General features: G+C 36.2%; 6 protein-coding genes and 1 pseudogene across 6 annotated transcripts; 3 read left to right on the top strand and 4 right to left on the bottom strand.

Moving 5' to 3' along the window:
- Window positions 1–4,359: 4,359 nt before the first annotated feature.
- Window positions 4,360–6,012, bottom strand: LOC103948929 (annotated as a pseudogene).
- Window positions 6,013–8,392: 2,380 nt separating this feature from the next.
- LOC103945537 (protein TIC110, chloroplastic) lies at window positions 8,393–13,886 on the top strand. Its single transcript, XM_048569171.1, has 14 exons — window positions 8,393–8,951; window positions 9,043–9,226; window positions 9,318–9,383; window positions 9,481–9,579; window positions 9,777–9,843; window positions 10,247–10,311; window positions 10,396–10,490; window positions 10,742–10,869; window positions 10,958–11,058; window positions 11,176–11,392; window positions 11,611–11,765; window positions 12,021–12,146; window positions 12,248–13,219; window positions 13,356–13,886. The coding sequence occupies exons 1-14, from the start codon at window positions 8,455–8,457 to the stop codon at window positions 13,596–13,598; spliced, it is 3,015 nt and encodes a 1,004-aa protein (XP_048425128.1). The 5' UTR covers window positions 8,393–8,454; the 3' UTR covers window positions 13,599–13,886.
- A 4,327-nt stretch (window positions 13,887–18,213) lies between these two features.
- Window positions 18,214–19,743, top strand: LOC103948920 (cationic peroxidase 1-like). The gene is made up of 4 exons (XM_009360012.2): window positions 18,214–18,444; window positions 18,631–18,822; window positions 18,896–19,061; window positions 19,207–19,743. Exons 1-4 carry the CDS (start codon window positions 18,232–18,234, stop codon window positions 19,593–19,595), a joined length of 960 nt encoding a protein of 319 aa, XP_009358287.2. The 5' UTR covers window positions 18,214–18,231; the 3' UTR covers window positions 19,596–19,743.
- Window positions 19,744–26,280: 6,537 nt separating this feature from the next.
- Window positions 26,281–27,675, bottom strand: LOC103945511 (cationic peroxidase 1-like). The gene is made up of 3 exons (XM_018648005.2): window positions 27,439–27,675; window positions 27,082–27,276; window positions 26,281–26,841 (listed from the first exon to the last, which is right to left on the bottom strand). The coding sequence occupies exons 1-3, from the start codon at window positions 27,673–27,675 to the stop codon at window positions 26,281–26,283; spliced, it is 993 nt and encodes a 330-aa protein (XP_018503521.2).
- A 6,174-nt stretch (window positions 27,676–33,849) lies between these two features.
- On the bottom strand, window positions 33,850–34,688 carry LOC103945521 (biogenesis of lysosome-related organelles complex 1 subunit 1-like). Its single transcript, XM_009356101.3, has 3 exons — window positions 34,514–34,688; window positions 34,179–34,384; window positions 33,850–34,039 (listed from the first exon to the last, which is right to left on the bottom strand). Exons 1-3 carry the CDS (start codon window positions 34,671–34,673, stop codon window positions 33,950–33,952), a joined length of 456 nt encoding a protein of 151 aa, XP_009354376.2. The 5' UTR covers window positions 34,674–34,688; the 3' UTR covers window positions 33,850–33,949.
- Window positions 34,689–40,956: 6,268 nt separating this feature from the next.
- On the top strand, window positions 40,957–43,533 carry LOC103945527 (peroxidase 4). Its single transcript, XM_048569021.1, has 4 exons — window positions 40,957–41,285; window positions 41,892–42,083; window positions 42,186–42,354; window positions 42,927–43,533. Exons 1-4 carry the CDS (start codon window positions 40,989–40,991, stop codon window positions 43,316–43,318), a joined length of 1,050 nt encoding a protein of 349 aa, XP_048424978.1. The 5' UTR covers window positions 40,957–40,988; the 3' UTR covers window positions 43,319–43,533.
- A 3,796-nt stretch (window positions 43,534–47,329) lies between these two features.
- Window positions 47,330–49,058, bottom strand: LOC103945502 (LOB domain-containing protein 15). The gene is made up of 3 exons (XM_009356078.3): window positions 48,379–49,058; window positions 47,977–48,283; window positions 47,330–47,895 (listed from the first exon to the last, which is right to left on the bottom strand). Exons 1-3 carry the CDS (start codon window positions 48,624–48,626, stop codon window positions 47,452–47,454), a joined length of 999 nt encoding a protein of 332 aa, XP_009354353.2. The 5' UTR covers window positions 48,627–49,058; the 3' UTR covers window positions 47,330–47,451.
- Between the last annotated feature and the right edge of the window lie 11,890 nt (window positions 49,059–60,948).

Raw genomic sequence — 60,948 nt, 5'->3', positions numbered from 1 at the left:
TATTCTGCTTTAGTGGAGCTACGAGACATTGAAGACTGTTTCTTGGACTGCCAAGAGGCTAGATTACAACCAAAGAAAACTACATATCATGTCATAGATCTTCAAGTATTAATATATCAATAGCCCAATTAGAATCAGAATAAGTTGTAATAGTTGTATCTGGTGAAAACTTGTAAGTTAAACCACAATTCAAAGTACCCTGACGATATCGTAATATCCGTTTAACCAAAATGAAATGAGCTTCAGTTGGATGCTGCATATATTGACAACAACACTCACAGATTGAGCTATATCAGGGCGAGTGAATGTCAGGTATTGAAGAGCTCCAACAAGACAACGATATAAAGTTGGATCTGAAAGAAGGTGCCTTCCTCAACAAGCAATTGAGTGTGTGGCTTAGCTGGAGTTGGTGAGGGCTTACAATGTTCCATACCAGCTTTAACTAGAAGCTCATTGGCATATTTTGTCTGATTAACAAATAAATCCCCATTAGGCTTATACTGAACTTGTAATCCAAGGAAATGAGTGACAGAACCCATATCCTTAAGATCAAAAAATTCTACAAGTCCATTGATAACTTCTTGAACAATAGAATCACTAAATCCTAGTGAGAATAATATTATCAATGTACAAGAGCATAATAACCACAACACATTTATGCTGTTTCACAAATAAACTAGTATCAGATTGTGAGGCAACAAATCCCAGTAATGGAAGTACTTCGGTGAACTTAGAATTAATGCCATGCCCTCGGTGCTTGCTTAAGCCCATATAAGGATTTAACAAGTCTACAAACATGATTGGTAGAATCAACAAAGCCCTGAGGTTGATGCATATAAACCTCTTCCTGCAAATCCCCATGAAGGAACGCATTTTTTTTTTATGTCCAATTGCCTTAATTTCCAATAACACTTAGTAGCTAGAGCAAGTATAAGCCTTACTGTGGAATGCCGTACTACTAGACTAAAAGTTTCAGAGTAATCAATCCCATGTTCTTGAGTAAACCCCTAAGTGACTAAACGAGCCTTATACCTAGCAATGCTACCATTAGGGTATTTTTTAACTTTGTAAACCCATTTACAACCAAAAATAAACCTATCTGTGGGAGGAGGAACCAAAACCCAAGTACCCTAAGTTTGTAAGGCATCATACTCCTTTTGCATAGCTTTCTACCAATGAGAAATAGAGGAAGCTTTTCGAAAACTTTTAGATTCAGCCTCATTAGTGATATCAACAACATAAGTATAACCAGAAACACCATAATCATGTTCATCAAGTTGAAGAGATTGTAACTGAGGTAAAGAGGCAATGTATGCAGAATAATCTTGTTTGGTAATAGCACTAGTTTGTAGCCTAGTTTGAATAGTAGAATTAGGAGGACAAAGAAGACATACTTGAATTTGTGCAAGGTTATGGACAGGTAACAAAGTTGAGTGATCCTGAGAGATAGGGCTAAAATGAGTGTTTGATGAAAAAGTTGAAGATTATGGTATTGAAGTTGAACTGTGAACATTATCTGATAACTATGTGAACTGGAGAAATATAACTCATGCTGAGAATTAACTGTGGAAGATACTGAATTACTAGAACCAATGCTGGAAAGAGGTATTGGTAAAGTGGCAACAATTGGTGATCTCAAAGTAGAATCATATTTGGAGCCAGTCTTGACAGAGGAAGTACTATGTGTTAACTTGGCAGCTGAACTTGCCTTATTATGTATCACATGCCTACATAAAAATTGCTTCTTGGATGGCAAGTGATAACATATTGTCCCTTTATAACCAACATCATAACCCAAAAAAATGTTGAAGCTTATGTTGATTATAAGGTCTAATGTAGGGGAAAATAGATGATCCAAATACCTTCACATAAGTAATATTTGGATGTTTGTGATAGAGACTAAAAAATGGAGAATCCATTCCCAGAGATTGAGAAGGCATTCTATTAATGAGAAAGACTGCATGTGCGCAGGCATGAAACCAAAAAGACTAAGATAATCCTGCAGTGTGTAACAAAGTGATAGCTGTCTTAACTATGTGTCTTCTCTCAACAAATCCGCTTTGTTGAGGTGTATATGGACAAGAGATCTTATGCACCATTCCTTTAGAAACCAAGAAATTATCAAATTGCTTACTGTGAAATCACCACCACCATTAGATTGAAAGCATTTAATACTAATGCCAAATTGCACAGAAACAAAAGTATGAAATCTCACAAAGATTTGAAACAAATCTAATTTATTGCAAAGTGGAAACATCTATACAAACTTGGTACAATCATTTGCAAATGTAACATAATACGTGTAGCCTTCAACATATCTAATTGGAGAATGACCCCATATATCAGAATGTATCTTATCAAAAGGAAACAAACTTCCACAAGTTTTCTCAGAAAAAGGAAGCCTTGACATTTTGACATGTATACAAGCAAAACACATTGTACAAGACTCATCGACGGTAGAAGAAACATTAGACTTATGTAACATAGAAGATAAAATTGCATGGTAGGATGCCCCAACCTCTGGTGCCAAATAGTTGACTTGATTACTTGTCCAAGATGTGCTGAAAAAAAAAAAGGCTGCACTGATGAAGAAATACCCTTGTATACTGGAATCCAAAATAACTCATTAGCCCTACTCTTTCCTTAGTATATGATAGCCTTTGTTACCTTGTCCTACGCAAAAAACAGATATCATCACAAATAAACCAACATCGATTATCCTTACATAACTATTTTACAGATAATAAGTCTTCTGTAATATGAGGAACATGTAAAACTTCGTTCATTTTCAAATAAGGTGAATGCATAATAAGTGTTGTGGAACCAATATGCTCAATGGGCAAACCTTGACCATTACCCACTTTAATCTTATCTGAATATTCGAAAGAAGTAGCTTGAGTGAGATTCTGCATATATGAGGTCATGTGATAACTTGAATCTAGTGTCTACAACCTGGGTGTCACTGGTTGGATAAGGAGAGATATTATGCAGCTAAAACATCTCAATAAGTACTGGGATGTGAAGATGATGGTTGAAATGATGGAGAAATAGGATGCTGATATGCAAAGTTTGGCTGCACTTGAAAAATGCTGGAGGAGGAGCACATTGATAGGCAAAATTACCTCTATGGTAACACTCAAGTGCTATATGTCCATGTTTGCCACATATTTGACATTCTGAAAGATTAGGAGTGGAATTTGGATGTCTATAGAAACAATTAAGTGCAGTATGTCCTATTCGTTGGCAAATTTGACATTCATGTTGTATAGTAAAACGAGTATCATTGTTGCCAGACCATGGTTGCCATCCTCTTTGCCTTTGATTAAAATTGGAACCCTTGCCCCTATTATAAAACTTCTTAAAACCACATCCCTGAGATCCTCCATATGAGTTTCTGTAAGTTGAAGACCTTGGACCATTTGTATTGAAATTAGAGGAAAAAGGGCCTCGCATATACATGGCTGCCATAAAGTGAGAAAGAGTATTTTCCATTCCCTCAATGTCTCTTTCAATGTTTAACAGTTGGGCTTGAAACTCTTTAAGAGAAATTGATGATTCTCTAGCAAATTCTTGACGCACCGACACCAAGTATCTTGACGCACCAACACCAAATCGTCGCAGCAACTCGAACGATGAGTTTCGTTATCCTGAATCAAGCAACTAGCAACCCCATAGGAGAATCGCCATCTCTGGATACCATGACAAAAGTAAGAACAAATCCTCTAAATTTGCAGAGATGAAAAACAAGAAATTGAGAAGAAGAGAGAGCTCAGAAATCCTGGTTGTTTGTTATATCTTTTCTTAACCGCTAACCAATCCATTTTTGGCTATTTATAGCTTTACATATTTGGTAACTACCTTGCTTAACAACTAAGCTACCTTACACCTTCTAATCTATTGACACTTGGCAATCTAAGATCTTTACATTTGTCATTACAGTAATATTGTTATTAAATTCTAATATTTTTGAAGTCGAGGCAAACCTGACAAAGAAAATATTGATAAAGAACCACTTGATCTCCACCGAGTCAGCACCGTTAGTAAATAACCAGCGCTGTTTTGGATGAAATCCACAGTCCGTTACACTTGCATACAACACCAGAGTCCTTGTAAATATTAACTTTATGAAATATTCCTGCAACTCTGCATAAATAAAGCATCTTATCAAGCCCTTATTCTAGAGAGAAGAGAGCTCTCCATATTATGCTTTCAAAGACATTCAAGCCCGTGAAAGCACGTTATTTTGTCAATATAAAGAAAGCTGTATCACCTATCGTATTTAAGCTTGTATGATCTCAGAGCATTTCCAAAGGAACATAAAACGGTGATCTAGTTAGATCCCACCATGCATGAAAAACCTTATCCAGTGCAATCATCGGCATCGACCTTGTCTTTTTGGTTTCGGATTGATACAAAATCGGCAAACTTTTCCTTCCACACTTTCTAAGCATTCCTGACTTGATCCAAACTCTGTATCTGGAATGCCTGTGTTTCTATCTAATTTCTCATCGCATTCAGTCCAAGGAGATCCTGAAAGATCTAAGAACTTTGTGACTTGAGGCAACATAACAGATATAAAGAACTCAATCGTCGACCGCCTTATTTATTTCTTCTTATTCAACCATTGTCATCATTTCAGGCCTTGTTACTTTTTTTACTCTAATTGAAAACCTGTTCCCTCTTAAAAACAAAACTTCAGATGGGGCTAGTGGTAGGACTACTCGGGAAAACTTGGTCAGCAACAATGTCAGAATATCTCTAGGGAGTAACTGGTGCTTTATGGCCACAACAGTTCCAACCATTTTGCGGATCTGGTGAGCATACAAAGATTATTGTTACTGAACTAATTCTCCCAATAAGAAGTAGACAAATGGCAGTAAGAAAATATCTTAGTTATTAGGGTGAAATTTGAAATATAGATGTGATGAACTAGAGTACTATTATGTGTGTGTGTGTGTGTGTATCAAAGAACTTTCAAGGTCAAGCCAAAATGACTTACTTTGATGTAACATGAAAGACTCTCCCCATATGGAAACTTCAACATAATCATGTCCGAGTGATTTCTCCACTTTCCCACAAGAACGCTGAAAAATCTTTCTTAAATGAGAAGCACCTATTCAATCTCTTTCATCAGGTTCATATAACCATCTTGCACGGAGCACCGAACCAGCACTTTGATCCTTCACAACATCTCTCTGCTTCTTACAAGCATTGAGTAAGCTGTCATTAGTATTGTTAGAAAGTGAAGAGTTTTGGTTCAGTACCTCGGCATTTGATCTTGACGCATTTCTTCCATCAAAGTATTATTCCCCGTTACTTTCCTCAGACCCATAGTCGGAGGCTATTGCCTGGTATCGACACTTTCTATGTTTAGGTGATTGTTTTTTGGAAAGCTTCGACGTGTATTTACATTGTATAGTATAATTATGAAAATGATGTTCTCCCTGCAGATCACAGATAGACTATTCAACGCAAGAATTTTTCTCAAAGCAGTAACTAAATTAGGCGCTGAAAGGATCGTAACGGTATTAAAGAAATGAATGAAAACAAAAACACCACATCAAGGAACAGATTAACTACCGTAAGATAAACTTGTATAGTAAGAAAATGCATGCCATCGCAAGGAACATATCAAGAAAATCTAGATTTGATTAATATCTGCAAATTGGCACAATTACATTAAATGGGAAATGCATGTCAAAATGCTGAAAACTTTGATAGGAAATCATACCTCTGTGCAGGCAAAATGTTGAAAACTTTGATATTACGAGGCAGATAAGAGTTAATGTGATTCAAAAGATCCATGCTAAAAGGGTCTCCAGATTTTGTTGGAGCATCAACCTAATGCCACATATGTGGTTGTGATGGAAAGAGGATGAGAGAAAGGAGATGTTTGCTGCCCAATCGGGAAGAAGGGGAAGAGAGACTGACTAATCGGTAGAGACAGGAAGGAAAGGAAATGAGGGAATCCAGACCCCATTTTAACCTGCAACCTGACCCGACGACCTCCATGGTTTTCGACGTCTTTCATGGTGGATTTTCGGTGAGTTGTAGCCATTCACCACCTGAGAAACACTCCACGACTGTCCTTCTACCAATTCCACCTCAAAATCGAAGAAGTTTGGCCTTAGTTTCACGAAGAACGGAACCTGTCAGTGTTAATGGGTGCAAGGTGGCAATCCGCCTTTCTTGCAACCCTCATTGTTGAATACCACCACCAATCTACTCCTCTTAACCTTAGGAAAAAAGTCCATGCATTGCTTGGGGCGTCTGAGTTCGTTTTAGCGTCGAATCGAGAACACCCATTTCAAGGGTTTCCGATGGATCGAGAGTGATTTGAGGTGTTTTTGGGCCCAATTGGACTTTGACTCAGGTATGAAAGTTGTTTCTCTCAATGAGATCTTTATTCCTATAAAATTTGGGAATTTTTGGAGTTGTTGAATTTTCCGATGAGTCAAGGCTGCTGGCTGTTGCATGTAGCGTCACGTGGCCTTTCGGGATGCCGCCTCATGGCAGCTTGTGCAGCGGCGCTTGGGGGGAAACCCAAGGTCCCTCCTTAGGTTTTTCGACGTGCCAAATCCTAATTCACCGTCTGTTTTCCCAAATTCTATCGTTTAGGTATAGTTTTACTAAATGGTCCTTAATTGTGTTTTTAATGGGAAGTGACACCATTCTCGCTAGTTTGAGCGGGCTCCCGAGCAATGAAAAACTTGTGAATGGACCCTTTCTAAACTTACATGGTTTTATAAAAATATTAGGTTTGCATGCATTGCACATTTCATTAACGGAGCATGTTTTATAATATGTTTTTATAGATTTCCATATTTAGGATTTATAGAGAGATTATGATTTATTTAAATTGCTTTCATGAGATATTTATGATTTATAGAATTTACGTTTTACGAAAGGTATAAATTATTTGACTTTCGTATATGAAATTCTATGGATTACAAATACAATTTATTTGATGGATTTATGAATATGTGCTATCATGGATTTACGAGATGAGGATTTAAGTTTTTGAGCTCTCTGGATTTGAGATGAGATATGTTTTCGGTACGTATCTAGTGGGTTATCATACAACACATCCACACAACACGGGTATGCACACGTCTATGGCCATAAGACACAGTTGATGGTATTTATGTATATACCTTTTATCCAGCGTAACCCGGAGTCGTACAACTTCACCTTCGAATGATGGACCATGGTTTCTTCACTAGCGTAACCTAGTGTCGTGCAGCTTTACCTTCGGGTGATGGACAGGTACTGCCTTCAGGCGAATGAGGAGTTGATGATATTGATGACACACCCCCAGCTTCACTGGGGAAACCAATGTTGGACAGCTTTACTAGGCACGGCTAGTGTCGGTGTGTGATGTTATATACCCTCTTCTTTGGCGTAACCCAAAGTCATACAACTTCACCTTCAGGTGATGGACCATGGTTTCTTCACTAGCGTAACACAGTGTCATATAGCTTCACCTTTGGATGACGGACATGTACTGCCTTCGGGCGACTATGATACCCCTAGAGACTACATTATTTATAAGATTTACGGATTTACCTTGGGGCGGCGATAACATTAGTATTAACTATTGAGCATGGTTTTACATTATGCATGTTTTACGAACGTTTTCATGGCATGCTAAAGTTTTTAGAAAACTTACTATGTAGTATATATGTGTTTTCAAAACAGGGAATTAGTATGTTAAGAAAGAAATCAGTTTTCGTATTATTAGTATTATTATAAACTTTGGTCCACTCATCTTTTTATTTTTGCGCCCACTAAGGCGTTAGAATCAAGGCACATAATTCCAGCATCTCCACTCACTTTTTCTGTTTTTGTACCCCCTCAGGAGTTAGAATCGAGGCACACAATTCCGGTGTCAGGACATTTCTACGTAGGGATATTCGAGTCTCCTTTGTGTATGACTCATTCCTCGGTTCGTACCTTTTTATCGTAATTCTTTCACTTTATTCTTGATTAGTTGTATGCTCTGAACACGATTTTGCATTAGTGTATCGCTTTCTAATTACATATTTTATCGGTATGCATGTTTTTAATGGCTTCATCATCCTCAGATGTCAACCAAGACGTATTTATCTAGATATTTGGAGATATCGGGGTTGAGATGTGTCAAGGAAGATTCCAGAGAGAGGAGAACCAAACGGCTCCTCAAGCTTGGTTTAAATAGGAAGCTGCTAGGGTTTCATCGCACGTGGGGACTCACACGGGTAAAGACAAATAAATATTTAGGCCCAGTAACATTTGTGACCATGTCCATATCTTTTAGGCCCAAGTAGCCTAACGTTGCAGTTCACTTTCACTCTGTATCTTCTCCAATCCTCAGTTTCCTTTTCCGTCAAACCCTGCAAAATCCCTTTTACTCCCTCCACCCTTCCCCCCTCCCATAACGACGTCGTATCCCCTTATCCCGCCACAGTGGGACCCATGAATCCCTCCACCCTCACTCCCCACCGCTCCGCTTTCCGCTCGCCCTTCCTCAACCCCATTTCTCTCCCCGCCGCAACCTCCGTACACTCCCGACGACGCCGTTTCATGGTCTCATTTCCCCGGAACTCTGCCGCCTCCTCGGAACAATCAGCAGATGCTTCACCGCCGCCTCCCGATGTCTTCGGCGGCAAGAGAGAGCTCACCGGTATCCAGCCCGTTGTGGAGAAGCTTTCGCCGCCCCTCCGGATAGTGACGTCGGCAATTGTGTTCGCTGGAGCTGTGGCTGCGGGTTATGGGTTGGGTCTCCGGTTGGGGAAGTCCCAAAACGCAGCTTATGGCGGTGCAGCGGTGCTTGGAGCCGCCGGTGGGGCCGCCTTATACGCTATGAACTCTTGTGCTCCCGAGGTCGCCGCGGTTGACTTGCACAATTACGTTGCCGGGTTCGACGACCCGAAAGCTGTTAAGAAGGAGGACATTGAAGGCATTGCGAGAAAGTGAGAATTAAGTAACAAAATTCTCAGCTGGGTCGTGCAAATTACAGTGAATTTGATTGAATTTGCATTTAAAGTTTGTTAACTTTTGCAGATATGGTGTGAGCAAGCAAGACGAGGCGTTTAATGCCGAGCTCTGTGATTTGTACTGTCGTTTTGTCACTTCTGTTCTTCCTCCTGGAGCTCAAGAACTCAAAGGGGACGAAGTCGACACAATCGTCAGCTTCAAGAATTCTCTGGGAATCGATGACCCCGAAGCAGCTTCAATGCATATGGAGGTGGGTTTTTATTTACTTCTCGGTTTGTGAAAGCAAATGAATTTACTCTTTGTTTCACCTTTAAATATGTTGGTGGTTTTTTGGGTTTCAGATTGGAAGGCGAATTTTCAGACAGAGGCTCGAGACTGACCGTGAGGGTGATCTAGAGCAGCGTCGGGTAGGTCTTTGCTGCCAGAAACTTTGAGACTGTTGTTACCCTATTTGAATAGTTGAGGTACAGGGCTTTGACCATTGTTAGTGAGTCTCCAGTGCAGGCGTTTCAGAAGCTGATATATGTTTCGACTCTTGTGTTTGGGGATGCTTCATCTTTCCTCTTACCTTGGAAGCGTGTTTTCAAAGTTACTGATTCCCAGGTATCATAACTAGTAAATTATTTGACCGATGAAATTGTTGTTCTTTGTGCTCTATGCCCGGAGTCGATGTTCTTGCCATCTTTCTAGTTGTTTTATGGTCGTCGAAACTTAATTGGGTCAGACTCATATGATATTGTAATTTGGTATTCATTGTGTTTTTCTCTTGCTGCATGATTCATCATTCCTTTTTCTGACAGGTTGAGCTGGCTATCCGTGATAATGCCCAGCATTTATACACTTCCAAGTTAAAATCCGTTGGCAGAGGTAACCGCATCATTCATTAAGGCTTTTATCATTCACTACCGATTTAAAATCAGAAGATACACTGAGCAATTGAAATTTGTTTTTAAATTTGACCTTTTGTAGAGAATGGTTCATAGGATACAAGGAACAATTTGTTTGATTTTTTGTTATATTTATATTTGATGGTACACTCTTATTACTTTAACAGTCCAATTAAGAAAACATATGAGGAAAAACTTGTTAGTTATCTCAAAGAGACGGAGTGTTAGGCATATGATCTTACTTGCTCTAAGTCTCTTTTTAAGTATCTTTTTTTTTTTATAAAGATTTTCATTAGATTAGTTCAACATTTTTATGCAAGCTTTTAATGCTCTTACACCTGTTATGCGCCAAATCCTGACAAATTTATCTATCTTGTTCTCAGATATTGGAGTAGAGCAGCTTGTTAAGCTTAAAGAAGCACAACTCATGTATCAGCTCTCTGACGAGGTACCTTCTTTGCAATGTATTTGCTAGACCTGCACTATCTTGTCTTTAGTTGTTTCTTAATGTGGATAATTCTGTTTGATGCAGCACGCAGAGGACTTGTTCAAGGAACATGCAAGAAAACTAGTTGAGGCAAATATTTCAGCAGCACTTCGTATACTCAAGTCCAGAACCAGATCAGCGTAAGTTCACTACTTCCATACATAAGTGCAGCTTAGTTCTATGTTATTGGTATAAATACTTAAGTTCATTGCCATCCAAGTTTAGCCCGGGGATTGGTTATTATTTTTTATTTTTGTATGAAAGAGTCTCAGATCAAAATATGAACGTAGAAAGATGTTTTGTTTAATTTCTGTTAAGAACTTTTGGTTCCGATGACATTAATGATTTTCAAACTTAACACTAGTAGATCCTAATAGACTTAGTTTTTCAGTGCTGGAATCACGGAAGTTGTGGAAGAGCTCGATAAAATGCTAGAACTCAATAGTTTGCTCATCTCACTAAAGAACCAGCCAGATGCAGCTCGCTTTGCACCTGGGGTTGGGCCGGTTTCTTTACTTGGTAAGAATCTGTGCTGGTCTCTTGGTTGTTCTTCTCTAAGGCTGAGTTTTGGACACCCCAGCTCTACTTACTTGTGTCTCTGACTTAGGTGGCGACTATGATGCTGATAGAAAGATGGATGACTTGAAGCTCCTCTTCAGAGCATATGTTACGGATTCTTTATCCACAGGTCGCCTGGAAGAGAGTAAGGTAAACAAAGGCTGGCATGCATATTTTTTTTGCTTAAAAACTGCTTTAAAAACTGCTACCATTGCTGCTTCTGCAGTTTCTACTATTCTTATTTATGATTAATTTTTGCCTGTGTAGCTTTCAGCCTTGAATCAGTTAAGGAATATATTTGGTTTGGGCAAACGAGAGGCAGAATCCATTGTGCTTGATGTTACTTCGAAGGTATACCGTAAATGTCTTTCACAATCTGTTACATCGGGGGAGTTAGAAGCCGCAGACAGCAAAGCAGCCTTCCTTCAAAATATCTGTGAGGAGCTGCATTTTGATCCACAAAGAGCCAGCCAGATTCATGAAGGTAATGGAAGTTGCAATGCTTGTCCTTTGCGCAAATTTTTTTAATATATTTATTTTCAACACTCACCGAGGACATTCCTTTTTTATTTCGTGGATCAAACAGTTAATGTGCATTTAGGAATATCTGTTCCCTTGGTTCATAACCAAACACTACCTTGGTGTTATAATTAATATTCTGTTTTGTCCCTCTCAGAATCTGACCTGTGTTTCTTCTTTTAGAAATTTACCGGCAAAAGCTTCAGCAGTGTGTTGCTGATGGAGAGCTGAATGAGGATGATGTTGCTGTATTGTTAAGGCTACGGGTCATGCTTTGTATACCTCAGCAGACAGTTGAGGCTGCCCATTCAGATATCTGTGGCAGTTTGTTTGAAAAGGTAACTACAATTTTTCTTTTAAGCTCCTTTGTTTGGTATCTGAGATATTTGGTGGCATGGACCCGTATAGTGGTTTTCCTTAAGACCCATCATCTGCATGTGCACACGTACCATAATTTTTTTTCTTAGTTTTTGTTGCTTCTTAATTTAGCTTTCCTATTAGAGCCTCCACTATAAACATGCGTAAATATGTTAAGAAAAGTCTGCTATTTTGGAATAGGCTTTATACTGATTCTTGTGGTGGTTTCTGTCCAGGTTGTGAAGGACGCAATTGCATCTGGTGTTGATGGTTATGACGCTGATGTAAAACAAGCCGTGAGAAAGGCAGCTCATGGTCTGCGATTGTCTAGGGAGGCTGCCATGTCTATTGCTGGCAAGGCAGTGAGTATCCATTTAATCGCTTTATTTATTTATATTTTAATGTAGAGTTTGTGAATTCAAATTTAACATGCTCTCTTCTTTGTTTACTTCTATCTATGCAGGTAAGAAAGATTTTTATTAACTATGTAAAACGAGCGCGGTCAGTTGGTAGCCGTACTGAGTCTGCAAAAGAACTTAAAAAAATGATAGCCTTCAACACATTGGTTGTGACTGAATTGGTGGCAGACATAAAAGGGGAATCATCTGATTCCGCCACAGAAGAGCCAATAAAGGAGCCAGAGACAGAAGTCCTGGAGGATGAGGAATGGGAATCTATTCAGACACTTCAAAAGATTAGACCCGACAAGGAGCTTGCTGCAAAGTTGGGGAAGCCCGGCCAGACTGAGATAACTCTTAAAGATGACCTGGAAGAAAGAGAGAGGACTGACCTATACAAAACATACTTGCTGTTTTGTATAACTGGGGAAGTGAAGAGGATTCCCTTTGGTGCTCAGATCACTACAAAGAAGGATGATTCAGAATATGTGCTACTAAATCAGCTTGGGGCGATATTGGGTTTAAGCACTATGGAGATAGTGGAAGTACACAGGAGCCTGGCCGAGCAAGCTTTCAGGCAACAGGCAGAGGTGATTTTAGCTGATGGACAATTGACAAAAGCCAGGGTAGAGCAACTTAATGAATTGCAGAAGCAAGTTGGCTTGCCTCCACAGTACGTGGAAAAGATAATAAAGAATATAACTACTACAAAAATGGCAGCTGCGATTGAAACCGCTATTGGTCAGGGGAGGCTCAATATTAAGCAGATAAGAGAACTTAAAGAATCAAGTGTTAATTTAGACAGCATGATATCTGAGAGCCTGCGAGAAAGTCTGTTCAAAAAGACCGTGGATGAGATATTCTCATCAGGCACTGGAGAGTTTGATGAGGAAGAAGTCTATGAGAAAATCCCAGCAGATCTCAATATTAATGCTGAGAAGGCCAAGAATGTTGTTCAAGAGCTTGCACGGACCAGATTATCAAACTCACTGATTCAAGCTGTGTCACTTCTGAGGCAGAGAAATCGTCAAGGAGTGGTATGGATTTGTTGTATCTTTTATTATTTTAGTCCTGTAACTACTACGTGCTAATTTTGATTAGTGAATCGGTGTAGATAGGCCGTTAAATTTGATTGAATGGCAGAGTTTGATGATTTGTTTGTGCTTTTTGCAGGTTTCCTCTCTTAATGACTTGCTAGCTTGTGACAAAGCTGTGCCTGCCAAGCCACTTTCATGGGAAGTTCCAGAGGAGCTGGCCGATCTCTTTGGCATATACATGAAAAGTGATGCGGCACCAGAGAAATTATCGCGCTTGCAGTATCTCTTGGGCATTAGTGACAGCATGGCCACTGCTCTCCTGGAGATGGGAGATAGATTACAAACCATCGGTGCGGAGGAGGAAAAGTTTGTATTCTGATCGTCGCTGAGGCAGTAGTAGTATTAGAAGGTGCACCGGGGAGTAGGCCTCTGCCTGCTAGGCTGATTTTTGTTCGTCATCCATGTTTCCTTGACAAAGAGAGCTAGTGTGAGAGAATTTATAATGTGATTATTATAGACTAGTTGTCAATGCAATTGTGAAAATTCTGGATAGCCGTAGAATAAGTTTGTTGCATCGTTTAATTTTCGTTATACGACGAGATTTTCGACTTCTGGTTTAGAATGTTTTAAATCAAATGTATCAGGGAAGACCACTTCTGGTTTGGAATTTGATAGTTGCTCCTTCTCTGCTTTGGCTTCAGACAAAATGTTGAACTTCGCTTGTTTCAGTCACTAACATGCACAACAGTTGGTATTACAGTTAAATTTTCAGGTTAATTTATGGTTTAGCTCGTCTACGTGGCGAGTCAAATTTTGGAGAATGTTTTGGTTTGGAGAAATTTTTTGGTGTGACCGTAATGTTCATGGTGTTGCGAACTTTTATTTATTAATATTATTTCTGTTATGTAATTTCTATGCAAGGAAAAGTTGATTTTTTGCGATCAAAAGATCACGGATTCAAGTCGTGGATACAACCTCTTTGCAAAGTAAAGGTAATAAACATTCATCTCTCGATCCTCACAAAACAGAAAGTCTTGTTGGCCTGAGGTCGATCTGTCTTTTTATGTAATTTCAGTGTCCACTCATTAATTGGTAATAACGTGTCGATGTTGGTATCCACGAAATTTCTACCCTCTTTGTTGATGTTTAAAATGGTCAGTTAGTAAGGACAGTACGCCGCTCCTTTGCGTCTGTGTTGGAATCACATCCCCGGATATTGTGGCAGTGGCAGTTAACAATATCCTTCTGTCCAAAAGAAAACCCAAGCTAATGACCGTCGTCAATACTCTCAAGAATTACATAGCCCGTGTTAATAATTAGCAAAACATTCAAAAGTTAATAATTAGCAAAACATTCTTTTGACATTGATGATCCTATCAACTTCGGGGATTAAGGGTAATCATGAGCTAAGAAAAATGGATTATAAAGGAATTTATCATAGGTGCACTAAGTCCATATTATCTCATTCGTAATCTTTCCTTACATGATTTTACTTTAGCTGATCATATGGATTTGTCAAACACAAACCAGCCATATTCAAAGGAAACCGAAAACTTTGAATTTTAATCCTCTAGAGACCACTAAATCCGGTAAAACAAGTCTTCTATGAAGCACGCTTTTGCCACCTTCGGAGGAGAACAGCTTAAGTGCAATTGAGGATATCTTGACACGCCCCAATCCTGATATCTCCAAATATCAGGATAGGCACGTGCTAGCTGACACCTGAGGGTGACGGAGCCATTTTAAAACATGCATACAACTAAAATACGTAGTTAGAAAGAAATTCACCAATGCAGAATCGTATTCAGAGCATATAACTAATCAAGAATAATGCGAAAGAATCATTATGAAATAAATGGGATTACCAAGAAAGTGGGTCCTAAACCAAAAGGGCTCGAAGATACCTATGCGGAAGTGCTCTGACGTCGGGATCGAATGCCTCGATTCTAACTCCTAAGGGGGCGCAAAATCAAAAGAGTGAGTGGACCAAAATTTATAATAATAGTACTAATAATAAGCAAACCATTTCCCTTATGAACATACTAACCCCATGTTTTGAAAACACATATAATACTACATAATAGATTTTTTGAAAACTCTAGTATGCACTGAAAAACATTTGTAAAACATGTACGTGTAAAACAATGCTCAATAATGGTGCTATTGCTACCCGAAGGTAAATTCGTAAATCTCATCAATATTGTACTATCTAGAGGTATCATAGTCGCCCAAAGGCAATACCTGTCCATCACCTAAAGGTGAAACTGTATGACATTGGGTTACGCCAGTGAAGAAACATGATAGGTCCCATCACCTGAAGGTGAAGCTGTGCAACTCTGGGTTACGCTAGAGAAGAAATATATACATAGATATCATCAAATGTGTCATATGACCATAGATGTCTACATACCTATTTTGTGTGGATGTGTTGTATGACAACCCATTAGATAAGCACTAAAAAACATACCTCAAAACTCATATCAAATATGGAGCTGAAAAGCTCAAAGTCTCATCTCGTAAATCCATGACACTGCATAATCATAAATTCGTAAAATAGATCATATTCATATTCCATAGAAATTCATATATGAAAATCTAATAATTCATAAATCATATTCGGAAATCTGTATTATATCATATGCGTAAATCCAATAATTCATAACCTTTCGTAAAACATAATTCGATAAATCATAAATCATGCATAAGACATAAAATCATAAAATCATGCTTTTCGTGAATGCAAGCCTAATATTTTATAAAAACACGCAAGTTAAGAAGGGGTCCACTCTCTTATTCCGCTACCAGGGCGCCGCTCGAACGAGGGAGGATGGTGTCACCTTCCACTGACGCACCTAAACACAAATAGAGACCTTTATAATAAAACTCTACTAATACGATAGAATTTGGGAAAACGGACAACAAATTTAAAATCAAGACGTCGAAATTAGCCTACGAGGGGTCCCGGCTAAAACTCGAAAAAGTCAACTCAAAAATCAAAGTTGACCGGTCAATGGAAGTCAACGGGTCAATGGGTCACAGTCAACGGGTCAGATCCAGTTAGGGTTAATGGGCCAAGGGTTTTGAGCTTGGGTTATTGGGTCAATGGATTTGGGCCTGGAATTCGAATTAGGCTTGAGCCGGGTTATAGCATTAGGCTTGGTTATTAGGCTAATGGGTTTAGGTTTGGGTTTGGGCTAAAGTTATTGGGCTGGGTTGGTTACATGGATCAGGTTTTTGGTGCACGGGTTGTGTCGACTCGGCTTCAGGTCGTGGGTCGGTTGGTCTCCACGAAGAAGAAAGCAGGAGCTTCCCAAGCTCCGACCATCCTCGAAACTCAACTAAACCTAGTCATTTTATATATCAAATTGAAGCCCACAGAACAAGGAGTCAAAATATACCTTTGGTTCCCTTGACCGTGGTTGTAGTTGGCTGAAAAACCACTTGAAAGTTAACAGACGCCAGAAAATTGGAAAATGAAGGACATATATGAACAGGGTTAAAACCCTTGATATTTGACCCAAAATCCACTAAATAACTAGAAATTGTCACCAAAACTTGGGGTAAATCCTCCTTAGTCAAGCTTGCCTTGGTTTTTGAGTTCTAAGTCAACTCGCTAGAGAAAACGGCAATTCCACCAAGGACTAAGGCTAAAGATGGCTGAGTTCGTGGCAGTGGTGGTGTGCTTGGAGAAAGGGAGAGAATGGTGAGAGGAAGGGAATGTTTCCCGAGGAAGACAATGAGAAAAGAGGGAAAAGATAGAAGGAGAGAGTTCAAGAGATTGAGAGAGGAAACCATGTGGCAGAAGAAGAGTGGGGGTGTAGTGTAGGTGTGGGTTCCACGGGTCAGAATAATATTAAATAATTAAATATCCAACCCTAATATCTAGAATAATGAATTGACTATTTTGTCCTTCAACTTCGTAGTTCCGTAAAACGTTCCTCATAACTCCAAATCCGATCCCACACGCTCGTAGTGGCGAGCGCTACAAGGATACTCTGAGAAAACGGATCTTACATTACACGACAATGCAGTCAACAAAAAATGTTTTTGCCTCGAAAGGCGTTTTCGTAAATTCACCCATTAAAATTATAAAAATTGAAATATTTAGGGGTGGGTCGTTACATTACGTGATATACTAACCGGTATATCCGCGTTCAAGGTAAGAATATCTTGTTATGAAAGTTTTGCCCATGCCTACAAGGTGTTGGAAGATTCTAAAGTTTGGGGAAATCGCAAAAACATTTATTCAACCATGGTCATACATATGTAGTAAAAAACATGTTTAGGGTTTAGGTTCGATTGACTAATGTTGTCATATTAACCACTATTGTGTTAGGTTCCTCCCTCTTTGATCACTTGAAAACTATTTAGAAAAGTAGAGTGACCCCAGGCCAATAAGATTCCTTGCGAGAGAGAAAAAGAGGAGGGGGGGGGGGGGGGGGAGTTTCATCTATCCTACGCAGTCCTATCCTTGCTTTGCAAAGAGGTTATTTCCCTGATCCAAGCCCGTGAACAAACGAGTAACCTTTCTGTTGCATTACAATGATTTGTAGGCCATCAGACACTTTTCTTATGAAGTGTAGTTTGGGTAGAAGGGTTAGATACTAATTAAAGAATAATAAAATTGATGAAATTTCTAAATTTTATGTTTGCGCAGTGACTTTCGAACTCTCAATTTCTCCATCTGAACTCAATTCGTTGCTTTTGTCCCTTGTTTTTTCTTTAATTTATTTAGTCTTGAGGCTAGAAAAAGACGAAAGAACGTATGAGACTAAAAGCGAAGTGTAAAAATCACTTTCCTCAATGTTTTTGCTGGTTCAGATAATAATTGAAATCAAGCAAACTTTGGTCATTTGGCTAAAGCTTATGACCCTTGACCTAGAACAAATAGTAAATCGGCAGACGGTTAATAATCCACTAAAGTAATCCTCTATTTATACAACTTTAAGCTCCATTCTACTGGAGAAAGAAAAGAGGAAAAGAAGTATATTGTCCCCTCTCTTTTTTCGGCTATGGCTTTTATCTCACACTCTATCAGATTCTGCTTCTTTGTGCTTTTATTCCTGTTTAGAATATCGTCTGCTCAATTGTCCTCCAATCACTACGAGACAACGTGCCCTCTAGCCCTTTTCATTGTTCGGAATGCAGTTATTAATGCAGTGGTGAAGGAGCATCGCATGGGGGCATCCTTGCTCCGACTCCATTTCCACGATTGCTTTGTCAATGTACGCCCCATTATACCCTCCATCCTCTCTCACATTCGTGCACGCACACATCCATAAAATAGTACTTGTTGTAGAATTAAAGAAAATAGGAACCTTGCATCCATGTGTGTGCTTTACAGGAATAATTTTCTTGTGTAATCATGACCATTATTAGTATTAACAAATTTTTTGTGTGATTTCAAACAGGGATGTGACGCATCTGTTCTATTAGATGACACTGCAAATTTTACTGGGGAAAAGACGGCGTTACCAAATACAAACTCATTGAGGGGATTCGAAGTGATTGATACTATAAAATCTGAGCTAGAAAGTGCCTGCCCCGGGGTTGTTTCCTGCGCAGATATCCTTGCCGTTGCAGCTCGCGATTCAGTTCTTTTGGTAAGTAACATTTAATGCATAAGTTAGAGTATAATTTATAAAAATTGATTTTAATGTACGTATGGTTATGCAGTTGGGAGGGCCTTCATGGACGGTTCAATTGGGCAGAAGAGACTCCACCACAGCAAGTTTAAGTGCTGCAAATACTGAACTCCCATCTCCAAGTCTAAATCTTAATGACCTTATATCTTTTTTTTCAACTAAAGGATTTACTACCAAAGAATTGGTAGCTCTGTCGGGTAAGTACATACATAACGAAAAAAGCAAAAAAATATTTGGGAAGTTCTTGAATTTAAGTTACTTGACTTCCAAGCAATTATATTTCCTTACATATTTGCATATTCTATTAATCTCTATTGAAAATCATCAAAATTTTGTGACTAGGATCTCACACAATGGGCCAAGCAAGGTGTCTACTGTTTCGAGAACGGATACATAATGAGACTAACATCGATTCATCATTTGCTGCATCTTTGAAATTGAACTGTACTGCGAGCTCCGGGACTGATGACAACCTTTCTTCACTAGATGTTACAAGCCCTGTCATCTTCGACAACGCTTATTTCAAGAACCTGGTGAATAGCAAGGGTCTATTGCATTCTGATCAGCAGCTTTTCAGTGGTGGCTCAACAGATTCTCTGGTTACAACTTATAGCACCACTGCCGTAACTTTTTATACAGATTTTGCAAGTGCCATGGTGAAAATGGGGAGCCTTAGCCCGCTTACTGGAACGACTGGTCAAGTTCGTACCAACTGCCGCAAAATAAACTGATCCGAGCCATTTAAAATGATCTAGTACCGTAAAACCAAGTAATTTCAGATTCTCTGTTCTAATAACAAAATGACCAAAAAAATGAGGCCGGCCAATTTAATTAAAATATCAAAGTCAAATCCTTTTTATATAATACATAGTTGAATAATTTATCGTGTGCAATGGTGGTCAGTACTATTGTCTAGTAATATTCCTCTTCACGACTCCTGTAAATGATGAGTTCGATATTAATTATAAAAGATGGTCAATGGCTTAATCAACTCCATTATTTAGTATAAACATATATCGTTGTATTAATATATATATATATATATATGTATGTATGTATGTGTGTGTGTGTGTGTGTGTGTGTGTGTGTTGTGTGATCAATTGTTGAAAATAATATATAATATGTATTTAATGGAAAATAATATATAATATGTATTTAATGGTTCAACATCAATAATTTGTAATTTTTTTTGTTCAATCCATAATAAGTCATTAGTTGTTGAACATGAATAATATGTAATTTTTTTTTGTCGAATCAATAATATGTAATTAGTTGTTGAATAAGATCAGTCCATAAGGTTAGAATAATTACTTGGAAAATTTCAAACTCTGAAGAACGATCATGTCATAGTCTCTAGACAAATCTGAAATATAGTCATTATTATACTCATAGTGATGTAGCCTAGAAATTGAGATATTGTACGTGCAATAAGATTAAAAAAGCAAAGGCGATCAATTAAGAAAAATGATCTATATTATGTGATAATGGTTGAACATCAACAGTTATTTGGAAAATTTTAAACTCTGGAGAACAATCATTTCTTAGTTTTTATAAAATTAAAAGAAATGACAATTAATTAAGAAAAGTAATTGAAGAATTGGCAATTTACAAATATTCTGGACATTTCAGGTTGTTGAAATTAACGTAACTTTAGTAATTGGTATGTGTTTAAACCTAAAATATATGAATTCGAAGAGAACAATAAGATATGCAAGACTCGTTGCTTTTAAACGAGCCTAGTGGAAATTCGTTTAAATTCTATTGTTTACTAGAGCTAAATGAAATTTTAATATTCTAAGGCACTATATAAGCAACCTTTAGGATGCAACAGTTTCTAATCTTTGATACCATTAATAAAATGTTAAGAGAATCCTCTCTTTTTTGTGGGCTCTAAATGTTTTAGGAGTTGAGAATAATCGATCTTATAAATATTGTTTATCGCTGGGTCATGAAGGTACTCTATAGTCTTACAAATTATCTTCCGTTTCTTTTATGGGTTTATTTTTGTGCAAACCTGGAACCACATAACTTCTTTTGACATTAACATCTATTTGAAGAAATTTGACGTTTCATAACTCAACTTATTTATAATTACATGTAAGATTTCTCTTCTCATCAATGTGCGATTCTATTGAAGTATCTATTATTATTGGTGGTAGGGTTTGTCTAGTTGTCATTGTTTAGTTGGTGATGGATAACAACTCATTGTCATCTTACTTTCGGCTAGGGTTAGCTGCTTGTTTGTTTACTTTAGGCTTATTTAAGAGCAATATTCCCTCATCATGAAAAGCTAGGTATTAGTTTAAGTTAGAGATAGTGGAGGTCAGGTCTTCACTCATGCTTGCTGAGCTGCCATCCTTGTCCGCACCATTCCTCCACTTTCTTTCTTGTATTCCTCTCCTATTTATGGTTGATCTTGTAAACTATTTTATACATGATATATACATAAAATTTTCCATATGGTATCAGAGCAGTGATTCCTCTTGGACCTGCTTCTGTGTTCTTCCCAAAAACCCACCAAATCCAAACCAGTTGAGCCATTATGGCCATACCAGCAGAAAAAACTTCAAAAAACGAAACCATGGATACCAATCCAATTCAACGTTTGAGCTCTGTGCTTCTAAACGAATTCAACTACCTGCCCTGGTCACGAGCTATTTCTCTCGCTCTTGGAGGACGTGGAAAGCTCCCATTCTTTCAAAAGGATGACATCATCCCCGAAACAACTGCACCGGATTATGCAGCATGGGTATCCCAAGATCAACTTCTCATGTCTTGGCTGTTAAACTCTATGGAACCAAAGATGGCTGAGATTTTCAGCTACTTAGTATCATCTCACCAACTTTGGAATTCCGTACGAGACATGTATGGAGATCTAAACAATGCTGCGCGAGTCTTTCAGCTGAAGAAAGATCTTACGGAATTACAACAGGGAAATCTCTCTTTTGTTCAACATCTTGGCAACTTGAAGGCCAAATGGAATGAATTGGATCTCTACAGACCTCATACCACGGACACAACCATTCTTCTAAAGCGTGCTGAAGAAAACAAAGTGTTCCAGTTGCTTGCCAGCATTGGACCAGATTATGAAGACCTTAGAAGCCATCTCTTAATGACACCTGAACTTCCCACTTTACAGATGGTCTGCAACGTTATTCAACGTGAAGAAGTAAGAAAGAAGATCATGAACGCAGACATGGTCGTTGGAGAATCAAATTTTAGGCCATCATAAGCAAGAGCCTTCACCTTCTCCAGACCATACAAGAGAAAACGACCAGACTTAAAGTGTTCTCACTGTGTGAAGATAGGTCGTACAGGTATTGGACACATAAAAGAGAAGTGCTGGATTCTTTATCCAGAACTTAAACCTAAGTTCAATGACAATGGAAGAGCACCAAGAAACCAAATGAAGCCTGCCTACACTCCTAGAGGAAATCTTGTTTGCGACAATGTCTCCAATAATGTGATAAACTCTTCCTCTAGTCCCATTGCTCTCATAAATGAATTCGCTAACTTCTTGCAACAGAAACAAGGAGCAACAAATCATGAAACTCCTTCAGCCATGCTCAGCAAGTTTGCTGGCTTCCTCGAACAATCAAACTCAGTGTCACAAAATGACATGCCAGGTATTATTGCAACTATCTCCACTGCTTTGGATCTTAGTAGTAGTTGTGATTTTTGGATAGTTGACTCAGGAGCTTCAGATCACATGACTAACGATGCATCTTTACTAAATGATTTTCAAAACTTTTCCACTCCTTCTTTTGTCTCCGTAGCTAATGGCACCAAAGTTCGTATAGTAGGTAGAGGGAAACTCAAAATCTTCTCGAGTCAAAAAGAATCCCTTGTCATGCATGTCTCTTCTTTTCCTTTCAAACTATTGTCAGTAGGAAAAATAACACATTTGCTAAATTGTCTTGCAATTTTTTCAACTCACTATGTGATTTTCCAGGACCAAGTTTCGAAGGAAACGATTGGTAAAGGATTCTTCCTCAATGGACTGTACTATGTCAAATTCTCTTCAAGTTTCCCAAAAAGTTTCTACGTAAACTCAAGCACTGTAAACAAGGAGCAGCTGTGGCACATGAGATTAGCTCACCCTTCTTCACATGTTATGTCTTTTCTTTTTCCTAGTTTCTGTAAAGTGATTCCAGATTGTGAAGTTTGTCAAAAATCTAAGTTCACCAGGTTACCCTTTCCCCACTCTCTCTCTAGAGCTACCAAAGCCTTTGAAATAGTCCATTCTGACATTTGGGGACCTGCCACCTTAGAGTCCTTTGATGGTTACAGATTTTACATATCGTTCATTGATGATTTCTCTAGAACTACTTTTGTGTATTTACTTAAATTCAAGCATGAAGCTTTCCAGTGTTTCAAAAATTTTCATAAATTAATTCAAAATCATTTTAACTCTAAAATTGGCATCTTAAGGTCTGATAATGGGTTTGAGTACACTTCCAAAATCATGACAACTTACTTAAGTGAGCATGGAATTTTGCAACAAACAAGTTGTGTAGGAACGCCACAACAAAATGGCATTTCAGAAAGAAAGAACCGAGATTTGCTTGAAAAAACACGATCACTAATGTTACAAGCAAAAGTTCCAAAGAAGTTATGGTCTCAAGCTATACAAACCGCTGCATACATCATCAATCGCCTTCCTAGTAGAATCTTGAAGTTCAAATCTCCTTACCAAATTCTCAAGGGGAGAGAAATTGACATAAGTCATCTCTGTGTGTTTGGATGTGTATGCTATGTGCACATTCAAACTATTCACCGAGATAAACTTGATCCAAGGGCTATCAAATGTGCATTCGTAGGTTACTCAACTTCCCAAAAGGGATACAAATGCTACGACTCTAAGACCAGAAAGGTATGTGTATCCAGGGATGTGCGTTTTGATGAAACTCAATCCTTCTTTCAAATGCATGATGATGAACCTCAGGGGGAGCTCTCATATGAAGTGTTTCCTACCCCTCTCTTCCTTGATGATACAAGGCTGTCAACACCGCAAAATGAAGCTGTTGAGATAGAGCCAGCTCCTGAAAGTATGGAAGCAGATAATGAAGAATTCATTCTCGAAAGGAGAGAGCCTCAACTTGAACAACCTCCTCCTCCACGAAGGAATCCTTCTCGAAACAGACAACCTCCAGCCAGGCTTGATGATTTTGAAATCTACACGCCTAGACATCCTATTGGACAAATGGTTTTTCATAGCAAGAGCTCTCCATCTCATGCTGTCTTTGTGACTAAGTTATCCCAAAATTCTGAGCCTCGATCCTTCGAAGAGGCACACCAATCTCCTGTATGGAGGCAAGCCATGCTTGAAGAACTGAAGGCACTTGATGAAAATCAAACTTGGAGCATTGTTTCTCTGCCAAAAGGTCAACGTGTGGTTGGGGCAAGATGGATTTATAAGACCAAATTTCACTCAGATGGAAACATAGAGCGGCACAAGGCAAGGTTAGTTGCAAGAGGCTTCACACAAACCTTCGGAGTAGATTACAAAGAAACCTTTGCCCCTGTGGCAAAGATGAACACAGTTAGAGTGCTTCTTTCGGTGGCTATCAATTCAAACTGGTCTCTACATCAAATGGATGTAAAAAATGCCTTCCTACATGGAGAGTTAGAAGAAGAGGTATACATGCGACTACCACCTGGTCATGAACAAGAGAAGGAACAAGGAATAGCCTGCAAGCTTCACAAGGCTATTTACGGTCTCAAGCAATCTCCAAGGGCTTGGTACTCAAAACTTAGTTCTGTCCTTATGTCATCCGGCTTTAAACGAAGCAATGCAGATTCTTCAATGTTCACTAGGATTGGTACGCATGGAAGATTGGTGGTACTTGTTTATGTTGATGATCTTATTGTCACGAGAGATAATCCAGAAGAAATAACTGCCCTCAAAGCCACATTACATTCAACCTTCAAAATCAAAGATCTTGGCAGACTTCGATACTTTCTTGGAATCGAAATGGATCAATCTCCAACTGGTTTGTTTCTAAATCAACAAAAGTACGTTCTAGATCTTTTAGAAGAAGCAAATATGATGCATTGCAAGCCTGCCAAAACACCACTACCAACAAATTTCAAGGATGAAACCTCAGGCATCCAACTTGAAAATGCATCGGAGTATCAAAGGTTGGTAGGAAAACTTATCTATTTGACTATAACCCGACCTGACATTGCTTATGCTGTTAGCTTTGTCAGCCAGTTCATGCATTCTCCCTCATCTCATCATTTGCAACTAGTTAAAAGGATCCTTCGATACTTGAAAAGCTCAATATCTACTGGGATTTTCATGCAAAACAACGGACACTTCACCATTGAAGGATACACAGACTCTGATTGGGCAGGCAATGTCCTTGATCGCAAATCCACAACTGGTTACTGCACTCTTGTTGGTGGTAACCTCGTTACGTGGAAGAGCAAAAAGCAATCTGTTGTAGCTCGGTCAAGCGCAGAAGCTGAGTACCGTGCAATGGCATCGACTGCATGCGAACTAATTTGGCTAAAGAGGTTGCTACGTGATCTTGAAATCATCTCCTCCAAACCAATTCTTCTTCACTGTGACAATCAAGCAGCAATGCATATTACTGCCAACCCCGTCTTCCATGAACGCACAAAGCACATCGAGGTTGACTGTCATTTCGTTCGCAACCAAGTTCAGTCCAAGCTATTACAAACTGTATTTGTTCGTTCCAGTGATCAACTTGCCGATGTGTTCACCAAGCTTCTGCCTTCTGCACAACTTGATCGTCTTCTCTTCAAGCTTGGATCCAGAAGAACTCTCGATCCAGCTTGAGGGGGAGTATTGAAGTATCTATTATTATTGGTGGTAGGGTTTGTCTAGTTGTCATTGTTTAGTTGGTGATGGATAACAACTCATTGTCATCTTACTTTCGGCTAGGGTTAGCTGCTTGTTTGTTTACTTTAGGCTTATTTAAGAGCAATATTCCCTCATCATGAAAAGCTAGGTATTAGTTTAAGTTAGAGATAGTGGAGGTCAGGTCTTCACTCATGCTTGCTGAGCTGCCATCCCTGTCCGCACCATTCCTCCACTTTCTTTCTTGTATTCCTCTCCTATTTATGGTTGATCTTGTAAACTATTTTATACATGATATATACATAAAATTGTCCATAGATTCATTATCAATACTATTTTGGTCGGTCTTTATTTGTTCAAATGTAGGCATACAAACATAAGTTCTTTATTAGAGAATAGACAGAAAATACAACTTTGATATTGGTAGATACCATGTACACTGAAAAATATTTATGTAATAATAATAACTAATACCAGGCACATTTAATAAAAGAGTTCAGCAATTATTCAAACTAAACTTCTAATGCAGTGGACATTTGAACTGTCCAATGAGCTTCACTCTGTTGCTTTTAGCATGCACCTATTAAGTCCTAGTTGATTTTCCTGCAATTGAGTCTTATCTCACCATCAGAACCAGTGAGAGGCTTAATGTTACCCATCTTGATCATGGAAGCCCCGAAATCTGTTTTGAAATCCTGGGGTTTGTTAGCGTAATGCTGCACCAGATTATCACTGTCACTACCATCACCTTTAAAGAGCTCCTGATCAGAATGGAAGAGACCCTTTTTCTGCAGTAAGGCCTTGAAGTACACGGTATCAAAGTTTGCTGCAGTCGAATCGAGCGGTGCTAAGTTGTTGTCACCACCATTTGAAGGACAACCCTTTTGCAACGAGGCTGCAAAGTCGGGGTCTATGTTGGTCTCATTGTAAATTCTGGTCCTGAAGGTGGTGCACCTAGCCTGGCCAATGGTGTGGCCCCCTGAGAGGAGAATCAGATCTTTCAGGTCTAGTCCTTGAGATTGAAAATTGGAGAGAAGCTGAGAGAAGTTGAAAAAAGGAGGCGGAAGATCTCTGTTTGCATCATTCAAGACTGCAGTTTTTGCATCTCTTCTACCCAATTGTACTTCATAGGAATAGGAAGGACCTCCCAACTAAAAACAAGGACAAGACTTTGCATTAATTTGTCGAGTTCTAATTAAGATAATTTGGTATATGTTATGTTAGTAGACTATGAATCTGGGCCAGATGGTTACGATGATAAGTTAATTATTAATTAAACGTATAGTCCAAACTCCAGATTATTCTAACAACATAACTTGCCAAAATTAACTGGTGAGAAAGCATTACTGAATGAAACCTTACTCATTAAGGCTGAAGACTATAACACTTACAATCTCAACGGAGTCACGAGCTGCCACGGCTAAGATGTCTGCACATGAGACCACATTTCCCTTGCAATCTTTGTTGAGAGTCGCCTTAATGTCATTGACCACGTCAAAACCTCTAATTGAGTTCAGATTTGGGTTCGCAGTCTTCTCACCGGTGAAGTTAGCTGTGTCATCCAGCAAAACTGATCCATCACACCCCTGCCATTGCATCAACCTCCAAGATGAAAATTTACATGCTATAATAAACGGGGCACTAAATGCTTAAACTATTAGAGAATGAGCAACGGCATGTATCAAGCTAAAATCAATAACGAGAAAGAGAAAAAAGAGATCAATGAGATATAACAACTTGAAACCTACATTGACAAAGCAGTCATGGAAGTGCAAACGTAGGAGCGATGCTCCCATGCGTTTTTCACGATTAATCGCGTGCTTGACAACTGATCTGATAATATGCAGCGCCTGAGGGCAGGATTGCTTATAGAAATCAGAAGTGAGTTGTGCAGTGCATGAAGTAGGGATCATCACAATAGCAGCTGCAAGAAAAATAGTAGTGACAAAAACCAAGACAGATGGATGACAACTAGCTGAAGCCATTGTATATATTTTAGTTTAGATAACTTCAGAAATTGCATGCAACAAGTTGAAGAGGTAAAGTGTTCTTATATAGAGGTGGTGGAATGTTGTTAGCTTCATATGCTACCATCATTATTCTCATATTATATTAGTGCATCTGATCTCATTGGCAGCTAATTCAGAACTAAATGTTAATCTTTCATTTCATGCATATACTAATTAATCAAGAGAGTGCTAGGTTAATTAGTTCAATAACTTAGCAATAAAACATTAATGATTTTGCACCATGTACACGCTATTGATCGTGGACTCGCTCTAACCTCCAATGGTCCAATATACAGAATAAAATAATTGGGGTTGTAAACTTCGTACATTTGGTTAAATTTGTTTGTTTACCGCGATTTCTAAAGGATAATCCTTGTGTTTCCCTCGTAGGGGAACCCTACTTGTTTGTCCACTTATGATTAACGTATTTTCATCTTATAAATATATTATAATTGAAACTTTTTATTATTATCTAAAGATCATCTCTGCAAAAGATCATTCAGTCTGAAGATCCTTAAACCATTTATATGTATCAAACAAATATACGGTGTATCGTGAGAATGCTACTTTACATTAAAACCGTCGATTTGGTTGACATGCATAGATGACTAAAGAAGTCTAATATAATCCTGAAATGCGGTAGCCCAACACTTCCCTCCTCTGCCATCGCACCTACTGCTGCCTGCCATCAAACTTCTGTACTAGTCACACATATAGAAAATTGAGGTTCTACTGTAGAACTAGTTGCTAATATGGGAAGTAATTCAACCTTTTATAAGCTCTTGCAAAGTTTCTATTTTCACCGATGTAAGACTCTTTTATCTTCACATGCTCACACTCACTTGTGGAAAATGGAAAAATTTCAAGCCTAACACACGTGGGAGATACCATGAAGAAAATTGAGACTTTACCATAAAACTAATTGGTAATATGAGGAGTAGCCCAACCTCTTTAAAGCCTTGCAAGATTTATCCCTTCAACACATGCATGCACTTTTTGTTTTTAATCTTCGATTCAATGTATTCTATAGATTTTGAGCTTGTGAAGTATGTTAGTTTATTCGTTGGTTAAGCCACTACATTTCCAATATGATCGAATTGATCTGTAAGCCTGTAACACAATCACAGCACTTGGTCTGAGTCTTCCAACATACAATTGAATAAGATTATATAAGATATTCGTTACAAAATCCACAAAACTTTGATATTTTTCTTGATTAATCCAATGTTATTGTTTTTTTTCTTATGAAATTATACATATAATAGCATGCGGCTGATAAGCTAAAACATAGGGAAGTGTCCACACAAATGTAATCCAACAACTCTAGTAGTTATTATGCAATTTATGCTCCTAGCCTCCTAATTAAAAGTTAATTAACCTCTAAAAGCTCATAAAAATGAGATAGAAAGAAGTTCTAGACTAATGTCTAAAGGATTGTATTTTACAACCAGAGTCCAGACCTTTATCTTTTGAATTTATTCATAGGCATAAAAAAAATTATAAGTAATTTAGGGTTCGTTGGTACTCAAAAACTGTTTTATGCTTGGTTTGGTATTGTTGTACTTTGAAAAAAAAAAAAAAAAAACTGTTTCTGCTGTGTTATGAGAATAATCTCATTTTTTCTGCTTCACGTTTTCAGCTTTTTTTCACCCAAAAGTGAGAAAATAAACTGTTTTTAAGTGTTTACCAAACACCTTTTTGAGCTCAGCTTTTTTTAATACCCATTTTTTATAAAAGCACCTCAGTACCAAACCAATACTTAGAGTCACAAATCTTGAATTCTGGTTTTGTAGACCATTTCTAAAAACTGGACTTAAGAGTTAAGAAAAACTCAAAAACCATGCCTAAGTCCTGAAAACACAAAAGTACGTGTAAAATTTTTTTTTTTTTTTTCTTTCTGTCTCGATCTCTTCTTTGCAACTCGAGTTAGTCACGTTGAGTCCAGCAGTAGAAGAAGAGTAAAGAACCACTGATCGCCGACTGTGAGATTTCCGTCGACTAAGAAATATCACCTGCCAGTGGTGGCCGGCGCTAGCACCACCGCTTCACAGCCAGCGACCCATCGGGCCATCCTTCACTGGGCTCTCTTCCTCCCTCCTTCTCTATTAATGTCGCCGTCATCGGCTACCAAAACAATACAATTTTATTCAAAGTTTATTTGGTGCTAGTGATGCACAAATCACTAAAATCATGTGTGTTGGCTGTTAAGCTTGGTTCTATCTAAATTCCATTTTTCTCTAAAAAATTGTTTTTAAAAATTTAACGGAAAATTGTATTCCAATCTTTGTCTAAGATTACCTTCTGAATAAAACCTTATCTAAGATTAAAAACTAATTCTAATCCTTGGCATTTAATTGTAATTTTTAATATTAAATAGGTTGTAATAATTATTGATTTTTTTGTTTGTAGGTTATATATTGATTCCCATAAATAATAAAAATGTTATTTATCATTGATAGTTATTATTAAGTTCCCATAATAAGAAAAGTCATATATTATCATATATTTTTCATTGTGTGTGAATGGAGTAATATATATGTATATGCATATTACGTACATATGTATGTTTAGATAAAATAGTTACATACCAATACATTTGTATTGATATATTTGTACCAATACATTCATACTGAAAGTTATGTACCGATATATTCTTACCGATACTTCTATACCTATAAGTAATATGAGGTACCTAAAGTTATGTACCGATACTTTTGTACCTATGAATAAAATAAGGTACCGAATGTTATGTATAAATTGATTTTGTTTTGTTGTTGAATTTTTTTAATAATGAGAATTTGAATTTTGAATAAATTTTTATTTATTAATATGATTAGAACACAAAATAAAAAAAAACATAATTATAGATGGAAAAAGAATTTCGAATGGTAAGAAAAATTACAATTAAATGCCAAGGATTAGAATTACCAAACAAGTTCTTGAATTCTAAAATATAAATTCAAAACCCTTGTTTTTAAGAAAAATTAATTATTTTTAGTCGAATCCTTAAGTTAAAAACGAAACCAGCTCTTATTGTTTTAGTTGTGCTGCTTTGCTCTGCTCTAGTTTTTTCTTTTCGAAGTTATTACATTTATAGTTGGCAAGTCTTTAATGTTCTGTAGATGTCTTTGATGTACAATAGAGTTATCCTAATATTCATTCGTTTGAATAAATGATTGAAAAGTTGGCTAATGAAAATGACTTAATTAATTTGCAGCAATTAAGCAAAAACTTAGCTTAAGAATGAGGATCCCCTTGGATCAAAGCCTTTGTTTTGTAGGAGGTATAGCGTATGAAGCCTCCAGTATATATTTATCATTCATTACTTATTCGTTGGTTTGCATGGCAAGCGTAATGTATGACATTATTGTGTACCCAAAAGAGGTACTATTACATTTAACGGTAAAATATTATCTTTGACATTATTTTGCAAGACTTGGTCTGCCTCTTGTCTTCCATGCTCTTCGTCCCCCTCTTGGCAAGACTTGGCAGTTGGCATGCCTCTTGTCAAAATATATATTCTTTATTGAGGGGACCTGCTAGTTTTTTTATGTGATATTATGTATTTTTTAGAGATTTTATACACAAACGATGATGCGACAGATTTTCTCGTATTATTGTTTAACATATGGCAAGTTCCCTTCAAAGTTTACTAAAGCCTAACTGTAATTTTAATCCAATAATATATTCCAGAAGTGGACTAATCAGCTACATTAATTGTAAGGCAGCTGCTAAGATTACCACACCCTATCATCTATTTAATTGTTAAACAACCAATTTTATAACATTGTGACTTGGTAAACCCCTGGTTATTCAGATAATCACTAACCCCTAATTAAGCTAATTTTTTTTTGATAAATAAATGGTTAATTGTGCAGAAACCAAACTTGTTCCTCCAACGAACAATCTGCAGAAAAATTAGGGTTATGACCATGTCCAAGTTGCAGAACTAATTCAAGAACAAATGAATGGAACTTGATGATCAACCATACTCTAAATATTAAGTTTTTAATGAAATCAAGGTTAACATCACCGTCTTGATCGACCAAGTCATACCGATCAGTAAATCGTTAAATAGAGAATTAGCACTATATTACTATCCTAATCCCCTTTGATTAAATCCTTATTTTCAGAATTAGCTGGTGTAGGGAGCTTCTGCCATTGGTTGGTCTTATTAGCATAAAAACTAATTCACATTTGACATTTCCTTAGGTTTAAGTTACAAGATGTTGACATTCAAATCTCAATCAGAAGCAGCTAAAAGTCAATCCATCCAGAGTCCAATGCCCATACCTGATAGAGTTTCTGATACAATTTTATAGGATTTTTTACATTTGACATTTTCCCTCCTTCTCTTCATGCGACCTCTTCAAAACCAATTCACATTTGATCTCTAGTTCAATTTTGGAAAAGACCATTCCAATGCCAACTTTATAAAATTAAAAAAGAATATATATATATATATATATATATATATATATATTATTAGTATTAAGGGGAGATATGGCATTTGTGCCGTGTTTTTCTTATTATGTCATTTTCATGGCATACCCAATACATTAACGAGTCATGTCATGTAACACTATTCGATCATATTATTTTTTATTGAAGAATTAATATTTTTTTAAACCCAAATTATTTTTATTAAAGAATTTACCTAAACTACCTTCTTAAACCCAATACAAAATGTAAACTTATCCTTACACCCATTTATAAAATAAAATCTCTAATTGAATAGTGTTTTATTTTTCAAAGAGGAACAAAAAAACATTACGCATCCTTTGCCCTCCCCCCTCCCTCTCTAGCATTTCCTATGGCTATTGTTTTTTCTGCTACAAAACCAAGATATTTGTTCTCTTGACCAAACCAAGACACATGCTCTCTTTCTCAACCAAACCAATTACTTGGGTTGCTATCAACACCACCACAATAAATAACCCCCATCACCTTCTTTTATCAAACCAACTTTCCTCTTTGCAAATTTTTGTTCTTTCGAAAAAGAACAACTCCGCTGTTAAAGTAAGTTGTCATTGTTTGTCTGGTCAATTATTTTCATAAAAAATTTGAAGCACTCCTAGTTATGGAACTAATTATCTTGGATTAAGCAATTCATCTTTTCCTTACCTTTTGATCAATTTGTTGGATTATAATCAACAATTTAATTGATCGTTTAAATGGCCAAAGAAGTTAATTGTAAATTCTGATGAGAAGCTGCAACCATTAGAAGCTGAAAAAACAAGTGCTTATAGATGCAAGTTTAAGAAGAGCCATAAGACCAACCAAACCAGCACGACAACAAATTGACAAACAAGCATGGCAACAAATCGAGTCGTACCATAATTAGAGAAATCAAAACTTCAAAATCACTATCCATCGATAAAAGAAATTTATTTTTCTCTATAAGAGCAATTAGGATTTTAATTAGAATGAACGTAAGATAAACAATGAGTGATATACGGTTCAATTATAGTGGGTGGGTTTATTGATAAGTTTTAATTTTATTTTTAACTCATCTTGTACTTGATGGTAATTATGCAATATGGTAAAAATGACAATTAACATTTAAAATTTAAGTTGGGTGTAGAAAAATGTTACATAGGTTTAAAAATAAATTTGCCCTATACATTTTGATCAGTTAATGACCGATTATCGCTGATTTTTAATTCAAGATCATTGCTCTAATTTGGTCAAAGTTGAAAATCATTACTAAATTTTTTTTTTTCTTTCATTCATTGAATTTGAATACAAAATTGAGGAACTATTTTTACAATTTTCTTTTGTTTTCTATGGTTCATAAAATTTGAACTCAGAATATCTTTTCCATCTAAAAGACTAATTGTCGCGTTGTTCATATGTATATACTCGAATATGCAAGCAACCTTTGCACATCTCAATATTTTATTCTCAAAAAACTAAGATTGGAACCAAATGCACAAAATGAACGCCTTCCTCAAACCAAATTTGCGTATGGGACAAATACAAAGAAAAAATAGAGTTTTAACAAAACACTTCTGATACTGTTTATTTTTAACGAAAAATTATATTTTTTGCATTTCTTTGGTATTATTCACTACATATTTATTTATTATTTTTCATTAAAACTTTTTTTTTTGAAATTTTCGTTAGTTTTTATAAGAAAAAAAATTTATCATCCCACAATTCAGAGGTTTACAAATTACAGAGAAGAAAGTAATCAAATATTATATGGAAATTGGTGAAACAAATAATCTGTTGCTGAGCTAGATCATGATCATGCTTGGTGAATATTGTGGATGGCTGCAGTGATGCTTTTACAATCAAATTCCATAATCTTCATCCAGTTCTCAAAATCTCCAATTTCCTACCTCACCAAAAACCAAAAATTTAAAATTTAAAATAACCCATGTTTAAATATTCAACATTTATTAATTAATTTACTGGATTGACAAAAAAAAAAAAAAATTTACTGGAAAATTGAGGAACAAAAATAAAAATTGAACCTTGATGGCAGTGTTCATAGAGTGAGTGACAGAAAGCCACTGATCGGTCTGTTTGCTGAATCGTGCAATGGTGGCAGCCAAAGCCCTAATTTCATACTCGATTCGCTTCTCGTTTACGAACGCCTCTTGCACCCCGCCGTTCACCGCCTCCACCATCAGGTCCGCCGCACGCACTGCCTTCTTGATCGCGTCCTTCTTCGCCTTCTCTGCCAAAATCAATCACGACTAATCACTCAAGTAATCCGCAAATAATTCAATTTCAATAATCCAGCGTCTTTTCTTCAAACCCTAAATTCGGATTCGAAATTGGATTTGGGGGAACTGAGTGAACTCACCGGTGGCGTCGCGGAGTCTAAGGGAGGCGTGGTGGTGATCCTGGACGAGCTGGAGCAGAGCTTCTTCTACACCTCCCCGCTCTGGCTCCGACGAGAACGAGAAGGTTGACGGCGATGCGACGGCGCCATGGGCCAGTGGAAGAGACGTTTCTGAGTACATGCTGTGGTCGTTTGAAATGAACAAATAAAACGGTAACTCGTATGAATTAAGACAACCCAATCTTTTGTGTTGGCCCTAAATTTTCATGGGCTCACCTCTGTATGGAAGCCCATTTGTTTGGGTTGGGTTCTGCGCAATAGGCACTAATATTGTTAGGAGCCACTGATATCATTAAAGTTCAGTTACCTCTCCGCTTATAAGTGAAAAGATTCAAATTAACTCTCATGAGTGACATTTTTGATACATAATTATGATTATTTATGACCTAAATTACCCCTCTCCAATATCGTTGTATCAAAAAATAAAATTGCAAGATTGTCACAATTTTATAAAGTCCAACTTTTTAATTGGTTCCCACTTTTAGTCATTTTTATTTTCAATCAATCCCCAAAGTGTACATATCCCGCTTATTTTCTCTACGATTTAACTTCTACGACGTGCATAACATGTTGAATATTTCTAATACTAATAAATAAAACACGTATTATATTTTGTGGCACATAAATTGGCCAAGTTGGTCTTAGTTTCTGATTTTAATTTTTGTTAGTTTTGAAAAGCTTCCAAATTTAATCTTGAATGCTCTCTTCGAAGATTGTGTGCTTTCTTAATGTATTCGAATAATATTAACTTTCAACGCATGAATGCATAACATGTTGCTATAAGAATAATTTGACCTCATATAGAATCCGGTGAAGAAGCTTTAAAGCCATAATCTTCAAAGATTACCTTCTCCTCTTTGTAAGATACTCAATGCTCAACTAACAATAGGTTTCAACTTAATAATGTGCACATTTTAGTTTGGGTGGTGCTATCCACATACCTATTTTTACTTTCCACACACTATCTCAATTTCAGTCGTTCAATCGAATGAATTGAATATCAAAGGATAAAAATTAACAATGAGTGTGTAGAAAGTTAAATAGGTGTTGTGGATAGAACCAACCTTTAGTTTAGTAGATATAAAACGCGCACTATAATTTAAGTAAAGAGTAACACTAAGTGACAATATGATAGTCACTGACATATTTCTTGTTATGACCAGGGTTCAATAAAGAAGTTAGAACTTTGCGTTGTTTATTAGTGTTTGATAAATAATTGAAGCTAGCTTTTGATTGTAAGAAATTGAATACGAAGGGCTTGTCTGCTAGGTTTAGGAAAGGAGTCTGCACATAAAAGTCAAGCTCACTATGCTTGGCTTTTTAAGTATGTTGATTAGATAGACTTTAGCCCCACCCAAACAGTCTTCTAGTTCAATCATATTTTGGATTCACACTAGTTGATGTATATAGGAAAAATCCTATTCTATCAACTAGGATATTCTTATGGTTCTCTTTTTTTATTGCTTTTTATGGGGTGGTGACTTTTGTGTAACCATTATTTTAAGAGAAATAAATATACAGGTTAACTTCACTAAGACAAGAAAACTCACTACACAAAATTAGTCTTTTATAGCGCATGATGCATGTAGTAATAATTAAAATGTCTTTCTATTGTGGAATCAGCTCAAGAAAACAATTCACATTTATCCACGGCTTCCTGTCTGGTCATGGTTTATGGTTATGTGATTTAGAATTGTTTTATTTTTTGGAGCTTTTGAAGGTTTGTATAGGGGTGAACAATTGTTATTTTGAGGTACAAAATTGGGTTTGTGAATTATCAACCGCTTATGGTTTCCGAACAGCGGAGACGAGTCATCTCTCACCTAGGCTTCTAGAGTTTTCTGTACTAGCATGAGTGACTTCATCTTTTTGTATGTTGTTCCTTCTTAGAGCTACGCACTTTGTACGTTTAAGACGTTCTTTTATGAATGTTTCACAGCCTTTAACAAAAAAAAAGGTTAACACGAAACATCTTTGCAAAATTTTCATACTTTGTACGTTTAAGACTTTCTTTTTGAATGTTTCACTGCCTTTGACCAAAAAAAAAAAAAATGTTAACACCAAACATCGTTGCAAAACTTTACTTTAGAACCACTCCATGTTTTGCAACACATTTTTCCAAAAGAGAGAGAGGTATCCTCTTCATATAATAAAAGTTTGAGCAGCAGCACATGCTTAACACATTACATTTACTGAAAGTAAAAATTAAAAAAAAAAAAGAAAAAAAAAGAGAGAGAATATATGGTGTCCCCCCGCCGGGGGGGGGGGGGGGTGGGGGGTGGTGGGGTGTGTGTGTTTAAGTGCTCAAGGTTGCATCGCCATTTGTCATGAGTTCAGATTGTTTAAAAGGGAAGATTCCAAGTTCTTAGTTTGTGTAAAGTGAACCAATTAAATAAGTTAGTGTGAATGGTCAAATTCAATTCGAGTGATTTAAACTCTTTTATCATTGAACTTCGAACAGTGGGATCTGAAGAGGATCTCAACTTATCTGCCCATGGGCCATGAGTGAAGAGACAGCATATAATGATATAATACGTTTAGGGTAGATTGAGATCTGTTTTACAGTTTTACTACTTTTACTCTTTACTACAATGTATATACATATATAAAGACACGCAAATTTTCAAATCTCCGTATCATACAACAATGACATGGTAGAACAATTATGTATTACATTCATAAGACTGTATCTGCATGAAAGAAAATCCATCGACCAGAATTTTTTTTATATGTAATCTTTTAAATTTTTTAGGTCTGCATGCTGCCTAACTTTGAAAATTTGGCCCCTTAAATTTGGTTAAAACTGAAATAAAATTCGGAAGTCAAGAAAATATAGCTTGAAGCCATGAGTCCACATGCCAATTATCGTATCTAATCGAACCTAATTTTTTAAAATGATATCTAATCGAGCCTAATACCATCTGGTATTGTCCAGAATACTACCAGATAATAAAAATAAAGGTTGGGGTGTGGTCCAATATTCCTCTTAAATAATTCAAGAGTCGTATTTGCTACAATGGTGTCTGCTTAATTAGCTATACATACAACTGATATTGTCATTGTCACACTCAAAATTCAAATGTCACTTCCAAACCCTACCTATGATAGCTCTCTACCAACGGATAAGATTTATTTCCAATGGATTTGCCACTGTAGCAGTATTCAAAACAATAACACGATGTTATCATATGAAATAGGCTTATTTTCAAACACCGTTGTGGGTCATACTGAAGAACTATAGTTTCCTACACACATTGGCGATAGAGGTAGATCCATTACTCTAGCTTCGTGGTGTCTCAATGTAAGACATTCAGACGTGTCCAACCCGCAAAATTTTTTCATTGATACATTTAGTCGAGCACATGTGGATATGTCATCTACCTATACTTGTTGAAAGCTTCCCAAGCATGCTAGTTGGATATGTGGAAAACTTTCAACGTCTGATGTCGAGCAGGAGCATCACTAGCCAAGGCCTAGTAGTTTATAAGCATTCTCAGCTCGCATATCAGATGCAAATTCCAGCACCCCACAACCCCCACCAAACCCCCCCCCCCCCCCCCCCCACACACACACACACTCAAAAACACAAATTTCCCGACTTTCCTAGTGTCTTGAGACCGACAGAACCCATCGATCCATAGAGTCCTTTCGCGACCTTGCCCTCCCCTACCCCCAATTCCCGACTTTCGTAGGGTCCCAATATTAAGGATAGTTTTGTAAGAGACAAAAGTTAATAGTATCAATTTTGTAACTACTTTGATTTTTCTGATATAGGTGGTTATAGGACGGTTAGATTTGTTATGGTAAGCTGTCAAGTACACAACTATTGTATAAATACCAACTGATGTAATCTTATCATTTCATTCAATGGAATGCATTTCCAAATATGGTATCCTTCACCTCTATCTTACGACCGACTTCGATCCTCTTCTTCTTTGCAACTTCTCTATCACGCTTCCCACTTTCTCCTCTCTGAAACCCTAACTTGCAGCAATGGCGATTGCTGCTTCTCCCTCCTCTAAGTCTACTTCACCAGTTCATCCTACTTCGATGGTCAATTCGTGCCCTAATTCCTCTAGCACCACTTCAATTGCTTCGATTACGATTCAGAATATTGGTTCAATGGTTCCGATCAAGCTCTCTACCACTAACGACCTAACATGGAGTGCACTGTTTGCTCCAATTTTTCGAAGATACAATCTCACTAGAATTGTTGACGGCTCAATCGAAGATCCACCTAAAGTTCTTTGAGATTCATTTGGTAACCTAATCTTGAATCCTGAGTACATCGCTTGGTTTGAGAATGATCAGAATATTCTTATCTAGATCAACTCAACTCTCTCTAAATCTCTGATTCCATATACTGTTGGTGTAAGTTCATCTTGAGAGCTATGGTCCAAGCTTGAATCACGCCTTGCAACGGCCTCACAATCTCACATTCATAAACTCAGATCTCGACTTTGTAACATCTCCAAAGGCGAATCCACTGTTGCTGCCCATCTTTAACAAATTGAGAAGATCGTTAATACTCTTGCCAGCACCGGAGCTCTAGTTGAGGACTCTTAACTTATCTCTGTCACACTTCATGGCTTGCCATCTGAATATGATTCCTTTGTTGATGCGATTTAGTTCCATCTAGGATCTACAACCATTGACAAACTTCATGGCTTGCTTCATAACAAATAGATTCAACTTGCAAATTGCAAGAAAGCTACTACTTCTTTTGGCGTTTTTCAAGCTTTCAATTCAAATCTTGGATCATCAACTGGAATTCTACCTACACCAACCTCAAATTCTAGTTCCCAAGTCTTTCTTGCTCAGAATTCATCCCATTTCAATCAGTATCAAGTTCGTAACCAAGATCGAAATCAGTCAAACCCTAGGTCTTTTCAGAATAAGGGAAATTTCTCTAGTTATCGTGGCAATAATTAGCTTCAGAATTACAATCGCTATAATCAAAGGAATAATCGTGGAGGTCGTTTAGGCTACAATTTTTTTTGGAATAATCATGGAATTACTACTTGGAAAAAGAACTACTTGACAAAAGTTAACAGTGTCAATTTTGTAATTACTTTGATTTTCAAATATAGGTGGTTATAGGACAGTTAGATTCGTTATGGTAAGTTGTCAAGTGCACAGCTATTGTATAAATACGATGTAATCTTATCATTTCATTCAATGGAATACATTTCCTAATACCTAAGACTCATAGAACCCTGTGAATCCACCTCTGGCTATCAATGTATATCAAAACGTAGCATATTTACTCTTATTAATGAAAATAAAAGGTGAGGAAGGGGTAGCACGTACTGTTCTTTTTGTCAAATTTTTAAATATAAAATTGTAAAGAAGTGAAACGAAATGTCTCACATTATAGATTAAAAAAATAGGAAGTCTTAATGAAACACTCCTGATATTATTCACTTTTAACGTTAAAAACATTTTTAGTAAGAAAAGTCATTCATGATACTATTCACTTGCAACACTATTTTGTCATTTTGATCAAAACTAAAGTTTTTAAGAACTTTTGGTTAGTTTTCCTTAAAAAATAATGAAAGACTTATAAGTAGCTAGGCCCTCTCCCATTAATTACCAGTTAATTAATTCTAAAATGAAGCCTCAACTACCATTATATCATATATAGCGGGTTTTGCTCACGTGGGGTCATTGCATTTATATATATAACATATACAAAATAATATCAAAATGTTGATTTGTCTGATTTCTAGAACTGGCATTTTTTAATTGGCTAGAAAAATCTTACAAGTTTCTTCTTATCAAAGTAGCAGGATACCTTTTGGTTTGATATATTGCTTTGTTAATTATTCAAGTTTCTACTAGAAACCTGTTTGCTATACTGTTCCACAGTTTAGTCGATTCTAGCTGGTGATCTGTACTCTCTCTAGTGGTGTTGTATCTTCAAAATGGGCAGAGAATCTTATAAAAGCAACGCGGAGTTCTCCAGTACTGTTTTAATTAGGGTTATGGTTTATTTTATAAGAATTAGGATTGGAATTGGACACGAATTCTTGCATGGAATATTGTATCTTTTTCTTTTTGTTCGAAATCTTGCATGGTACCTTTACCACCCAAAAGGTTTAACGACAAAACATATAGTGGACCCCCAAAAGTTATGGCGAGTTGATCTATTGCCCCATCGACTCTCCTCTGGTTCGTTTCACGTAACGTGCTTTTGGAGGTTTACTACTTTTCTCCATCCAAATCATTCAATCAGTCGCATTCTTTGCTGTTGTGGTTGACTGGTTGTACTAGTTGATCCCCTAAACTAAAGGCAAACACCTTTTAATTAAATTCTAGACGTAGAAATTACCATGCCATGCACTGCTCAAGTGCCTACTTAGTCTTTCAGATTAGGTAACCTGTCATCCCCAAAATCTCCCTCATCCTTCCTCTATATATATCTCTAATATTTTCCATGCAACACCGTATTCTCAAACCCTTGTTCATTCAAATATTCAATTACCTTTTGAAATTTGAAACAATGGCTTCCAGTAATACTTTTTCTTTGTGTTCCCTATTGGTGATTGTCACACTCGGTGTTCTTGTGGGTTTCACGGGGAAATCTCATGCTAAACTTTCTACGAATTTTTATTCTAAGAGTTGTCCTCAGGTCTTTGATGCAGTCAAGTCTGTTGTCAAGTCTGCTGTGTCTAAAGAAAAGCGCATGGGCGCTTCTCTTCTTCGCCTCCACTTTCATGATTGTTTTGTCAACGTAATTTCTTCTTAATCATTTTATTATTCAAAAACCTAAAAATATAATTAGTTTCTGTATGTGCACGTCCTCACTTTCCTTATGATTACTTAATGTAGTTTTGGTTTTATTTTTTATTTTTTACACAATAATATTAGAGAGAGGAGTTGGATTAAGTCTCACAATGAATTACCAATAATTTAGTATCAAATTCAGGAAGTTGAACTTAAAATCTCACGATTTGGTAACAATAATTCATATAGGATAATGCTTGCATTCTCTCACTGATGCAATGAGTTTATTTCTTCACTTGCAAATAACATATCTAGCTTGAAGACATGCATAAATCGAAAAGATCAAGGGACCAGCACCGCTGAAATGTTGTCAAAATTGTGATCGTCATGTGGGCATGAACCTACCTGGCTAATGTCAAAATCTAAAGTACCCAATTATACTCAAATTATCTTAGTGCGGAGGTTTTTTTTTTTTTTTTTTTTTTAACTAAAAGTTATTACCTTTCAAAACAAATGGTAAAAGTGAATATATAATGACCTGTTGGTGGTTATTGTTAATTACTACTACTACTACTAATCCTATGTTGTTGAATTTATGCATCGTACGTACTAGGGTTGCGATGGGTCTCTATTACTGGACGACACTTCTTCCTTCACCGGTGAGAAGACTGCACTCCCGAATAACAACTCTCTAAGAGGATTTGAGGTTGTGGACAAGATCAAGTCCCAAGTGGAAAAGGCATGCCCCGGCGTCGTTTCCTGTGCTGATATCTTAGCCATTGCTTCTCGAGACTCCGTCCAAATTGTGAGTAACAAAAACACATGATTTTTGTATCAAATAAGGAAAACACATGATTTAAGTAAGTAGGGTTTATAATAAACACTATAAATTTAATTATTTCTGCAGCTTGGAGGACCAAGCTGGGAGGTTAAACTTGGAAGAAGGGATTCAAAAACAGCAAGCCTGTCGGCTGCCAATAGTGGAGTCATCCCTCCGCCCACTGCTACCCTCAACGAGCTCACCACTAGGTTCCGAGCCGTAGGTCTCTCTCAAAGGGACTTGGTAGCCTTATCTGGTAACTATCAGCTTCCTTTTAGCTATGTACATCTTTGGATGGCTCTCTTCCCATTTTTCTTTCATAAGCAGGGAGGGCAAATTTGAACTTAGAATTCATTCCAACATTATTAAGAAGAGAATACCTCTCGAATATATAAGAGCTAGTTGGTAAGCTGACTCTTAATTGTACGAAATAAGAGTAGACTAAACAACCTCATACCAAAGCCTTCTGGTTTGGCCAGTTAATTTCGATTGTCGATTTGAATCCCCTGGCTAGTTTAACGGGGATTTTGGTTTTGAAATGAGAAAAGAGCCTTAAAAAACTGAATGGCCTTCGTTTTGATTCATATGTAAGCTAGGTAAAAACAAAAGGAACAACGACTTAATGAAATGTTATCTCGCTTATGTTGTTATATGACTTGATGACAAGTTAGATACTCACTTTTGACATATTGAGGGAATGAACTCTTATTTGAATGTGCGGTGCTAGATTGAGAACACAATTAACAGCATGTAACACCAACAATATTGTTTATAGACGAATTCCCTTGATTTCTCAACTAAATGTGTTTGTTTGACATGATATGGCAGGAGCTCACACAATTGGGCAAGCAAGGTGTACAACTTTCAGAGCTCGCATATATAACGAGACCAACATTGATGCTTCATTTGCCAGGACCAGGCAAAACACATGTCCAAGAACAGCTGGCCATGGAGACGACAACCTTGCACCTTTGGACATCACTACTCCTAACACTTTCGACACTGCCTACTTCAAGAACCTTGTCAACCAAAAGGGTCTCCTCCACAGTGATCAAATTTTGTTTAATGGTGGACCAACTGATTCATTGGTTAAATCGTACAGCGGCAGTGCTAACACCTTCAATGCTGACTTTGCCAAGGCAATGATCAATATGGGAGATAACAAGCCACTCACTGGATCTAAAGGCGAGATTAGATTGAACTGCAGGAAGCCTAATTAGTCGACAAAAGTAGGTCCTTCCTCTATGATAGAATAAACCAAAAACCCCAGAAGTTGGGAGAATTATAATATGCTTGTGATGGTCTAAGTTATAGTTTGTTTTACTTGGGAACATTTTGTTTGTTGAGTGAGAGTTTATTAGGTATTGTTTGTTATTATTGCAACGAATAAAGTATGTTTTATCTCAAAGAATTCAAATTATAGGCATTTACCTGATATTAATTGTTGATGGATTGTTTACTTCAATTGAACAAAGTGAATGGTGATGAACAATCCAATTTCCCGGTGCTTTGTAATAATGTGAAATTCTTAATCGAACATCTTAAATATAACAAGCATCATTGTATGTAGTTTAGAATTTAACGATATTTTTCTTCACTTATAAATAGTAAATTTCAAGTTTCACTCTTATAAGTCAAGTTTGATGTGAGTCAGCTCAAATTTCGAGCCCTAATATTGTGTACTTAATTAGTTATTAAATACATCCAAAAAAAATTACACTACATTGGCCCAACTCCGTTTAGCCTCGTTTCATTATTGCGGCAATAATATTTGCTTAACTTGTCAAAGCCCACTACAGAAGTCATGATCAGGTTTGTTAGCGATGTCGTACCAACCATTACAATTTTTCAGCTACACGAAACAAGGAATTTTCTCTAGTACACATCAAAAGCGGAGAGTTACACATCCAAATAAGAGCGGTTAGATCATGTGCAATAGAAAAAGTTTAAAAAATATTGCCACGTAATATTATTATTTTACTTAAATTATATTAATATGTGTATATATATACACTTTTTGCTAAAATATTCTAAAAGTGGGACACATGATTTCAATACCATACATATGTATGTTTATTAAACATTTTAGAATTTGAGTTTATTTTGAAAGCTGCTATTTAAGATCCAACAAAAAGTTTCCACAATGTCTAATGTGATTCACATACTTGATCACTGTAGCTATTTCTTTTCATATATGTTCGTTGTCATGCAAACAGTGTAGCTCATCGCTTTACTGGACTGGCTGTTTACTCTCGTGGAGTTCGTACCAGGTTGGAACCTGCTAATTAATGTCATTAGTGAGATTTGTTGTTGGAGAAGTTTCTTTGTTGTAATCTGTTTCCTTTTTTTGGCTTTGAAATGAAATTATGCGGCATTTGATTTAATATATATATATATATATATAAAGGATATTTCTGATTTTTTTTTTAATTTTGTTTTGTATTTATTTGTTGATTATATTAGTAGAATAGCCCATGTGAAAGTTTTGTTAGCATAAACTGCATGTTTCAAATTGCTCACATGTCTTGAGAAATAAATTGGGAATGCATGTGAGCTGAATAAATTTAATTTGCAACATGGTTTCTTATCAAATCTTGTGTGGTTAAAGTATTTAGTAGCTCCTGATCTCATGTTCAATTTATTGTATCTAGGAACCTCATAAAAGATTGACGTTCACATCCAACTAATTAGAAGTAGTCAAAGCTATAATGCAGCATGTTAATCAGCACAATTATTTATTCTGTCACTGTTGAAGGAAATGTGAATGTGATTATACTATTAATTAAATTTGTGATGGTACTGTAGTAGCTTAAATTAATTAGATTGAATATATCTAGTTGCCCTCTTGTTCGAACCAAAAGAAGTAAATTGGAGTCATATGGCGAACAATTTTTTTGTGGAGAGACAATTTGATCATGTCCATAATTTCGTATTGATCATATAACTCTGTTTAAATTTGGTTTGTTTAATTTTATTTTGAGCTTAAGCTATTTTTGAATTGCTTTTTAATTATATGAGTCGAGCTTGAGCGAACTTAAAATGTATAAGCTTGATACAGAACTCAAGTCGTTTTGAGTATACAATAAATTATTTTGGTCCGCTCTTAAAACAAAACTTTGCAAGTAGATTTCATACCAGAATATATTCAACATAAAGCATATAACACAAAATCTTCAAACATAATACTTTAAGACAGCCACATAAACGTCTTTTTTATGATTGGAACGCTATGGGAGTTTATGCATCACGCATGAAGGTTATTTAGAACAAAAGAAAATAGGGAACATAATATCATTCTCCATATCTAGTATAAAAAATTAAATGTGAAGATAGTCAATCTAAATTTAGGAAAAAATGTAAACATGATTCTTTAAAAGCAAAATCTCAAGCATAATGATCTGCCTAGGAAAAAAGATGAGCTGCTATGTACCAAACTTTGCGAGCCGAATATACAATGTTTAAACTTGACTTGTTTCTTATCGGTATTGAACATAAACTTGACTTATTCACACACCAAGTTTCAACAAATCAAATTAACACGACCCGAATTGCTACAAACTCAATCTATTTTGGGCCGATTTACTGTCCTAGCAATGCAACCTATAAATTAATGAGGATCCAATTCCATCAAAACCCACTAGATTTCTGCCAATTTTGTTGATCTCTAATGTGTCTTTTCCAATATTTAATTTTTAATTTGTTTGCGTATTATAATACATAAACTGACGCCTCTCCCAGATCAGTTTAAGTTCCACACGCCAAGGAAACTCTAATTCAATATATGTACTACGCGTCATTATCACAATTTTATCGGCATGGATCACCCAAATCTTATTTAAGGAAAAGGGCCATTCTATTGACACTCCAAGGCATGTCAATACATCGATATAACGTCACAAAATTGGTCTGCAGCACGCCACCGATGGGTAAAAAAATATAAGAGTCCCATATAACACCTGTGTGATTGTTCACTATAATATTTGCCCTCCACCATCAAACATACAGTTATCTGTAGAAGAGAAATATGAAAGAATTCCTACTATAATTAAAAATAAAAGAATGCTTAATAAAATATTATCTTTAAATGAGTTTAAATTTATGTAGTAAAGAGCAATCGAAAGCTATACCAATATAAAGGAAGAAAAGATAAGGGTACTATAACATGTTAGAGTTTTGGTCGATCAAATATAAAAACCCTAACACCTTTTGTCTCCCTCGAATAACATGTGGTACTCTTTAAGAAGGTTTCAGGTTCATCTTTCACTGGCACAGACTAACATGCATGTGTACTGTGAAGACATGGCTAGCTAATTAAAGTTAAAGTCAGAGCCCGCGTATTCCCACACGTGCAATTAACAACTTCTTCCAGATTGTCTGCACCTGTGGCAACCCTACCGGAAAATGCATACCTACCAAAACCCATTACGTTGCACATGCAGTGCGATTCTAAGACCTGATTTGGTACTGAGGTGATTCTGAAAAAAGCTGGTATCAAAAAAAGCTGGGAGCTGTTTTTGTGTTTGGTAAACATTCAGCTTCAGCTTTTTTTCACAGTTTTGGGTGAAAAAAAAGTCAAAAACAAGAAGCTGCAAAACCCAGCTTTGAAAAATCGGCTTTTTTTTCACATTTGTTTTACATAAAAGTTTACCAAACACTATAATACTGTTTTTTTTTCAAAAACACTTTTAAAAAAAAATTTACCAAACACTCTGCTACTTTATTTCACAGCTGCTTATTCTCACAGCACAGCAGAATCAGTTTTTTTTCAAAGCACAGCAATACTGAACCAGCCCTAAGACTTCTCTTTGTCTAGTTTCAGATCACTACTGCATTTTAGATTTCAAAATCTGTTGTGCCTTTAACTTCTTCCAAAAGATCATGAGAAAGCATATTGGTCAAGTCTGGCAGGGAGCCTTTCCAAAAACCCTAATGCATCTTTGGTCAAAAACCCTTTTGTAAATTGGCCAGGTTCAGACGGAGTAAAAATTACAACAGAATATATATATATATATATATATATATATATATGAGAGATTGAAATGTGGTTAATATTTAGAGGCCAAAAAACCATGTGAAAAACAAACCTTGTTAATTAAGGCATAGAGGTAACTTGAAAAACTTGGAGAACTACTCACAACAGGATGGGGATTGGAGTAATTGTTGTAATTAGACTCCAAGTTTATGTTTTTAACTTCTTATGTAATCTTAATGTGTGACTTCTCAATCATAAGTAAAGGGAAACTATATCAACCCCCATACATTCAGATAAAACTAATTCTGTTGATCAATCAAACATGATAAGCAATAGAAATCAAACAAAGAAAAAGGGGCTAATAAAACACTATATATCATTTTAATCAAAATACGGAACATTTTTGCTTGAGATGGAGCTATAGCCTGTCGTGTTTGTGGATGGATTGTATAAAGAAGAAGCTGAAGACGAAGACGATGAAGAAAAAACAACTGAAGACGGAGCTGCTACTGGTGGTAGTGGCGGTGGCGGTGGTGGAGAAATCGCTTGTGGTTGCGCAGCAATGGACACCATCCCAGAATTAGAAACCAAAGCTGCATGGTGAATAATACCCCTAGGAGAAACGATACTGGGACTAGTGGCCTCTTTGAATTTGTGTCTCAATATCTGAGTCCTTACTGCGTTGAGTTCAGCTTGTAGAGATTGAATTTGTTGCTGCAAGGCTGAAATTACACCCATGCACCCATACACTGGGTCTCTCAGCCTCAGATTTGCTTCATAAACTAGACTATTGGCTGCATCAGCTCTTTGATTCTCAGCCACTTCCTATTAAAAAAAAAAAAACAGAAATTAAGTAGTTCATATAAAATTAGAGTACTTATTCCTAAAAAACTAATTAATTAGTACCAATAGCATCTTGGAAACATTGCTTGCACCAAAGACTTTGTGAACAGCTGAAAATTTCTGGGGTTCATGTGGAGAGAAGTAAGGAGAGAAAGGGCACTCTTCAGCACATCTTCTTCTCAAGAGCTTACACGCAGCACAAGGTGTGATTGTGTTCAAAGTTGTTGTACTCATCATCATCATCCCTTGATGAGGAACACCAAACGATGATGACGAAATTCGAGTAGTGCCCATGATTCCCATTTCAACAACAGATGCATCACTTTCTCTCCTGATCTTCTTTCCTATCTCATCGAAGGTTGTGATCTCCCTATAAAACAACAAGAAATTAGTTAGGTGAAATCTATTTAAGGCTTTGAAAAGAAAAAGCAAACCAACCAAAATAAAAAGAATATTGATAAGGACCTTCCTATGGACATATATTCAGTTATATATTGTCCGAATGAAGTTGGGAGCAAAGAGAGGAAAGGAGAGAAGGAGAAAGAAAAGAAAGTTTGAGAATGGGGGAAGAGAGTGCTTATAAGGCAAGGCAAGTTGGGAAGCACAGTAGCCAGTAGGTCAATGTTTATGAAAAGAAACAAACAAAAGGGCATGAGAAAATGGTTGAAGAATCTGATATTATATTCTCCAGCTCGGTGAGATATAGAAAGCATCCAAAGGATTTGGTAATGATTTTATTTTTCCTCTATTGTCATGAGAGTAAAGTCTCTCTTTTGCAATAGGCTGCCACTATAGCATTTGTGTACGATGTGCTATAATTATTCATATTCTAATAAACCCAAATTATCATATCCCATCACATAACTTGAATTTTTAGGATGCTAATTATATTCCTTGTGTTACAGTTAAAAAAAAATAAATTCATTTCTGTATAGTTATAGCCAGGTGCCTCAACTTAGAACTTGTTTCTCCAAATCATCTTTCATGCTTAAAAAAATTAAAAAATAAAAAATAAAAAAAAACCTTCTATACAGTTATAGCTAGGTGCCTCAACTTAGAACTTGTTCCTCCAAATCATCCTTCATGCATGTGTCAGAAGAGTTCAGTGATGCTCATCTAATAAGGTTCTCATTTTGAGAAACTGTGAGGACCTCTTTAATATAAATCTAAGGGTAGATAAACTTATAAGTCTAACATATTCCCATTATACCTAAACACAATATTGCCCAGGATTTGATGTCCCATGCACACGAGTCGGTATTGCTAATATTTTCTCATTTTGAGAAACCGTGAGGACCTCTTTCATATAAACCTAAGGGTAAATAAATTTATAAATCTAACGTATTCCCATTATACCTAAACACAATATAGCCTGGGATTTGATGTCCCACACACATGAGTCGGTATTGCCAATATCTTCCCCACTTTAGCCACCCAGGAGAAATGGGTATGAGGTTTTACCAAAAAGCATCAACAATATGCGTGTGTGGTACCATTGCTTATAAAGCACTGGATATCCCCCCACTTTAGCCACTCGGGAGAAATAGGTATGAGGTTTTACCAAAAAGCCTCAACAATATGTGTGTGTGGTACCATTGCTTATAAATCACTAGATAGCTCTCCTTCTAGCTGATGTGGGACACTAAAGTGGCTCTCAGCAATCAAACTCCGAAAATCTCCACCTTGGCGAGATTCGAGCCATCACCAAGTTGACATCTCACGATCCAAATACAAATAGAGCTCGACTTTGACCACATGCAACCAAATTCCAAATGAGCTCTTCAACTTCAACAATCGTGAGAGTCACCAATCTCAAGCAGTATATGGGCTCTGATATGAATTGTTGTGCAAAAGCACACCAATGGGTCCCACACACACGAGTCAATATTACGATATCCACCCCACTTTAGCCACCCGGGAGAAACGAGTATGGGTTTTACCTAAAAGCCTCAGCAATATATGTGTGGTACCATTACTTATAAAGCACTAGATAGCTCTCTCTCTAGTTGATGTGGTATACAAATGTGTCTCTAATCTCACCCACCAAACTCCAACAAATCTTAGATCTATGGGTCCATTTTTTGTTTGTTTCCTACACTTGTGTACTGGAATTGTTGGCTTGTAGCTAGATTCATATCAAGTTTGCTTTTGAATTTTAATCCGGGTTCGATCAATTTACAAAAGAGGAAGTATCAATTCGGATTGTTGGTTCTATTCAAATGTGTCTCTAACCACACCGTCATGCAAGGACTCAACTCATTTTCACCGTTGTGGTAAAGGACCACTTGCCTTTTTATTTTTTTATTGATTCGAATTTTGTTTAGGTGTAATAAGAAGAATTTAAGCTAATAAGCCTAGCTACCTTCAGATCCAAGGGGTTATATGAAAGAGATCTGATAGGGCTTTTTATACCTGCAAAAGTAGAGATAAAAATACTTAAAACACACTTGCAAGAGTACAAGGTTATCGTAGTATAGTAGCTCAAGTAAGGTCGTTCTTCACAGGGATTGAATTAATAATTTATATAAATACCAAATCTTAATTAATTATTTGAAAACAAAGTTTGGAAGAGGTTGATTTTATGACCTAAAATATTAAAAACGAATTTAATTAAAAAGAATTAAATAAATTGGGAAAGTAAAGAAAACAAAAGAAAATAGTTTGAAAATCTATTTAAGCACTAGGGTTTCACCGTCATCTTAACAATTATACGTAGTTCTTCCAATTACTTATGACTTACACATGCATATTTTGAAGGTTAGGTTTTCCTAAAGTATGCCTTACTTGGAATCTCCAACATAGAACGTATATCTAACATGCAACCCGTCTGTGGCATCCAGATTAAATGTGAACATGTAAGACTCATTAAATTTTGTGAAAACCTTTTGAAAAACCATATAACTCTTAAGACGTGCACATATTAACCACAAGAAGTCTTAGTCAATTTTAGGTGCAGCCCTCCGCCAAATTTGCATCAAATGACTTTTCTAAATATCTGGTGGCCAATCATCAAGACAATTAGATAGTTTTAAATATGGTGATTAACAATTCAAAACTTGCATGCATAATATCATAAGTAAATTGAAAAGAAACTACATATTATTGCTAAGGCTCGTGGCCTTGCCCTTGCAAACGAAACTAGTTACGAACAACCATAAAACAAAAGAAATTTTATTGAAATAGAAAAAAAGATAAAAACAACTTGAAATGCAAATTGTCAAAAGCTCCAAAGTAGTGCGTCGCTAAATTTTATGTGTTCTCCTCCCCCTTCTCTCATGGCTAAAAAACCTTATTTATACTACTACAAAATAAAATCCTACCTAGAAAAGGTCTTCTAAAAACTAGGAAATAAAAGGTTTCCCAATTGAACTAAAATTCGGACTTCTCAGAAAATCAGACTTTTGACAAACTAAATCAACTCCGATTTGGCCCCAAAAGGTTTATTTTGAAATCTAAAGACGTCCCCTACAAATCCTCATAATGAATCTTCTTCAAGATATGCCATTTTAACCTTCAAAATGCCCAAAATGAGAAACATCAATCTAGGAAAGCTGCATGCTAGGTCTTTATTTCATTGCTACAGTCAAAAGTCTTGGTAGAAAAATCTAGAATTTTGACACGAATATCTTGAAAGACTCATGAACATCATCCAATTAGAATCACTCAAAAATTCATCCATTTGGTCACTTTTTTCTCTAGAGGAAATCGAATGTCCTACATTAAGAATATAAATCAAAGTATCAATATTCTACCAAAATAACGAATAAATTAATACTAAGATAATGGTAAAATATATAGTATAATATGGACTCATCAAGATCATCACAAGTCCTTTTTTGAGGACCTTAGGTAATCTTTAGAAGAGTTTAAGGTCTTTGGTTAATTAAGGAAGCCCTCAAGGAAAGATACATGTATTAACAGTAAGCTATGAATTGCAATAAAAGGAGAAGAATGAAAAGAAGAACAATGACAGAATGTTTAGAGAGGAAATGAATGACCAAAGATTGCATTACTCGAATGAATTACAGAGAAAATGAAGTCAGTATTTATACTTCTATCATTTGCTTCAAAGATAAGCAACTGACTAACTAACTTCCTTATATTTTTACAATCTTAACATACACCCCAACTGCCTTGCTGATGTCTCACCTAACTACCTTGCTGATGTGTCACTTAACTGCCTTGCTGATGTGTAAAAATTCATGTTGACATGTATCCAAAACAATGCTAATATGTATATATCAGTTAACATCCCCCTTCAATCTCAACTGGGTTCCTAAGTTTGAGATTGTAGGAATGCTTCAAGAAAGAAGGAATAAGTAATCCCTTTGTTAATATATCTGCAGTTTATTCATCCGTAGGCAAATATTAGACATGAAGATCACCATTTTGAACCCTTTCTCGGACAAAGTGATAGTCCGTGTCGAGGTGCTTAATCCTGGAATGAAAAACTGGATTTGCAATCAGAGCAATGGTAGACTTATTATCACAATATATCATAGGTGGAAAGGGTATCACAACAGCCATATCTTTCAAAATGTTTCTTATCCATGCTACATCAGTTGTAGTATGAGCTAATACTTTATACTCAACTTCTGTAGAGCTTTTTGAAACTAAATTCTGCTTCTTCGATTACCAAGAGACTAGATTGTTGCCAATGTAAACTACCTAACCTGTGACTGACCTCCTGGTGTTCAAATTTGCAGCCCAATTAGAATCACTAAATGTAGTAGTTCCTACTTCTGTATCAGCTAAGAATGCTACACAATTTTGAATAGTTCCTTTTAGAAACCTCAAAATCCTTTTAACTGCCCCAAAATGTACTTCTGTGGGAGCAGCCATGAATTGACACTCAAAGTTGACTACATATGCAATATTTGGCCTTGTAAAGGTTAAATATTGCAAGGAGCCAACAATGCTGCTATACAAGCTTGGATCAGTCAACAAAGTGCCTTCAGTGACCAATAAAGGATCATGAGGCTTGCATGGTGTATATGTTGGTTTGTAGGACTCCATACCAGCTTTATGCAACAAGTCCTTTATGTACTTGGATTGATTGACACATATAACCCCATTCGATTTATAGTTTACTTGCAAACCAAGAAAGTAAGTGGGCTTACCCATATCTTTAAGCTTAAAAACTTCAGATAACTCTGTGATAACACTTTGTACTTTGCAAGAATTAGATCCATTAAGTATAATGTCATCTACATACAACAATAGAATGACAACATCCTCATCAATATGTTGAACAAATAAACTTGAATCAGAAGTAGATGCTTTAAACCCCATTGTAGGTAAGTAACTTGTGAACTTAGAGTTCCAAGCTCTTGGAGCTTGCTTAAGACCATACAATGACTCCATTAACTTGCATACATAAGATGGCTTAGCCATATCCACAAATCCCTGAGGTTGTTTCATGTAAATCTCCTTTTGTCGATCACCATGCAAGAAGGCATTTTTGATGTCTAACTGCCTTAACTCCCAATGATTAATTGTAGCCAATGCTAGTAATATTCTCATTGTCGTGTGTCTCACAACAAGATTGAAAGTTTTTGAGTAATCTACACCTTGTTCTTGTGAAAAACCTTATGCAACCAACTTAGCTTTATACCTTGATATAGACCTATCAGGGTTTTTTTTTTAAGTTTCTATACCCATTTGCTGCTAATAATGGATATATCATCTGGAGGTGGTACTAGTTCCCCAGATCCTTAAGCCTGAAGAGAGTCATACTTATTTTGCATTGCACTTTGCCATTTTGGTATAGTAACAGCCTTCCTGAAGGTTGTTGGTCCTGCAGAATCACTATTACTCACAAGGAAAGAAAATCCTCCACCAAAGAATGTATATTTAGTTAGTTGAAGTGACTATAGTTCAGGTAATGTAGCTAAATACCCTTTGTACCTCTTCTGTATGAGTACCCCACTCTTCAATCTAGTAAGCATTGGATGTGTAGATGCAATTCCAGAAGAATCAGAATTAGATAATATATGATAAGTGATTGGAAGAATTGCTTGAAGTTCTGTATCTCAAGAACTTTGTCAAACAACACTTGATATGGTGACTTCATTTCTAGCACCTTACTTGGCATTCTATTAATTAAGAAAGTTGCATAAGAACAAGCATGAAACCAAAATGATGCAGACAAATTTGCTTCAAACATTAGAGTAAGTGTTGTCTCTATTAAGTGTCTATGTTTCCTCTCAGAAATACAAATCTGTTATGAAATTCTATGAACAATCTTTTTAGACTCCAAAAAATCAGTAAAGACTTTACTCATGTACTCTCATCCTTCATCAGTTTGCAAACATTTAATGGAAGTATGTAACTGATTAAGCACAAAGGCATGAAATTTCACCAATGCATTCACTACTTCAGATTTATTAATCAGAGGAAAAATACACAAAAACCTTGAATATTCATCAATGAAACTAATGTAATATCTATATCCTTCAATTGACATTTTTGGAGAAAGCCTTTATACACCTGAATGTACTCTTTCAAAAAATAAAACTTGCACTACTATGTTTTACAGGAAATGATTGCCTACACATTTTGCTTGAAATACATGATGAACATACTAACTGTGAAGAATTTATGGTAATTGGTACTTTAGCTGACTTTAACATAGTTGTTAATATCTTTTCAGAGGGATGACCCAATCTCTTGTGACAAATTGCAGTCTTCACCATCTTTCCCAGAAAACCAGCTCTTAACTCCCTTGTTTCTCCATTCCTCAAATTCGATCTTGAAAACACTATCACATGTATGGTAAAGAGATCCCCATCACTTATTCCTTGGTAGAGAATCACATTGGTTACCTTATCCTGTATGAAAAACACATAATCATCACAAATAAACCAGCATTCATTATCATGACACAATTTCTTCACTGATAAAAGATTGACAATAATATTGGGAACATGTAAAACATTTTTCAAGTATAAGAAAGTTGCTGGAGTAAGTAATGTGGTTGAACCAATATGTTTCACATCCAAACCTTGACCATTCCTTATTATTATCTTTTCTTCTCCATTATAAGCAGTGACTTGATTAAGAGTATTGACATTGGTTGTCATGTGATGTGTGGCACCAGTGTCCAACACCCATGTATCAACAGTAGAAAACCCATGTGGTTGTGAATCATCTCTTTGTTGAGTAAAGCCCTGTGAACCTTGAGCAGACATTGCAGTGATTGTTGATGGTGGTGGTGGTGGTGCTCCCTGATAAGCTTAGTTATTCCTATGATAGCATTCCAAAGCGACATGGTTTTCTCTGTTGAAACCCCATGATTCGATCATCAAGAAACTGCACCAAGAATAGCAAATCCTCCAAACTAACAGAAGAAAGACAAATCACGCGGCGGAAAAACGGAAAATCACCATAGATTGACCTCCGGCGATGATACCATACTAACAGTAAGCTATGAATTGCAGTAAAAGGAGAAGAATGAAAAGAAGAACAATCACAGAATGTTTAGAGAGGAAATGAATGATCAAAGATTGCATTAATCGAATGAATTACAGAGAAAAGGAAGTCAATATTTGTACATCTATCATTTGCTTCAGAGATAAGCAACTGACTAACCGACTTCCTTATATTTCTACAATCTTAACAAACACCCTAACTACCTTGCTGATGTGTAAACATTCATGCTGACATGTATCCAAAACAATGCTGATGTGTATATATCAGTTAACAACATGAAGATCGCCTTGGACTCTCTAGCAAGTGTTAGACCTAAATTACTTATAATTAACAAGGCAAACGAGTATCACAGTTATTAGTGCTTGGTTCATGCATATACAATCATGTACTTTTCTGTTCTGAAAATATGGTTAGGGGAAAGAGAACTTTTTCTTGTTTGACCCGTAGTTCAAGGCTAGAAACTCGCACTCTTGTTATCCTCAGATAAATGAGAGTGCTAACTGCTAAGGAGACCGACCCATCCAACAACCACGAAAGTCGGCATTAGCGATTTGACGGTGTCTTCGCTCTCTCTCAAAAATAATTTTTTTCATAGATTTTTTATTACTTTATATTTCAACGTCAATTTTCATATTAATATTATTACACATTGTGTCAAAACAAGTCCCTTTAACATTTCTCCAAATATATTCTTTACAACAAACAAAATTAATCAGAAACTTGATCCCACTTTGCCATTCAAAACCCTAGGAAATTATTAACAATAATACTTGCCGCACAATTCTCAAACATTATTAATTACCAACATTAATATCAAAACTGGGGTATCATAGACTGCATAAATTACTCACAGGTTCTTTTTGGATTAATATATATCGGGAGTAAATCCGTCACACCATTTGAAATTAAAACACCAAATATTTTTCTTATTGTTGTTCTTTAAAAAGTATGGGAATCAACTCAGGCAATAATTTTAATAGCAAAGATTTACCTCCATGCGTACATAAGAGTTTTGACTCAAACTCTCCTAATTCTCCTCGTCTAGTGAAATTAGGTCAATTTGTTTACTAGGGCTTGTTATTGTTAAGATGATAAAGAAAACGAATTGAAAGAAAGCGAATTGAAAGAGAGGAAATTGAGAGAAATCAAAGATAATTGCAATTGTATTTCACTATAATCGTAGTAGCTTTATTGCCATCTTATATCTCTTTACAATATTTATAACTGCCCTTCTAAGTTCTAACAATACTACCCATACACTCAAAAGAAACACGGTCTTTCATGCTCTAATTGTTTCAAATTTCAAATAAACAAATTTGGTTGCTGGATGCACGAGTGGCACAAATGTTATTTGTGTAAGGCTTATCAATTGAAATGCTCCCTGAAACTGCCATTTTTAATTCTTTTAGTCTCACTTCACCTCATTCTGTCTCAGTTTACTCTTTGAAATTGGTTTTGTCTTATTTTGCACACTGAAACTGGCATTTTAAACTCTTTTAGTCTCACTTCACCCCATTCTCTTAAATAAAAATTAAATTTAATGATATTTTAGACATTTTAGTTTTTACACATCTATTTACCTCTAGCCTACACACTAAACCAATTTCAATTACATTTTTAACAATTCTAATTCAAATTCATGAGTTTTGGGTCTTTTTAAAAATAAATTATTTAATAAATAGAAAAGTTCCAAGAAATAAAATCATTATATCAATAAAAATAAGGGTTATATTTTTGTTCGTAAAGTTATTTCACTTGCAAGACATCTATGTATTGGCTCAAAACTTTGCACTTAAAACACACTGCAATTGAAAAGAAACATGATAAGTTTCACCCTTAAAAGATTATTTCAGATTAGTTGCACAAAATATAATCTAAAAAAAAAATCATTAAGCTATCATGTCCAAAATACTTCCCCCCCCCTACCTCCCCCCAAAACAAAAAAAAATCATCTAAAGCAACTGTGCATAGTTTGAAACCAAAGGTTTCACATTGTTACTCGGAATTTTTCTATGGATTGAATAATTTATTTTAAAAAGGCCCTAACTCATGGGGTTTGAATTAGAGTTGTCAAAAATGGAATTGAGATTGGTTTAGTGTATAGCCTAGAGGTAAATAGATGTGTAAAATGTAAAAAAGTCTAAAAAAAAGGATAAAAAACAAAAATTAATAGAACTTATCTATAAGGTAAAAAAAAAAAAGGTATATTGATAGCACCACCCTGCGTAATTTCTAAATAATTTTAGTATTTTTCTGGTTTGCCATGGAAGCACATGATTTGGCCCGACATTAATGGCGAGGTATAGGGCCATAAATGGGCCTCATAAAACAAGATCAGACAGTGTCATGCAGCCAGAAGATCGGAGTAGACAAAATCATATGACAATTGCGAATGCTTTGTTAACAAGCATGATGCATGTCCAAAAGTTTGAGCTGATATGTCACACATGCATTTGATTCAACAATAAGCTGTCACACGAAGTTAAATAAGATTATGGCGCATCATTTGTTCTTTGTTTAACAAAGGAAAAATAATAATTGATTAATTATGTTAAGAAATTGATATGCACACATTTACAGCATTGACACATTCTCCGCATTGACAAATTAACTTTATCTAATTGATTCGATTCCAGTGTTCAGAACAATGTGCTCTTCTCTTCCTTAAACTTCAAACAAGTACACTACACACTTATCTTCCTATATTCTTTTGCGATTCACGAGAGATCGATAGACAAAGAGGAACAATGAACCCGGGATAGGGAAGTTCCTCTCCAATCGTGGCTTATTATATATGTTTATTCAGGTAAGCATGCATGACAAGGAAAAGCTAATTGAGATGTAATTAACAGCTCAATATATAACGTGCATTAATTTCACTATATCCAAGTAACAATCTGATCACAATTAAGCTAATTGGTGATCATACATTTGTTTACAATGCATAAGCAAACCAAAAACTTAATGAAATTCCCTAAGAAACAACTTAATGAAGGGTGCATAGCAACCTCTAGTTGAAAATTTTGACCCATCATAGTCCTCGTACTGATCATGATGATGAATCCTTGAATCAACAAAACCCTTTGGGCTTGACATCGATCTACCTCGTGCCAGAAATTTCTTCGGTGTTACTGGGGAAGATGGCACTGAATAGTATGTTGTTGAATACGCTGATGACGACGAAGAAGAAGAAGATGAAGGAGATGCTGATGAAAAGGCTGGTGCTGATGATGGGGTTGATGCTTTTCTTGAAATAGTACTAGAACTACGCATTTTGGGGAAAATATTGTGTAAAAGAAGAGACCTTTTTGAGTTCTTTTTCCTTGAGTGTATTTTCGGGGAATCGTAAAAATATGAAGGTGGGGGTGTAAGAGGAGGTAGCGACTAGGGTTTCGGTGGAACTTGGCTTTAGGAGTACCTGGTTGAGATTCCCAAGTGAATGGAACTGAAACAAAGGCAGAGGCTCCTCCATGGTATTGATATTCAAGTGCTGATGAGAAGTCAGCCATAAATTCTTGTTTGGGTGCTTAGAGAGCTTGTCGTGCTTGGGGTTGAAGCAATCGTTCGCTTCAGTTTTAATTAAAAGTGTCTTACTAACACCCTAGATATATATGTATGCATGGGGCAGAGTGGAACAATCTCATGCCTCTTTTGAAGGATCGATTTGTGCATTCAAATTGTCTGCATGTGTGTGTCTAACATGCTGATGTATGACTTCGATTAGTTTTTCTTATATAAAAATAGGAGGGGCTTGAAAAATTTGTTAGTGGAATATAAAATTATAATTTTATGGATTGATAGTTATATAATTGACCATGACTGGCCAACTAACATATTACATACATAAAAATAATAATAATAAAAGATTAATTCCAGGTTTAGTTTTCATCATTAGTTATAATCTAGATTTAGATCGCTACCGCACGCACATTAACTAAAAGCCCAGTCAACCGTCTAGGTTTGCTAAATCAACTGCTAATTAATTATGTTAGATTTTTTTTTTCTTATATATAAACCAAATTAATCAAATGTTCATTTTTAATGGTTTATAGGGTTTTTTTTATTAGCACTCACATATTGTTAAAGACACTCCACATAAATATTTATTTTTAAATCACTTATGTATCTTAACATGAAATGACTATTTAGCCCCAAATAATTTAAAAGAAATTGAACACACAAATTATTTACTAATATGAACCCTAACTCTAAATTGGTTGACTAAACTTGAACCCTAAAATCCTAAAACCCCTAATTGGAAAAAACCCCCAAATTGATAGAAACCTAAACCCTAAATATAAATAAAAAAATGTTACGAATTTGTAACCAGATGTACTTCATTATGGATTTTGTAAGAACTACAACATTTTTTTGTTATCAAAATCTATAACTATCCAAAACAAATTTTCGATTTCTCAAAAAAAAAAAAAAAAAAAAAAGAACAAACCATTATAATATAAACAAATTTTTCTCTAAGTGGTAAGCTTAGCAGTTGGCACTACTTTCTTTTAAGTTTTGTACCGTAAAAAGAATTGAACCCATTATAATTTTGGAAAAAAAAAAAATTCACCCATGTCCTATCATTCTTTTTTGGGTCAAAATTTTGTGAGATTGACTCTAGAGGAGTAAGAGAGAGGGATACAAATTTTGGATTTGTGCTCTACCATTAAAATAAACCAACAAACGAATGTTATGTAGTCAACCTCATAATTAGCATTTACATGTTTAGCGAGAGTCTTGAAATTTGGAGGTGTGGTGAAAATGAACAATGAGAGAATATTGAATGTATGTGAAGAATGTGGGGTGCATGTAGAAAGTTTGGGATGTGAGGGTAGTATAGAAAAGTATGTGGGGGTGTACTAAGATAAATTTTGATTGAAAAAGTAGATGTAGGGTGTATTTAGTATGTGAGGTGTGTTCAACAATATGTGGGGTGTTAATAAAACAACTCAGTAGATGATGTTTTATTGTAGTGACAGAAAGCAATAATATTTATGCACCTTAGTGAGGATACAATTTTCACTGATCCTTCTCCCTCCTAACATTTAACAATTTTGACGCACTAACTTCATCGTTGGTAAAATAAAAAATAAAAAAAGGTTTATACTAATGTAACTGTGTTAACAAGTCAGCTCAAATATACGTATTGTATACAGCAACTTGCTTACTCCTTTTCGCTTTCATCTCATCAAAAGAGGTATGACCATCATTTTAATGCCTTTGTTTTGGCTTGCCCTCTGCCCTTTTGGCTGTTTTGTTTCTCGACTCTTGCCTTTGTGCCCTTTTATGAAAATATTTTTCGATACAAACAACTTGGAGCATGCAATAACGAACACATGACCTCTTATGCAAAAAATGTACTTAATTGCTTAAGTTACGAGCCCTTCGTATATTTGCAATTAGTTTAAGCTTGATAACCATGTGCTTAACCATTAAAAAATGCATTTATATAACTTCAACCAATCCATTGCAGAATTTATGCAGATGCAGTAGAGGCTTGAACCTTAAAGCCAGGTACGTCCAGGTGCGATCCATTTGCCTCACTCACCGAATTGCTCATTTTCTTTAATTCTGAATAGATTAATATATTAAAGACCCTAGAAA

This window comes from the organism of the source record quoted next, unplaced genomic scaffold (genome assembly GCF_019419815.1).
Source record: "Pyrus x bretschneideri cultivar Hongxiangsu unplaced genomic scaffold, Pyrus_bretschneideri_v1 Contig5, whole genome shotgun sequence".
Lineage (NCBI taxonomy): Eukaryota > Viridiplantae > Streptophyta > Magnoliopsida > Rosales > Rosaceae > Pyrus > Pyrus x bretschneideri.
This window is presented reverse-complemented; position numbering and strand designations above follow the sequence as displayed.

Coding starts and splice junctions, on each gene's coding strand:
- LOC103945521 (XM_009356101.3), bottom strand. CDS start 34,673: ATGTACTCAGAAACGTCTCTTCCACTGGCCCATGGCGCCGTCGCATCG. Junction 34,385..34,513: donor TAGACTCCGCGACGCCACCG/GTGAGTTCACTC, acceptor TGATTTTGGCAG/AGAAGGCGAAGAAGGACGCG. Junction 34,040..34,178: donor CTATGAACACTGCCATCAAG/GTTCAATTTTTA, acceptor TTGGTGAGGTAG/GAAATTGGAGATTTTGAGAA.
- LOC103945502 (XM_009356078.3), bottom strand. CDS start 48,626: ATGCTTTCTATATCTCACCGAGCTGGAGAATATAATATCAGATTCTTC. Junction 48,284..48,378: donor GAATATATGTCCATAGGAAG/GTCCTTATCAAT, acceptor GTTGTTTTATAG/GGAGATCACAACCTTCGATG. Junction 47,896..47,976: donor ATGTTTCCAAGATGCTATTG/GTACTAATTAAT, acceptor TTTTTTTAATAG/GAAGTGGCTGAGAATCAAAG.
- LOC103945527 (XM_048569021.1), top strand. CDS start 40,989: ATGCAACACCGTATTCTCAAACCCTTGTTCATTCAAATATTCAATTAC. Junction 41,286..41,891: donor TTCATGATTGTTTTGTCAAC/GTAATTTCTTCT, acceptor CGTACGTACTAG/GGTTGCGATGGGTCTCTATT. Junction 42,084..42,185: donor CTCGAGACTCCGTCCAAATT/GTGAGTAACAAA, acceptor TTATTTCTGCAG/CTTGGAGGACCAAGCTGGGA.
- LOC103945511 (XM_018648005.2), bottom strand. CDS start 27,675: ATGGCTTCAGCTAGTTGTCATCCATCTGTCTTGGTTTTTGTCACTACT. Junction 27,277..27,438: donor TCCATGACTGCTTTGTCAAT/GTAGGTTTCAAG, acceptor ATGCAATGGCAG/GGGTGTGATGGATCAGTTTT. Junction 26,842..27,081: donor CTCGTGACTCCGTTGAGATT/GTAAGTGTTATA, acceptor CCTTGTTTTTAG/TTGGGAGGTCCTTCCTATTC.
- LOC103948920 (XM_009360012.2), top strand. CDS start 18,232: ATGGCTTTTATCTCACACTCTATCAGATTCTGCTTCTTTGTGCTTTTA. Junction 18,823..18,895: donor CTCGCGATTCAGTTCTTTTG/GTAAGTAACATT, acceptor ATGGTTATGCAG/TTGGGAGGGCCTTCATGGAC. Junction 19,062..19,206: donor AGAATTGGTAGCTCTGTCGG/GTAAGTACATAC, acceptor TTTTGTGACTAG/GATCTCACACAATGGGCCAA.
- LOC103945537 (XM_048569171.1), top strand. CDS start 8,455: ATGAATCCCTCCACCCTCACTCCCCACCGCTCCGCTTTCCGCTCGCCC. Junction 9,384..9,480: donor GTGATCTAGAGCAGCGTCGG/GTAGGTCTTTGC, acceptor TCTCCAGTGCAG/GCGTTTCAGAAGCTGATATA. Junction 11,393..11,610: donor AGCCAGCCAGATTCATGAAG/GTAATGGAAGTT, acceptor TTCTTCTTTTAG/AAATTTACCGGCAAAAGCTT.